This window comes from Pithys albifrons, chromosome 4, assembly GCF_047495875.1.
Source record: "Pithys albifrons albifrons isolate INPA30051 chromosome 4, PitAlb_v1, whole genome shotgun sequence".
Classification (NCBI taxonomy): Eukaryota; Metazoa; Chordata; class Aves; order Passeriformes; family Thamnophilidae; genus Pithys; species Pithys albifrons.
In genome coordinates, this window is record NC_092461.1 from 30,466,252 (window position 1) to 30,536,823 (window position 70,572).

Below are 70,572 nucleotides of genomic sequence, written 5' to 3' on the forward strand. Positions count from 1 at the left end.
TCAGGTGTATTACAGGGACTTTGTCTCCATCTACAGTGTGAAGGGGTTCTGGTTGGGCAGGACCGGCTCGATTGACAGAGCCTCTAGTGTTGACTAGCCATGTAGCCTTTGCTAAGTGTTGATCCCAGTGTTTGAAAGTCCCTCCACCCAACGCCTTCAAAGTGGTTTTCAACAGTCCATTACACCGCTCAACTTTCCCGGCAGCTGGTACATGGTAGGGTATATGATGCACCCACTCAATGCCATGTTCTCTCACCCAGGTAGCAACTAAGCTGTTCTTGAAATGAGTTCCATTATCTGACTCAATTCGCTCTGGGGTGCCATGTCGCCACAGGACTTGTTTTTCCAGGCCTAGGATGGTGTTCCAGGCAGTGGCGTGAGGCACTGGGTGTGTCTCCAGCCACCTTGTGGTTGCTTCCACTATGGTGAGCACACAGCGCTTGCCTTGGCGGGTCTGTGGCAGTGTGATGTAGTCGACCTGCCAGGCCTTCCCGTACTTATACTTATCCCAGCGTCCACCATACCACAGGGGCTTCACTCTCTTAGCCTGCTTAATGGCAGCACGTGTCTCGCAATCATGGATAACCTGAGAGATAATGTCCATGGTTAAATCCACCCCTCAGTCTCGTGCCCATTTGTAAGTGGCATCTCTGCCCTGATGGCCCGAGACATCATGGGCCCATCGAGCCAAGAACAGCTCTCCCTTGTGCTGCCAGTCCGGATCTGTCTGTGATACTTTCACTTGCGCAGCTCAGTCTGCCTGTTGGTTGTTGAGATGTTCCTCATTGGCCCGATTTTTGGGCATGTGTGCGTCTACGTGGTGGACTCTCACAATCAGCTTCTCTACTCGGGTAGCGATGTCTTGCCATATATCAGCAGCCCAGATGGGTTTCCCTCTGCATTTCCAATTGGTTTTCTTCCACCGGTCTAACCATCCCCAGAGAGCATTGGCCACCATCCATGAGTCGGTGTAGAGGTAAAGCTTTGGCCATTTCTCTCGTTCAGCAATGTCCAGGGCCAACTGCACGGTTTTAAGCTCTGCAAACTGACTTGACCCACCTTCTTCTTCAGTAGCTTCTGCAACTTGTCGTGTGGGACTCCATACAGCTGCTTTCCATTTGCGATTAGTCCCTACAATGCGACAGGAGCCATCGGTGAAGAGGGCGTAGCGTATTTCTTCTTCTGGCAATTGATTGTATAGTGGAGCTTCTTCCGCACGTGTCACCTGCTCTTCCTCTTCATCTGCTAGACCAAAATTTTCACCTTCAGGCCAGTTCGTGATGATTTCCAGGATCCCAGGGCGATTTGGTTTTCCTATACGGGCGCGCTGCATAATCAGGGCAACCCACTTGCTCCAGGTAGCGTCAGTGGCGTGATGTGTAGAGGCAGCCTGTCCTGACAACATCCACTTCAGCACTGGTAGTCGAGGTGCCAGAAAGAGCTGTGCTTCTGTGCCAATCACCTCTGAGGCGGCTTGAATTCCTTCATAGGCGGCTAGGATCTCTTTCTCTGTTGGGGTATAGTTGGCTTCAGATCCTCTGTAGCCTCAGCTCCAGAATCCAAGTGGTCGGCCTCGAGTCTCACCAGGCACCTTCTGCCAAAGGCTCCAAGATAGGCCATTATTCGCGGCGGCGGAGTAGAGCATGTTCTGTATGTCTGGTCCTGTCCTGACTGGTCCAAGGGCTACAGCCTGAGCAATCTCATGCTTGATCTGGTCAAAGGCTTGTTGCTGCTCAGGGCCCCTGTGGAAATCATTCTTCTTACGGGTTACCAAGTAGAGAGGGCTTACGATCTGACTGTATGCTGGGATATGCATCCTCCAGAACCCTATGGCACCCAGGAAGGCTTGTGTTTCCTTTTTGCTGGTAGGTGGAGACATTGCTGTGATCTTATTGATGACTCCTGTTGGAATCTGACGGCGTCCATCCTGCCACTTCACTCCCAGGAACTGGATTTCTTGGGCTGGTCCTTTAACCTTACTCCACTTGATGGCAAAGCCAGCTCCCAAAAGGATCTGGATGATTTTCTCTCCTTTCTGAAAAACCTCTTCTGCTCTGTCCCCCCACACAATGATGTCATCAATGTATTGTAGGTGTTCTGGAGCCTCACCCTTCTCCAGTGCAGTCTGGATCAGTCCATGACAGATGGTGGGACTGTGTTTCCACCCCTGGGGTAGTCAGTTCCAGGTGTACTGCATGCCCCTCCAGGTGAAAGCAAACTGTGGCCTGCACTCTGGTGCCAGAGGAATGGAGAAGAACGCATTAGCAATGTCAATAGTGGCATACCACTTTGCTGCCTTGGACTCCAGCTCATACTGGAGCTCCAGCATGTCCGGCACAGCGGCACTCAGCGGTGGGGTAACTTCATTCAAGCCACGATAGTCCACAGTCAATCTCCATTCTCCATCAGACTTACGCACAGGCCAGATGGGGCTGTTGAAGGGTGAGTGGGTTTTGCTGACCACCCTTGGCTCTCCAGTTCACGGATCATCTTATGGATGGGGATCACAGCATCGCGGTTCGTTCGGTATTGCCGACAGTGCACTGTTGTGGTGGCGATTGGCACCTCCTGTTCCTCAACTTTCAACAGTCCAACAGCAGAAGGACTTTCTGAGAGACCTGGCAATGAGTTCAATTGTTCAATCCCTTCTGTCTCTACAGTGGCTATTCCAAAAGTCCATCTATGCCCCTTTGGGTCCTTAAAATATCCATTCCTGAGGTAGTCAATGCCCAGGATACATGGGGCGGCTGGACCAGTCACAATGGGGTGTTTCTGCCAATCTCTCCCTGTCAAGCTCACTTCAGCTTCTAGCACAGTCAACTCTTGAGATCCCCCTGTCACCCCAGAAATAGAAATAGTTTCTGAGCCCACATATCCTGATGGCATTAATGTGCATTGAGCGCCAGTATCAACCAAAGCCTTATACTTTTGCGGGTCTGATGTACCAGGCCATCGAATCCACACAGTCCAATAGACACGGTTGTCCCGTGCCTCTACCTGGCTAGAGGCAGGGCCCCTCTAACACTGATCCTGGTCATAGCAGTCAGACCCTTTTCTTGATGAGTACACCTGGGAGGTGCCCTCCTGTGGGTCATATTCTTGCCCGTGGGAAACTGGAACTGCACTTACTCTCACTGACCTTCTTCCATTCTCCTTCAGTTCTTGTACTCGGGCTGCAAGGGCACGGGTGGGTTTCCCATCCCACCGTCCCATGTCTTCTCCATGTTTGGCCAGGAAGTACCACATCTCAGTTCGTGAGGTCTGTCCACTTCCTCTGGTTGGGGGGGCGTCTGGCTCTTACTTCAGAGGTTCTCATTCGCACTGGTGCCACTTGGAGACTTTCCCTAATTTCCTCTCTGATCGCTTTTACCTCTGCAGGCAGTGTCTTGAGACTCTCAACCAATGTCTCTACAGCAGAAGTATGGGCCTGCATTGGGCTGTGGGTCATGCCTTCATATATCCGGAGCTTATTTGCTACAGCGCCCACTGTTTCTTGGTTCTCTTCCCTATACATGGATGCCAGGAAATCGGTGTATTCAGCTGCCCCCGAGTCTGAAAGGTTCCACCACATATGTGGTGTGCATCTGACCTTGTCAGGGTCATTATTGGTTTGCCCACCCCTTCCAAAAAGCACGTCCATCATTGCCATCTCCCTCAGACATAAAATTCCTTCTTCCATCGTCTTCCAAGTCTTCCTAATATGATGTTCCTGCAGGATTTCTCTATAAACAAACTTCTCTCTTACACTCATTAGAAGTCGTGCCCAGAGTGAAAGGGGCTTTGATTCCCTCACGAACACCTGTTCAATAGCCACATCCTGGGCCAGAGCCCCCAAAAACCTGGCTTCAGCACCATCCAGTTGTAAGATTTCACCTATAAGGTCCCAAACTCGGATCGACCAAGTCAGGATGGGCTCGCCCGGGTGTCGAGCAATGTCTTTCCGCAAACTACGGAGATTATCAAATGACAATGACTCAGTGATGATCTCAGGCTCTGGGTCTGCTTGCTGTGGAGGTGCAGCAGCCCCCTCATCATCCGCTGGATGGTCTGATTTGGTCTTATATTTCCTTTTCTGGATAGGGGCAACTTCCATAGGCTTGGCCTGTCCTCCTGGTTTAGCCTCGTCCTGCGTCACTGTAACGTCAGAGGTTTTACCCTCTTCCTCTTTTTTAGCCCCATCCTGCATCACTGTAACGTCAGGGGTTTTACCCTCTTCCTTCTCCCTCTTCACTGTAACATCAGGGGTTTTATTCTCTTCCTTTTCCCCCTTCACTGTGGCATCAGGGGTTTTATTCTCTTGCTTTTCCCCCTTCACTGGGCTAGGCTTCTGAATGCGTTCTCAAAAAACCCTGGCCCTACCTTCAAACTTACTGTAGGCCGCAGGGATACAACCTCGCAGAAAAACCATAAAGAGCAAGATATCTCTGGCATCCAGGGAGAATTTAAACATCTCAAAAGCTGTTGTAGCAGACTTGAATGGGGAATGGACAAAGGGTTGGCAGAAAAAATTAGCCTTTGTTCCTTCCCAAGGGTCCGTACTATTATCACTGAATCCCCAGAGGTAGCGGCTTAGGTTACGGCAGGAAAACAGCCTGGAGAACACCACCCACATGACATCCAAAGGCATTGAATTCATGGCACCATAAATCCAGAGTAAGAACTCAATAATAATTGCGGCTATTTGAGTTTTACTCATTGATTTGTTGATAAGACTTAAACCTGCCGCTCCTTTTGGCATGAATTTGTACCAACAAAAAGCCAATATATTATACAGGATGGTCCTGATGAACCCTAAACTCAAGACCCTCATGGTGCCACAAAATAGCAGTTATCCTTCTATGTTTACAAGCCGCCCCAAGAAATGTCTTGGTTTGAGGGGAAAAAAAACCAAAATGTTTACCCACAAGCAGGGGAGGGACCTCCTCCACAATAATCACACCACTCTTTATCAAATTTAAGAAAAGGAATTTTAATACAAGAAGGATAACTGATATATATATATGTAAACAGACTAGTGCAACCCACTTCCCCAACACCACAAGAGAAAGAAAAAAAACAAACAACAACAAAACCCAGCAGGTTTTCCTCCAGGAGGAAAGTTATACTTAAGCAGTGTCAAATGTCACTCCGGCTGGCTGCGGAGTGAGTTCCCAGTAATTCCCAGTCCCTCTCCAGCGAGACAGATGAGTGGTGAGCTCTCAGATGAACTCTGTGTCTCTTGTCCCAGATGAAGGAAAAAGAAAGCTGAAAATGGGGAACCACCACGTGTCCTGCAAAAGCAGCTGCACACCTCTCTCTGTCCCGGGTCACTGCCCCGGCCGGGGCGGGCAGGCTGTGACGGTGCAGGCGGTGGTCAGTGCAGGCGGTGGTCAGACTGCAACAGAGGTCGGGATCCCAGATGCAGGAACCAGGAGAAACAGCAGCGGCAAGGAAAAAAAACCCAGCATCTCAGCCAGAAGCCCCAGCAGTAGCCAGCAGAGTGGCTTCCCTCCTCGGCCACCACCGCTCCCGTGTTCTGCCGAGCTAAGAAAAAAAAGATGTCCCCAAAAAAACCAAAAGAGACAAACCTGCCCCCATCCAAGTGATCAGCAGTTAACTACTTCTTTTGTTAACTGCTGGCATGGGCAGTTAGTGGCAGGGGAGAGAATTTACATAATAATCCCAAACTACAACAGCCTTCTACTTTGTGTTCTAGATTTGTGGTTTAGGTTGTTGTGTTTCTGGTTAGTAGTTTTCTGTCGTTAGATCTGTCGTGGTAGGGCTACACTGCTGTATTGAAACTTAAGTTTGGTGTGCTTGTCTCTGTGTTTTGTGCTGGTTTCTTTGGGGGTTTTTGGTCATCAATTAAATACAATCATGCAGCTAAACGTTATCACTGGCAACGCAAAACCCACAATAGCTGTCATATACTTGTATTAATAAAAGTTATTTCAGGAGCTGCTGTGGAGAAAGTTCTTTTCTTGCTATTAAGTGTGGTCCTCACAGCAGAGTGTCAAAGACCCTTCCAGCCTGTGTGCTGTTCCTTGTTAGGCAGGCAGTGTTGGGTTCATAAGACTTCAGTGTTCTGGGATGCTTATAGCTAATATCTTCATAGAGAAAGTTCTCCCTGGCTCTTAAGTGTGGTCTCATAGCAGAGGTCAAAGATCTTTCCAACCTGTGTGCTGTCCATTGCTTGACAGGCAGTGTTGGGTTCACAAGACTTCGATATTCTGAAGATGGTTATAGCTAATAAGTCCTCCCTGGGTAAAGTGTGGTCCTCACAGGAAAGTCAAAAATCTTTCCAGCCTGTGTTCTGTACATTGTTAGACAGCCAGTGCTGGGTTCATAAAGCTTTGATTGTTCCGAGGACACTTATAGCTAATAACTTTATATTAACACAGGTGGGACAAGAAATCTTTGCATTTCTGTCCCTCCTTTTCATGTGACACACAGAAAAAGACATTCAGATCGAATTTTTGAGAGCTGGCATTGTGTGAGTTCCTGAAAGCCCTCTCTTGATCAGGGTCTCACTTTGATTAGCACTATACCAACAACCAGAAGATATTCCCACTCCCAGACAGTCTACAGTATGCACACGTTTGAGACAGAACACAAAAATGGAAACATGGCCCTAGTGGAAAAAGCAGATCCAGTGGAGTGAATTGACCCAAGGTTCCACAGCATTATGCTATGGAAGGGTTGGAAATGGAGCTGGAGCTTCCCAGTGATGTGGCTGACTCAAGGTGTGCCCAGACTGGGAGCAGCTCTTATTTGCCAGGCAGGAGCAGTGCAGCCATTCCTGCATAGCATCACATCCAACCACCAAAACCAGACCTACGCCAGCCAGCCCTCAGCCATCTCTGCCCTTGGCCTCTGCAAGGCCAGGTCACTCTGGGCTGGGATGTGCAGCCCTGCCCCTCACCCTGCACTTGCAATACACACAGACCACACCAGCCTGATCTGTTTGACCCATTGATCTTTAGTTGTTCCCAGGAATCCTACAAAGTTGCCTTGCAAACAACATTTTTTTTGCCATTATTTGCCATTATTTTGCCATTATTTGTGCTGCAGATTATCTCTTCCAGGCCAGAGTGTTCCTGATCCTATGATTAAAGCTTATTTTGGTCTTTCTTATGGAGTGGAAGCTTGGAGAAAAAACTGAAGAAGCCTGAACACTTCTGCCTGCTGCAAGGACCTGACTTTGCAGACAGAAATGCAGGAGCTACTTTGAGAAGTAAAGTCTGCAAAAAATTTGATCCAGATGGAGGAGCAGAATTGACATCACAGCAGTGTCTGCTTTTCAGAGGTACCTATGTCAAGACTGAATTGGGTTTTGGACCTACAGAATCATTGAATCACAGGATGGTTTAGGTTGGAAGGGACTTTAAATATCATCTAGTTTCAACCCACTGCCATGAGCAGGGACATTTTCCACTATGCAAGGTTGCTCAGGGTCTCATCTAACCTGACCTTGAATACTTTCATGGATGGGGCATCAACATCATCATCATCATCATCATCATCATCATCATCATCATCATCATCATCATCATCATCAATCTTCATTATCAAATAATAAAAATAATATAAACTATTCCTTCAATGTCAACATGAAGAAATGTCCTCTGCTATTTCTCTAATATCAGGATGACCGAAAGGGGTTTGCCATAGGTAGGTTCAGGTTGGACAGAGGTAATGTGGCCCTTTGCTCCAGTTGATTTCACCAATGTGACATTTGTTCTCATGCCTTTCCACAGACTCCACCCCACCAAAAAACCTGGAAATGCAGTTTCCCTAACTGGAAGCACACATTTCATAGTAACATTTTCCAGATCACTTTGCAAGAGGTAAAGTGGGATGATTTTTTTCAGCACAGCTTTAGTGGAAACTCCCTACTCTTACCTGGCCCTTCCATGTCTGTATCCTGATAGATCAGTTCAGCAATCTCTAACTTCTCTTAGCTTTGCCTTTTTGTGGTGTTTGTTTCTTTGCCCTTCTTAAATAAAGTATTGGCAGTTCCTATGGTAACACACCTCATTCTTTCTCACTCCTCCCTAAAAGTCTATTCCCATTTAACAGGCTTTTTAAAAGGGTCTATTTATACTTTCTTTTGTTATCCTGCCCCTGCTCCCTCACAGCCAGACAAGGGCAGGCACGGAGCAGTGCATGCACTACCCTGTGTTACTAATAATGGCCATCCATAAACACGAGAGCCAGCCGTGGGGATCAAAGCTGTGACCTTCATCAAGAGATGCTCTGCTTCTTAGAGCAAGGAAAAGGAAACCTGAGGCACAGCTCGAGAGGAAAGCACTGTTAGCTGGGGCCATCCCCTCCTTCCCACTCTCCAGCAATGTGTTGAGAGACTGCAAGCCCCCAAAACCAGCCAGCATGTGAAAAACAGCCTTGCTGTCTCTGCAGGCAGTTTCCACCTCCCCCCTTGTCTCAGTGTCAGACATTCATCTGCAATACCAGTAATTGGATAAAGAAAAAAATATGAGCTGTGCTTCTTTTTGCTTCCTATTATGTGAGAAGAAAAGCTCCCCTCCTCTCTGTGCTTTTTCATTTTAAATCTCAGGGCTATTAGCAAGCATCAAGGTTTATTTCCTCAAGGTTCACTATATCATTTAAATGCAGACTACAATTTATCTTAACCCTTAGCTGAAGCAGTAGGTGAATTTTTTCAATGGCAACTTATTGTTTTTCAGGCATTTGTGCTAATGAAAAACAAAGAGTCTGAACCAGCACAAACACAATTTGGTTTCTTTCTCTGTTGAGAGGTTTCACTTGTACCATCAGGCCGGTGCCAGAAACCACACATTTTTTGGTCATCTTTAGGGTGTTCAAGGAAACATATTGTCGACAGATCTCAATTTTTCAGTAGGAAAAGCAAGTAGAAGAATGAATCCCCAGCCCTCCCCATCTTTCCTCCACATAAAGCTTCAGGGCTTCTTTGTTGATGAATGACCCCAACAGTTGTAAATCTGTTTCAGTTTTCCTACTTGTGATCTCTCCAACCTGGCCAGCACAAAAAGCTGTGATGCCCTGAAAGTGCCACTCCAGAAAGGGTTAAGGTATCTCAAACTCTACAGCCTCAACAAGCAGCCTGCAAAAGTGTCCTGTCCCCAGGGTAGGATCAGTGTATGAGAATTTGCTCAGATCATTTAATGTTTGTAACTTGATTTCCTGCCGGAAAGCTTCTGTGGGCGGAGTTTCTGCTGAACCAGACAGAACTAGAGCTATTTCCTTCTCCAGATTGCTTGTGCATGTCCAGTCAAGCTCGGCTGAATTAATAGCAAATGGCTTGTTTCCCCCACACGCCCCTTCCCATTCACTTCTTGCAGTGGAAGTACGGGAAGTATGTGATAATCTTGCTGCCAAGGCAAGTGCCTCAGGAGATGGGATGATCCCACAACCTTGGGCAAGTCCCGTTCTTTCTCTGAACCTCTGGTCCACTTCTTGTTGTATTCTGGAGAAAGGATGTCCTAATGACCAGGCTCCTGCCCTACTGATTTCCTACATGACCTTGGGAAAGTCACTTAACCTTTGACTGCCTCCACTTTCTGTGAAATGGAAAGGAGACCATTAGAAGGTTCAGTCACTCTGCTGCCACCATCAGTGTTAAACCATGGCCCATGAGGACTGAAAGTAAGATTTTTTTTCGAGTTTAGCTTAAGAACCAGTAATTTTTGTCCCCTAGAACAGTGTAGACCTGTGGTGGATCACCAGAAGCACTTCTGCAAGGGGAAAACAGCCCTGCTACTCCCCATGCTCCCAGCTGCAAACATTCATTCATCCCCTGCCTCAATCATCCCAGGAAACATGAGTTTCCTTTACATTCATTGCTGAATGCAACCAAACCTCCTTGGAAAGGTCAGCTGATACTCCAGGTATTGTTTTTTTTACCAAAGTTTTAGGTTTCACCAAAGTAGTCTAAGCTAAACTCCATCAAGGATGCTTTTATCTATTCTAAGAACATCCATCCATACAGGGATGAATGCATGACCAATCAAGTGAGATCCCATGGATCTCGCAGGAGAACAAATCAGGGCCAGAGATCTACCCCATGTACATCCCCAGGACTCAACTGGTTTGAATGGTGTCAGGTCATGTTATTTGAGGTTCATCTGGCAATCCAGACACTTCATTATTGAGGTTAAGGTAAAGGTGGGCGAGCTCTCTTCCCTTGCTCAATTTCCAGCAGCACCATTCAAAAATCCGTCCCTGAGTAAACAGCAAAGTCACCCTACACAAAAGAAATGTAGAACTGTGGGGTTTTTTCTCACGGGACCAAGGGAGGAAACCCCGGTGAGGCACAGAGAACTTTCTCAGTGCAGTGTTTCTCACCCTTTTCCAGTTGCTCTCTCCACACCAACCTGTCATTCCCAGTGCTCACCTTTGCTGGACGCCTGGGGCAACACCCTCTCCCCCCACCCCGATAGTATCATGTCCTTAGGATGTGTCTACACTCCCAGACAGAGCTGGTTACACAGAACAGTCCTTTCCTTAGGCCTGGCTAAGTCTGGAAGCCTGGGCGTGAGATAGAAAGTAGGCACTGTTCCTTATCATTCAAGGAAGATTATGCAAGAATGTCCTTCAATGAGGAAAACGAAGGTGCTTTGAATAGGTATGTGGGGTTGGCTGCAGGTAACTTCTGGCAGCGAGCAGGGTTCTTGCAGCACGTACCAGCCCAGGCTTCCAGTGCCAGATGAAGTGGGGCAGCCAGCTGCCCACACCAACCTCCTTAAATCGATTCAACTTCTTTACCAAAAAAAAGCACAAACTTTGAGGACCACATCACTGAAAGAATCATCACCAGGACCTAAAACTCAAAATATTTTTCTGTTATGGTTATTTCATCTCCTTTCTTATGGCTGGCTTGCATGTGTGGGAATGCAATATGTATGGTTTCATTTCCCTAATTGCAATCATTTTGCAGACCACCTTCAGGCACACCAGGGACCACCAGTAGTGCAGGGACCGCATGTGAAGAAGCCCTGCTCTAGGAGACCCATCCTGCCTTCCTTGATGTGGTTAAAATGCCATCCCACGTTGTGGTGCCTGCAAGGATTTAACCACGTTCTCAGCCCAGAGGAGAGCCCCAGACTATGCCGTGTGCCTGAGAAAGCAGGACTGAGCTTCAGCCGTGTAGGAAGGCAGCTGCAAGAAGCCAGGATATCTGCAGCAGTGGTAGAGTTCCCTTCATAGCCTCCCCCATCTGTTTGACATGCAAATGAAACCTCTGAGTCTCTGGACCCAGCTCTTTCTCTTCTGAAGCTTTTGCTGGCTATTAATACCTGGGGAATCTGTGAAGTAGGCAAACAAGGTTTTGATGAGTGTGGGAAAAAGAAAGGCGTTACCACCTATGAGTGAACTTCAGTTTCGCTCATGTGCTGAATTAGTCAGTGCCTTCAAGTGAATTCCAAGTGCTGGTCCCGCTATTAAATGACTCTTCTAATGGAGCTAAGTGCTCCTTTTTGAGCCTTTCCTGGAGGAAAAGCAAAACTAAAAAAAATCCAAAAGAAACGAAATAAATTTTGAATCTGAACTATTGCATAGGTTTGGATTTGGGGGTTTTTGTGAGGTGGTTTGGGGTTTTTTGATTTTTTTTGAAAGCTTTTTTATGTCTCTCAGAAAGAAAAAGCATCCACTAGTGAATATACAGCATTTTTGGGGGCTTCTGCAAACTGAAGAAATCCAGGTTGTTTTTCATGAGCTTTTCATGTTTCAGGAAACCTCATTCAGATGTTGCAGTCCCAGAGGAACAAGATGTGAGAACTGCTTCACCAATGGAGCAGAAATACCTGGTGTAGAGGGGCAAGACACAAGCTCCAGTGGCTGAGAAACTCAGGGGACCACTCGTTCAATCTGAACAGTTAGTGAATGGGAAGGAGGCATCAGTGTGGAACATTAACACTGACATCTCAGGAATTCATGTTTCACTTCCTACCCTGGAGGAGTGGTTTCTCCTGCAACCTTCCCAACCCAGAATTATCACTTTTCTGCTGCTTCCTCCTCCAACACAGCAGCTATGAGAGGTGTTGTCTGCAGGTGGCAAAAGCAGAGTTATTTTTTCCATCAGTTCACTGTTAATGGTTTGAAAAAAGCTAAGTCTGGCTGAAATGGAAATGACAGAAAAGGCAGGGAAGGACCATGATAAAAAAAGATTACAGAAATTCAGACAGAGCAGGTGTATGGATTGCATTTCCATCTTCTCTGCAAACACGAAGGCTGCGTGGGCTTCACCAGGAAAGTGTCCCAGCTGTATCACCAGCACTTTGACAAGCACACATTAAAACATAGCCAGGCTTTCCACTAAGGCAAACACAGCCTGGTGGGATTAACATCTCTGCAGAGGTTACAATCCCTCCGACGCATTAGGCTGAAAAACATGCTCAAGGATGCTCACGTGCACAGGAGATTGTCGATATTTGTGCTGAAAATCCATTCAAATTCAGAAATTACAGCTAACATGAAGCCTAGTTGATCCTCTTAAGGCGGTGACCTGATTGTAGAAACATTTCTCTCTGCCTGTTTCTCTAAAATTCAGAGAAACAAGGCAGGGCTAGACTGAAGATGGATTCAGGCTCATCAGGAGACCTGAAGGTGTTCCTCTGTTGCATTGCCTATGAATTTTTAATGCCTCCATACCCCCTCCAGCTTTCAATGGACAAAAGTTCCCCTACTCAGGATATGCTCCCATTCTCTGGTAGCCAAAAATCAGCAGCAAAACTGGTGTGAATTTACACCCCTAGCCAAGAAGCAACACTCTCAGGCACAGCAACCCTTCAGCCTCACCCATGCAAGAGAGAACAAGCTGGGTTTGACAGCACTTCTGAGGGAATGTGGTGGAGCCTCCTGCTGTTGCCCCTTTTCTTCTGCCAGGTCTGTCAAGCTGGGACTGTGCTCGAGCGCTACAATTTGCCGTGTGACATTTCAGATGGGAAGCAAAGAACAGCTTTGCCAACCACTGCTCTCAGGTTCTCTGCTAAATAAAACCAGATTACTGGCATTTGCTGTGTCTGAAGGAAAGGCGGGTCTGTCGTTCTACAAACAATAAAGGACACAGAAAAACAAACGTATTCCCTCGGAGCCAAACACAGTTCCCTCTCATGCCTGGGAGTCCCCGTGGAAGGGAAAGGGGTCATGCTGTTTTAACAAGAAAAGATTTGACCCAAAATACCCAACTGAGCAGAGCAGCTGTGAAGTTGTTTTTCTTTCGGAGATTTTTGTTTGTTTGTTTCAGTTTTCAATTTTTTGGCTTTTAAAGAAAGCAGTGGCAGGGGGGCTTCTCCATCACCCCTACCATCATCAGCATTAGTAGGAAGGCTTGTGCCCTCCAGAGCTTTCCGTAGGTTATGCCAGACTGATTTGAGCACCACCAAAAGTCAAACTCCGAGTATTTCATTAAAAACATTGATGTGAAAAACAGATAGTTTTCTTACTTTGAACATGTAGCAGGCAGTCACACAGTGGGACACAAATGTCAATGACAGCAAGAGAAGTCACAGGTTTTTTTCTGTTCTCGGCAGACATCTTTTCAAGGTATGAATTTGCTGATGTCTAATCAAGGTTAAGCTTATGCTTTGCCTCTGCCTGGGTAGGGGAAGGGGAAGGAGAGAATGAAAATACCTTTCACCCAGATGAGGGTTTCAAACTTGCAGACACCAAATGTCTTGAATATCCTTTGGAATCAATCATCAGATTCCACAGTTCTATTCAATGATCCATTTTCTTTATTTGCACACATACACTCTGGTTGCATGAGATTCATTGTGTTAAGAAACTTTGGTAAAATTAACTTACTTACTTTCTTTTTCTTGATTTTTTTAATGATTCCTTTCCTTTTTTTTTCACCCTTCTCTTTTCTTCTCCTAGAAACCATCATATGCCAAATCAACCTTTCTCAAATTCTGCAAGAGGACTTGCTGTAGGTCATGGCAGGTCGTGTGACAGGTCACAGCTGTGCCATGTAACGACATAACACGTGTCAGAGGAGGTTTAGATTGGATATTAAGGCAAGGTTCTTTACCCAAAGGGTGGCTGGGCACGAGAACAGGCTCAGCAGGGAAGTGGTCATCCCACCAAGCATCACATCTGGAACAGGCATTGGAAGAGAGTTCCAGAAGTGTTTGGCCAACACTCTCAAGTACATGGTGTGATTCTTGGGGATGTCCTGTGCAGGGCCAGGAGCTGGACTTCATTGATCCTTGTGGGTCCCTTTCAACTCAGAGTATTCTGGATCCTATGATTCCAGGTCATTTCTTAACCAAAGAGGAGCTGTGTGTACTTTTAGCAGTGTTCTTAGAAACATAAAGCACTGTCAGATGGTTCTTGCTTAGAGGGCTTCAGTTTAGTGCCTTTCAGGGAAGAGAAAAAAGACTCCTTGAAATGCAAGCACATCTGAGGATCTCCTGATCTTCATTTCTACATGTTAGTATGTGTCTCCTGGGGAATCACCTCATCCCCCTGTGCCTGTCACCCCCAAACCCCTATAATTCCTTTGAAGTCTGTGAAGCCCTTGGCTGCCTCTGAGGTAATTTCTGCTAAGAAAGTCCACAATAAATCAGAAATCAATGAAAAAGGCAACCTATGATGATGTCAGGTGTTCTGTTCCTGTTCCTCTGAATTTATGGTAGCTCTTTACAGCACAGACCTACACAGGGGTTTATATACACAAAGGTCGACAACAGAGGTGAGGCCCTTGTCTGTAAAGCAGCAGCTTCTGAATCACTCCAGAGCCAAGGCAGTGACCTGCTGGGTGACCCTTGAACCTCACAGGTACCCAGCACCTCTGGCAAGGTGTCAAATATATCCTTTATGGTTTCAGGAACGGGCAGTCTCCTCCCTGCATCCAGCTTGGCTGTCAGGGAATTGGGGAATCATGGACATCTGCCCAGGTTGTGCTGCCTGGGGGAAGGGGGGTCAGTGCTGCACTCAGCCCAGGCCTGGGCTGCTGCCCCTGCCCCTGCCTCCAGGACTGCTCTTTGCCTTCCTCACATTCCTCCTTGTTATCTTTGGTTATTTTCATCTTCCTCTTCTTCATCTTCTTCTTCTCTTCCTCCTCCTCCTCATCTTCTTCCTCCTCCTCTTTCTCCTTTGCTACCTTTGCCATCTTTGCCTTCTTTCTTCCTCCTCTTCTTCCCCTTTCAGTCTTCTTCCTTCTTATTTCTCCCCTTCCTTCTCCTCTTCCTCCTTGTCATTGTCACCGTCTTCTTCTTCCTTCTCATCTTCCTTCCTATCATCTTCATTTTCCTCTTCTTAGAATCAGAATCACAGAATATTTTTGGTTGGAAGAGACCTGCAGAATCATCTCGTTCCAACCCCCTGCCATGGGCAGGAACACCTTCCACTAGCTCAGATTACTCAAATCCCCATCCAACCTGGTCTTGGACACTTCCAGGGCTGAGGCAGCCACAGCTTCTCTGCCCAACCTGTGCCAGGGCCTCACCACCCTCACAGTCAAGAATTTCTTCCTAATATCTGAGTAAACCTGCCCTCCTTCAGCTTAAAGCCATTTCCACTGATCCTGTCCCTACAAGCCCTTGCCCAAAGTCCCTCTCCAGCTCCCCTGTATCTCCTTTAAGTGCTGGCAGGTCTCCAAGGTCTCCTTGAAGCCTTCTCTTCTCCAGGTGGGACAGCCCTTCTTGTTCCATTTCTCTTTTTTCCTTCCCTTTTTCTTTTTTCTTTTAGTTTTCCTCTTTCTTTTTCCTTTTCCTTTCATTTTATTTTTCCTTTTTCTTTCTCTTTTTCTTTTTTCTTTTATTTTTATTTTCTTTAGTTTTATCTTTTAGTTTTATTTTTTCTTTTCTCCTTCTCTTTTCCTTTTCCTTTTTCTCTTTCTTTTCTTTTTTATTCTTTTCCATTTATTTTTATTTCTTCTTTTTCTGTCTTCCTTTTCTTGTTCTTCTTTTTTTTCTTTGTTTTTTGTTATTTTTTCTTTTCCTTTTTCTTTTTCTTTTTCCTTTCTCTTTTTCTTTTTTCTTTTTCTTTGCTATTTATTTTTATTTCTTCTTTTTCTTTTTCTTTTTCCTTTTTCTTTTATTTTTCTTTTTTCTTTTTCTTTTTCTTTTTCTTTTTCTTTTTCTTTTTCTTTTTTCTTTTTCTTTCTTTTTATTTTCTCTTTTTTTGCTTTATTTTTTCTTTTTTCTTCTTTTTCTTTTTTCTTTTTCTTTTTCTTTTCCTTTTTCTTTTTCTTTTTCCTTTCTCTTTTTCTTTTTTCTTTTTCTTTGCCATTTATTTTTATTTCTTCTTTTTCTTTTTCTTTCTTTTTCTTTTCTCTTTTTTTGCTTTATTTTTCCTTTTTTCTTTTTTCTTTTTCTTTTTTTCTTTCTTTTTCTTTTCTTTTTTTGCTTTATTTTTCCTTTTTCTTTTTCTTTCTCTTTTTCTTTTTTCTTTTTCTTTTTCTTTCTTTGCTTTATTTTATTTCGATTTTTCTTTTCTTTCTCCTTTTCCCTTCTGCACTCACCCCATCACTCCTTTCCTGGCCCCGCCCCCTTCCCGCGTGACCCCGCCCCTTTCCCCCGCCCCTCGTCCCCGGCCCCGCCCCTCTTCTTTCGCTGCATCCCCATTGGCTACGCGGGGCGGCACGTGACGGCGCGGGGGCGCGCGGGGGCGGGGCCAGGGGCGCGGGCGCGCGCGGGGCGGTGGCGGCGGGAGCGGCGGCCGCATGTGCGGGAGTGGAGCGGGGAGCGCGGCCGGCCGGGCGGGCGGCGAGCGGAGCCGAGCGGGGGCCAGCGGAGCACAGCCCAGCGCAGCCGAGCCGGCGGGCAGGTCAGTGTACGGCGGCGGCCGCTGGGGATGGGGCTGCGGGACAAGGGGGAGCGGCGGCGGTGGCGGCACGTGGGTCCGCCCGCGCAACAATGCGGGAGGGCGGGGGGGGGCCCGAACGCTGCCGGCCGCGGGGTTACCGCGGCGGGGCTGGGGAGGCTCGGCGGCGATGGCCCCGGTGCGGACACCCCGCGGCTGTGGCTGGGGGGCCAACAGCGTTGCTTGCCCCTCCTCCCCCCCGTCCCCGCACCGTGACCCCCCACCTTTCCTTTTTCCCCTTCTGATGTAACCCGAAATGAAGGGAGGCAAGCTACAGTGCGGGGGAGTGTCACACACGCTCCTCCCCGCCCGCCACAGCGCCGTGAGGAGCCCACGCGATGCCGCAGTCCCCCACCCCGCGGTGCCGACACGGAGCATCCTGGCGGACCCCCATCCCAGCTCCGTGGGTGGGATGCGGCGCAGGCACTGCCAGCGCTCCGCGGGGCCTCTCCACCCCCCCGGGGCCGGACGCGGCGCTCGGTGTCACAAGGGGCCCCCGGGGGGAAGCGCCGCGCTCCATCCAGGCTGTCCGGTCTCGGCATCCCCGTGGATGTTTCCCACCTCTGCGCGGGGAAGCGGCGTCAGACGGATGGGGCTGCGCTGGCTGCGGCAGGGACGGCTCTCCCGGGGCATGTTCGGGACAGGCTGCCCAGGGAAGAGGTGGAATCACCGTGCCTGGAAGTGTTCAGAAAACATGTGAATGTGGCACTTGGGGACGTAATTCGCTGGTGAACGTGGTGGTTGTGCTGGGTTGAGGGTTGGACTTGGTGGTCTGGGAGGGCTTTTCCAACCTGAATGACTCGGTGATCCCATATTTGAGCTAAGGAGCTGGCCTGGCCGTGGCATGGGGGCTTGGGAATGCCGGTAGTTCCCATTCCCGGAGCAGGCAGGTCACGTAGCAGGAGGACACCCCATGCCTTTCTCTGCCTTAAGTAAAGTGGATTTTTGCATGCACCTGGGATTACCAATCCAAACAGTTAGCTGGAATCTGGCAAGTTCTTGTCGCTGCCAATTTCTAGTTAATTTCAGTTACAGCTTCATCTCTCTGCGGAGAGGAGCTAAAACAGAAAGAAAACCGAGCCTTAATGAAGTAGTGTATTTATTGACAGGAGTGGAAAGAGTAGTGGGAATAAATGGGGCTGGTGACTTGTTTGTATACGAAATATCATGAATCTCCCTCCCCTGCTGTTAGCTGGATTTAAATCCCACTGTTACAATGATCTCTTTTTTTTAACCATCTCGTTACCAACACAGTGTGTGGAGAATGCTGCAGGTGGATTTAAAGCTCCAGCCTTTGTGAGCCCACCAGTATTGATACACATCCAGGAACTTACCTGTGTTGTCATTGAGCTTCAGAGTTAACCTTCCAGGTGCTGAGTAGGGACACAGTCCCGCACAGCAGCTTTTTGGGGATGTCTGGTGCTAGTAGCAACCACCAAATTTGACAATTGGGCAAGGGAAGGCAGAGGCTTTTAACCTTTGGTAAGTGCTGCAACCTGGAATTTGTTCCTTTTTGGAATGTTAAAATGCTAACTTCCACAAGGCTGGAAATAGTTGTGTCACCCAATGTGCCACAAGCCGTCGCCCTGTTGGCTCTGCTTATGCAGAAGCAAAAAGCTTTTGTTGCAGCTGTTTTATATGTGTCTTGGTAGCTCAATAATCACTTGCTGACTTCCAGTCAAGGCAATCCTGGATGAGAAGCATCTACTGGGATGAGCCTGTTACGTGCATTTCTTTGATTTGACTGCTGAAGTGCCCATAGAAACGTCAAACCCCGGACGTTTAGGCAGCTTCATCATCCCCTGCAAGCCGTGGAAATGAGTGGCTTGAAAGCCAACAGCACTTGATATTACAATAGCAAACAGTAAACACAAGATCCTATGAATAACTTTAATTATGGTTTGGGTTTTGTCTTAAATAGACGCACGTTGCCATAGAGAATCAAAGTTTAGCATCCAGACATGCTCAGCGGGGTGGTAGCGTCTTTGGACAGGGTGTAACTTACTTTTATAGCATAAATTAAAATTAAAAAGGGTTTTAGCAGTGTAGGGAGCTGTTGTGTAAGAAAGTTGCCAGCTTTTGGGCCAAGACTGTGTGGTTTCTGGGCATTGTGTGCTGCGGTGTGTTGGCAGATGGTGTTCCCGGGCGGCTTTGGACGGGGAGAGCGAGTTTTACCGCTCTGGAGCTGAACCGTGTCGGGGTTTTTCAGCCATAAAACAAACTGCAGAGGAGGCTTTATGTGTGCCATGGATAACCAAACTGAAAGCAAAAATAAACACCCCTGAAAGCTGGGAGGGTTTCGGTTGTTGACAGAAAAGGAAAGCGCCGGTCCAGCGGCGGGTGTGAAGTCCCGTGTTCCTTACGCTCTGAATCTGGAAAATACAGAATGTGGCACATGGCAACGGCGTGCACAGCTCATTTTGCATCTTTTCTTTTTCCCTGCTTATTTAAATCAAACTTAAGGCTGGAAAGCAGCACCCATCAGTCTGCTAAATGTTCATTTTTACCAAGTTACGCCACTTCGCAAACACGAGATGCGACCAGATTCCTGTGGCAAGGAGCCCTTAAAATTTCAACAGCTCTACCTATAAATACTGTCTCCGTGAAAGGCAATACGGCCTTAAGAGAAAAAAAAAAACAACCACACTCTTTTTTTAGTCCCACTGTATCTGCCTGACTTTAGTGCCATGCGATGCGTCTGGCCCAGGCGGTGAAGCTGAGGCAGAATGGAACATGCAGTCTCCTAATTCCTCTGCCTAATTTGCATGAGGAATGGGTGCAAGCAGAGAAAAAATACTCCATTTAATTGTCCTGAAGAGTTTTGGGAGTGGGATTGTGAGGTTGGGTCTGTGTAACCTTTGCAGAGGGACCTTTGGTGGTGCGTTGGTCCTGGGGAGTTCCTGTGAGCTGCTGAACCGCAGGGCAATGCAGGATGAAGTCTGAAGCATCCCTTGGGTGTGAAGCATGTCCCAGATGAAAATTAAGGGGAAAAATAAATAAAGAAGGAAGCTGGCTGCCACCTCACCCCTGTGGTGTCTGGGCTCACCCACTGCTCTCTGATGCAACCACAACTGCCCAGGGAGCCCAAGGGCTGGTTTTGGACATGCCCAGGGTTGCCCAGGGACAGGCTGGTGCTGGGAGCGGGTACAGCATGTTCTTGGCACTCCTCCACACCAGTGGGACCCCCCACAACCCCCAGATGATGCAGTGGGGAGATGGCCACTGTGCACATCCTGAAGGAGAAGACAGCACTGCCTGCAGTGCTGGGATTCAGGTGGAGGAGCTACGAGGTACGGTGGGTTTATGGTGTAGCGATGCTTTTCAGTGCACCCTGCGCTTGCATGTCAGAAATCCACCTTTGTAGCCAGAGCAGCTTCGGCACAGAGCCCTGGGTCACCTTGCCGTGCCAAAACCTGCTGGGTACGGTTGGGATGGGGCACGGGCTGGGAAGCGTGTGGGAGTGGGGCGGGAGAGCTCGCCTCGCCGAATTGCTGCGTGTGCAGTTGGGCGAAGTGCTGAGCCCGGGCTGCGCGGGAGCTGCAGACAGGCAGCGCACGTGACCGTCTGAATTTCAGATGACTGCTGGACCACTCTGCCAACAGCCTCTCACGGCTCATCAGCTGCAATATCGCTTCTTTTCAGCCCTCTCCCCCTTCTATTTTTTTTATTGCCTTTCCCCTTCCCCACCCTGCTGCATTTTCAAGCCAGAGCAGGAGGGATGAATACGGACACTGAGGGTGGCTGCAGCTGCACAGGGTTTGTATCCAAATGGTTTCCTGGAAGGCAAGTTTTTTGTTGTTGTTTTTCAATCTTAAAAATATTTTTACAGCAAGTGTCTCGCATCGGGGCTGTTTGGATGTCAGGTATAGTTTCCCATGACATGGAGTGATTAGAGGAGGGAGGGGAAGGAGGGGCTGGATGCTGGTTTACGTGCAGATCTCTCTGCAGTGGTAACATCGCCTATTGATGATGAATGTGTTCCCTCTCATCTCTGTGATAGTTCTCGGAGATTTCCTCTTTTACGTCACTGCAGTTAATAAGATGTTTAACTTGGGAGCTGGGGGCGATGTGGCGTGTTATGTTGCAAGGAACAGGGGGGATGACAAGTTCCCGCACAGACTTGTGCTGGGGAAGATCATATCAATGCTGAGGAGAACAGCTGGCTTTGGAGTCAAACCACTGCCTTTCACCCTTAAGGAACCTGACCTGGCTGCATCTCAGTTTTTTTTTTATTATGGCAATGATTATTTCCCTTCTAATACTGAGAGACACAACTCAGTCCTCTCTGTCTGCTGCATTGCTGGAGTCAAGAGTGCACCTTGATTTTATTAAGCAGCTTGTGTCTGCCTGGCTGGGCCTTGACTGTCTTTTTCCCCCTTTTATGGAGACCCCTGAAGCATTTCGTGAGGGCATTTCATGGCTTTTTATTTTTTTTGTGGTGATATTGGAGTGACACCACAGATGCAGTGGCTGCAGAGCCAGAGCCCTCTCCAGGAAAGTCCTTCACTGTGTGTTTTGAGTCCCATCCGTGTCACTGGTTGATTATAAGTTAAGAAAGTGTTGCTGTTGTACATGCCTTGACCAGGAATAGCCTCCCTGCTGCCACAGTTTGCAAGGCCAGCTCGTCAAGAGCGGGCGAGTTGGTCAATAAATGCTCTGAGTGGCACCCTTGGGAATTATGAACCAAAATGGGAACACTTGTGTCCTTCAGTGCCTCCTTCCTTGCCAAGTTGTTTTCTTTCCCCAGCTCCTTCTACGAACTGCCACTCAAACCCTCTCTTTCTGCTGTGTTTTTCCACAAATGTCTTTTGAGCATGACAGCAGAGAGAAGAAAGCTGGCACAGGGACATGGGTGCTGCACCGTGGGGGGCTGATGCCTGTCAGCCCAACCCTTGCCTGTGGCTTTGGGGGCCCTTCATTTTGGGTGACTTGGCAGGTGCAGGTGTGTTCACATCTGGCAGCAGTTGGGCTTGGAGCTGCCTCTGTCTGCCACTAGACCCATCCCACCTGCCAACATCTCATCCAGGGCTACCATTTCCTCTCTGAGCCTTGAGTCAGGTAGCCCAACCAGCGTGACCAAGATGTCCCCATGGAGGTGTGGAAAGGAGGAGGGTTCCATAACCCTCTCAGGGCAATGGAGACATGGAGGGTTTGCAGGAAGAACAACCACAGGTCTGGTGGTGGCATTTTCCAGCAGGACCTGTCACTCAGTCCTGCCAATGTCAAAGTGCTGACTTGCTGTCAGTGATTTTGCTCAATAATCATTTTCTTTTTAAGACCAAAAACTTCTTAAAAAACAATGTGCCACCGGCATATTGGGATGTTGACTTTCTATTTGGGAGGCTCACAGCTTGTGCTCTGGGGAAGAAGCAACATGGCTGGGTGCAACTTTCATACCTCATGGGAACAGGGTCTTAAAAAATAACCCTACCACATCCCAGCTCACACCCTCACTGCTGGATGTGGGAGTTAATTTTTCTTGCTCCTGCCATACACAATAACCCCTCTGCTGTGCTTTTGCTGCAGCCTGGGACAAGGGGAATTTTGGGTGCAACTCCAGGCGGTGCTGGCTCGGCACAAGTCCCCGCGCTGGGTGGCTGCCCAAGGCCCCCTTCATGTGAACAGGGTCAGCAGCTGGGAAATTGCAGAGCAAAGTGCCTCCCTGGTAATTCCCAGCTGCCGTTAAAGCGGCTTTAAAATAAATTCCCTCAAAGAGCAATTCCAAGTATTTGAGGGTTTGAACTTTTCCGGAGAAGGGTTTGGGAGCTGCTGGCTACTGCCCTGCTGCACCCTGGAAAGGCGCCAGGGGAATCGCCCTGATTATCCCAACGTCTAGAAAACACTTTTTTAAATGTCTGTATGATGTTTGTTTATTATCTGAGTGTGCAACACAATGGTTGGAAATGGGGCACTGCTGGAGGCAAAATTTGCATTAAACTGAGAAGATGGGTGGCTGAGCAGTGTCCTGGGCTGGAGGCAATGCCCAGTCTCAGGGACCCTCATTGTGCCATCATACCTGGCCACCAGTGCTTACCCAGGGGTTTAGTCCAGTTGGGTGCCCCTCGCCATGCATTCCTCAGCCAGCTCTGCTTGGTAACGTGGGCACAACAGAAAACAAACTTTGCAGCGAGCTTTGCTCTCCCAGAGACCCTGAAGCTTGCTTTAAAAAAAAAAAAAAAGAACAAATTAAAAAACCAACTTTGGAGCAATGTAGTCTTTTTTTTTCTTGTGCTCATGGAAATTCTCATACCAAACCAGTAACCTCCGCTGCTCCCAGTTCATTATTTTTTAAGGTGGCATTAGGGGGCATTTAAGGGAAGGCTTGTCCCAGCCTCTATGTCCCCTCCTCTCCTACATCCCGTCATGGCAAATTACAGCTTCATCCATGCTTCTGTGACAGGCACTAAAACGGGAAGGTTTGGTCAACAAACAGGAAAATTGGTCTCATCCCTGAAAGGCTGTGAATGTCTCTGTGCTGGTGCTCCCCAGGGTGCTACATCCTGTCTGGTGCAAACTGCTGGTCACAGGGATGTCCCCATGAGGCTGAACCCTCAAGCTGAGGACAGCCAGGCTTTTCCCTGCAGGGACAGTGCTGGGCTCCTGCCCAAGTCCCCTCTTCGGGGCCCTGGCATCAGTGCAAGTGCAACCAGGCTGAAGCTGGTGATTAAACCCATGATCCAGGTCACTCCTGCCACACTCAGTGCCCCAAACGATTGGGATGCTGATAGCAGGACTGCATCCAGGCAGGGATATTACGCCTCTGTGAGCTCATTGAAAGGAGTTGCAAAGAACAAGGAAGTTTTTAGGGTTAAACCATTGCAGTGGGGGATTTTCCCCACACACTCTTCATTGCCATGGCCAAGGTGCTCCCAGTTCAACCAATTTTGTTTGTGGCTGTCCTTTGCTCTGGCAGTTTCTTAATGGACTTTCTATATTTTTCTTTTCTGAATGGACATGACAGAGCTGTCTCCTGGGGTGGCAGAAAACACATCTTGCTTCTTAAGGACAGTCAGGAAAACTGTTTGCACATGGCACAAGGAGGTTTGCTGTGGATGGGACAACACTGGGTGCGGTCCCAGCCCAAAGTCATGTCCACTAGACCACACACTTAGCTCCGTTCTTTTTTTTTTCCCTCCAAAACTAATCCCTCCAGCCCATTAGGCTTTTTTGTTGTTGTTGTTGTTGCTCCTCTCTGAATTCCTTCTAATTTGCAGGCTCACTGCCAGCATCCAACGTGCTATAAAAAGGGGACTTGTTCTTCAAGCTTCCCTCCGGTACACAGCGTTTGCACAAATAGCAACACGCTTGACAAGTAGGTCTGATTCCCCCTGCTATTACCAAAATGCTTGTAGGGTGCTCAGGGAGTAGAGCTGCTGTCTTAAGTCAAGCCAAGTTTAATTTCACACAGGGCCCTGAGCCCAATTCCCAGCCGGTGTTTAAGCTCCTGTCAGCTGGAAAAACGGTGGCTTTGTTATTTCCCTCCCTGCGCAGCTTCCCTGTCTCTGAGAGCACGTGGTGTGGTTTGTATCCCTCCGTACCCCACCAGTGCAGGTACAGCTGCCGGGTGGGATGTGAGCTGGGGCAGAAGACCTGAATCCAGCCCTGGGGCCACCAGCAGTTTTTGACTGGTCCCCCCACACCCCCTGCGATTACAAGCAGCCTCAACACAAACCCCCTGCCAGCTTCCTTCTTAAAACTAATGAGCCGTTTGACCCTGGCAAGTCCTCCGGGAAAGCTGTTGCCAGAGCCTTTCTGCTCACACAAATACAAACTGCTCTCATTTCCAGCTCAAATTTATTTGTGGATGACTCGTACCCATTTGGCCTTGTTCTTCTTGTACCCGCACTGGCTTTTAGCTCAGATGGCTCTTTTCCCTGCTCTGGTGTTTATCCTCTGGCAGGCTGTGCTGAGTGCCGTTGGTCTGCCAACCTAAATAACCCCAGAGCTCCTGGTTGAGGATGGATGGAGGGGGTGTGAGGACATCTAGGCTTCCTCATTCCTGCAGTGGAGAAAGCCCCAGTGACTCCATCTGCAGCCTACCCTCCCACGACACAGGAAAATCCACCTCTTGACATCCCCACCAGGGGTGGTCCCAACCTGCAAAAGGACCTGCACTAATGAAGGCTCTCAGATTTGAATCCATCATCTCATTTCATTAGCACATTCTCTAGCATTCTCTTTTGCAAAGCAAAAGCCATTTTGGCAGAAGATGAGGGTTTTTTTCCTGATGCAGCCTTCAGTAACACCTTTCCCTCTCCTTTTGGGTAGCGCGGAGGCTCACACTTTGGCCTCTGCTAATCTTGTGCTAATCTCAGCCCTGGTCTTGTGGAGCAGAGGTTTCCTGTGCACTGTTGTGTCAGGGACTTTGCTCAAAGGCTGAAGTGGATTTACAACATTCAAGTTCCTCAGTGCAAAATACACACATGGCTCCCTACTACTAGTCCCTTTTAGGGATGTTGGATCATCCAGGATGGTATGGGAGGAACTGTGAGGTGTTTGCTCTGCCTTCAGGATGGTAATTTCTCACCCTGAGGGCTCATTTTCCCCATACTCTTTGCTGCCACATCTTTGGCATGGGTTTTCTTTGCATGGTAATGCCTTTTTTTGTGCTTTCTTTGGAAACTTTGTGCTTACTCCTAGTGATGCTGACATGCTGGTTTATCCATCTTAATTTAGACCCCTGCCTTCTCCTTGGTGGGCGGAACTCGGCTGGTACCTTTGATGGAAGGAAAGATGCTCCAGGTGCCATCATTCACCAGCTCCTTATTTCCTCCAAGTGTTCCTCTAGTTAAGAATCTGGTTTTGTTTACTTTTTTTCCCATCCTGCCTAATCTAAACTGCATCAGCATGTGTCCGTCTGAGGCAGGATTTTATATTCCCCTGCAGTGTCCTTCCATCACTCTGTGCCCTCATTAAACCACACATAAATTGGCATCATCGAGGAGGAGCAGGGCTCTGCAGTTATTAGCAAGATTATTCTCATCTCTCCTGATTTCCAGCAAAACTGCTGGGCTGTTGTAACAAAATTCCCCCTAATGCTTTTCTGGGCTGTTGAGGAGAGTGATGCTGATGTAGCACTGAGCAGCAGCAGCAGCATCAGATACAGGCAGGAAACCAGCAGACCCCATCAGATCTTTCCGTGTAAAGTGATTTCTGACCCCAAGCTCCTCTTCTCCAGGCCATGGTTGTTTAATCCATCATGCTGGGCATTAACTTTCCATCCTGAATCTTTTCTGAGCAGCCCATGGGCTCCTTCACAGCTCCAGCTCGAGCTCAGGAGCGCATTGCATCCTGCACTCACTGGTGCTTTCTCTTTTTGCATCATATTTTCTCACTGCCTAAACCAGCATCCACAGCCTCCAGCACTTTTAGTGGGGGCAGCTGGGCATTTTCTCCCTGCAGTTGATCTTCCTTGTTCCTCTCTCCCCGTTCATTCAATTTCTCACTGTATTTAAAGCTGGGAGAAGCCAGTGTGTGTTTTGCAACCTTCTGCTCCTGTTACTCATTTCTTAGAAACGAAGGGGAAGGAACCACAAACAATAAAGAGCCTGAGGTTTGAGGACTGGCTGTTTTATTTGTCAAAACTAGAAATGCAGTGGCTGAAGAGGGCAAGAGGAAATCCTTGGTGCAGATGTACCTCATTTAAGTTTAGACTTGCGTAGGTCAAATTTTGGGGGCTGTGGATTTCCTCCTGCTCCAGTTTTAGAGGGAGCTGTTATCACTGCCATTACTGCAAAAAGCATCTTAGTTTTTGCCTTTTCCACTTCATTTTTGCACCCCCTAGGCTGGCTTTCCTACACCATGCCCGTCTGGCACTGGGGGAGCAGTGATGCCCTTTTTAGTGGCATCATGGCACCTCTTGCAGTGGGATTGCACGTGGCTGGTGGTAAATGGGTGGTCATAAACCAGTTCTAAGAGTGGAAATGCTCACAAGGAGGCTGAGACTGACCAGCAACTGCCAGGAAGAGGGGATGAGGAGCAGCAGGGTGGCTCAGATGCCAAAGTCAAAGATGCTCTGAAACCCAAAAAGGACAAAAATAGGTGTCTGGGTCATTGAAGAGGATTTGAGGACCGCTTATGATCTTCCCCCTCGGAAGCAGCAATTACCAGATGAAAGGGAATGTCTTTGACCAAGCGCTTTGGAGCATCTGGTTTGTGTTTGGTGTGTTCACTTGGGGAAGCAGGGAAGGCTGGAAGGCTGCTCACTGGGTTGGTGGCTGAGCAAGGCGGAGAGTGTCCTTCAGGGGATACAGCTGGTGGCTTACGAAACACAGTTAACACCAGGAGCAATTTCCACATCTCCCCTCCTTCTCAGACTGTGTTGTCAATAACTTTCCAAAGTGTTAATGCTGGGCATGAGCTGGATTTCTGCTCATGGGAGGGCAGGGGGCCATCCCCATGTGAAGTGGCGAGTAGGGGGATGCACACGTGGTTTTCTTTTTAGGTTATGCCCCTCCTCGCTACAGAGGAGGCATTGGCATGTAATTACCGCCAACTTTAATCCAGCCACGCCAACTGGCTTTCTGGCAAGCAGAAATACAATAGGAGCCAAAGGTTATTGCATGCCCTAAATAAAACCATTGCAGCCTTGGGGCCTCACCCAAGCCCAGACTGCGAAGCATCCAGGACCAGCTCTGTTCAGTTTTCCTGAGCCCAGAAGAGTTGGTTTGATGGCAGTGACATGTAACTTTGTGGAGTTTTTTAATCTTCTTTCACCTCTGCAAAGCCACCTGCGCACTTGGGGCCACTGTGGCACCTACCAGGAGCAGCACATCTGGCCAACGTTAGCGAGCCTACCACAAGATGTGCTTGGTTCAGGGTTTCCTTGCTAAAATCATTAGTGGCTTTAATTGAAACCAGGGGTGGGTGAAGGGACGTCACACAGACATGCACCACAGCGTGCACGGCTCAGCCCAGCACGTGGCTGTGACCGGCAACCTCACAAACCACTGCCAGATGCAGCTCAGTGTCCTGCCCATCCATGGGATAGATGGAGCTATCAGGCAGCACACAAGGTACCATGTGGGCTGGAGGAGCCACCCAAGTGCCAGTGCATTATCCCACTAGGCTTTTCTTCCAGCTACTGCTCCAAACTGGGATTTACTTTGAAATCCGAAGGATTTAACTTTCTATCCCTGAGCAAATACAGCCCACAGTGATGCAAATGCATGACCTCACCCAGATGTCAAGAGGTAAATATTGCATCACACTGGCCATGCTGTATCCTCTGCCCCAGTCTGAGATGCTCTGAGTCCACCCTGCTGCAGGGACAAGTCAGGCCAGGGAGGAGCTATATGGTGGGAAAGGCTTTCTACTCACCTTCCAGTTTAGTTATTGGTGTCTCTTGTTTGCCATGTTAGGGATACTGGTCCTGCCCTTGTACAAGGCTGCTCTGACTTCTGGCATCCCCACAGAGCTGCCAGAGGGAAGAATTGCATTTCACAATTCCAGGCTCCCACAAGATTACTGGAGGGAGAGGAATGTGCCGGAGAAAATATCCCAACTGCTGTTAAAAGGCATAGCTTTCCCTGCCCCTTTCTGAGACAGCCATTCCTCCACCACACCAACCACACCAAATACCCTTCACCAGCTGGCAACACCCACTGGAGCCAGCACAGTGTCACCTCCCCATATCACCCTGGGGTGCCTTTGCCCTTCTGGCCTCCTGTTCAGTTCATGTGCAAATAGTTGCAATTGTGATAAGCAGGCTCTTTTATGAAGAAGCTCTTTGCTTTTCCCTTGCGCTGCTCTTGGGACAGAGCTCAGACACTTTATATCTGGACAATAAATCTCCAGGCTCTCCAGGGCACACCCTCCACACAAGGCAGTAATGGGCCTGCCAGATGCTGTTCTGTCTGGGTGAAGAGCATGCCAGCCAGTTGCAGCATCTGTAAATCATTTGCCAGGAGAGCCCAGGCAGTGCAGGAGTCTGAAGCTGAATCCCTTTTTGGCCAATCCTTTCAAATCACAGTGAAGGTTTCTGTGCTATCCAGAGCATGAACATCTGTCAGCTACAACAGCCCACGGTCCCAGGGTGAGAGATACATCCCACATGTCTCAGGAGGAAGGGGAAGAAATCTTTCTCCTTGGTTCTTCTGCTTCTGAAAGGCGTGAAATCCTCACCAGGCCAAGACTAAGGTATTCCATTTCCCTGATCCTACTCTTTGCATCTGCTGTTGCTAGAAAATGCTGTGAGCATCAGATGGTGAGATGTGTTCCTGGGCAGTGGAAAGTACTGGGGAAGCTTGAACTGGTTTGGTGTTGAGTCATCTCCTGGGTGATTGGACATGGACAAGACTGAAAGTGGGGGTGACTTTTTCCAGTGTGCCTTCCCTATGAGGCGTTCTTTTGAGGCTCCACAATCCCAGTCCACCTGTTTCGCCTCCAGCAAGTAGAACACCTACAGGTTCTCTGCAGAAGATCTTGTTGCATCTGGGGGTGACGGTCGGGCTGTTGCACTCACTGTGGTTTCTCTCCCCAGCTAATTACAAGCCTCTTGGCCTCTCTCAGGTAGCTTTGGCAAGAGTCTTCTCTGCTTTTCTGGCTCCAGTGCTGGGGAGCCCTGGCCACAACCATCAAGTCTTTCCCTGACTATTAGAAAGCGGTTGCGCTCCTTGTGTGTCTTTTCATTGCCGGAAGCTGGTAAGTGGATGGATCCTACACAAATAAACTTCTCAAGGGCAGGGAGTCAAAATATCCCTGGGCTTGTTTGGTGGAAAAAGGTTAACCAGCATGAAGTCTATGAATTGCCGCTGACCCGACTTTGTTGACAAAATACAGTGTTATTAATTGGAGTTGCAGGCAAACTGCCTGGGGATATTTAGAAGGAACTTTTCCATCACAAAGGCCAAGATCTCCCTGGGAGAAGATCTGGCTGGGCCCTTCAGAGATGTGCCTCGGGCTTGGCCATGGCTCTGGTCTGGGGTTTTGTTAGTGAGGATAAGGTGTGTCAGGTTCCCACAGTGGCCATGGGACCATAGAGATTCACTGACAACGGAGCTGCAACAAAGGATAAGGAACCCATGAAGATGTCAGGCACCAGATGACTCCTTTAGAGCGAGCAGGAAGGTCTCTGTTGTCCTACTGGAAGGTATGCCTGCTCATTGCAAGGGGGTTGGTCTAGATAACATTTAAAGATCCTTTCCAACCCAAACCATTCTGTGATTCTTATGTCTCTAACAAGGCTTCTGGGTCCCTAAATTCAGGTTTCTGCTCTCAGGCTGAATCCTACCCATAGCACCATTGCCTGGGCAGGAGCAACAACTTCATACTGAAGGTGAAGTTCAGGAGCGTAACCAGTGCTGCTCTCAGCGTGGTCCTAAATCTCAGCAGCTGTTCACTGCTGCTTTGACATCGATGACGCTCCCTGTCACCCTGTCCCCAGCCTGGTGGCTTATTTCAGACTGTGGCAGGGCCGTGGTTGGTACGTGTCCCTGGGTGCTATCACAGCGTTTCAGCCAGAGAACAGCCACCACCGTGGCAGCTCCAGAGCCGGCTGCTCCTGTCACGGCTGGCAGGTTCATTCACAGCATCTCACGGCAGTGTGTGACGAACAGCTTGCTTCCCTCGGCCTGGGAGCGAGCAGAACACCCGGGCTGGCGTGGGCCCAGCACAGAAGCTGTGGGAATCCTCCTCGACAGCGTGACAGCCAGTGCTTCTCTTGAGCAGGGCCGGAGCTGGGAGGCTCTCTCCCAGTGAGCCCGCAGCAAAGCCTGTCCCGGTGCAGGAAGAGCTCGCCTTGGGCTGCGAGGTTTCCTGCACCTGTGTGACTAAGTGTGCCGGAAAGCACCTTTGGTGCGTGCCAGGGTGGTAGAAATTCAACTGTCAGCAGGCAGACGTGCGGGTGCATGTCATGCCATGGTTTGGGGAGAGGGGTAGCACCTGGTGCAGATGGGCCAAAGGGCTGTGTCCTCTCCTCAGTTTCCCTAAAAGCTGACAGTCACCTCCTAGGCAAGGTCTCGTACAGGTGAACTGTGCTCCTCAAGGGCTGTCAGGTCCGTAGTCACAGGTGAAGCCCCCTCTTCTCCTGGGATGCTCAGCCTTGCCTGTTTCAAGTTGTGCCATGTGAACGTGACTTGGAAGAGTCAGCAGGAGCAAGATCCACATGCCTGTTCCCTCTGGGCAGCCTCTGGGCATGGTCGTGGCTGCAGGGGTGAAAGGGTCCATCCAGGCTGCAGTTCGGAGCGGCTTGACCGTTCTCTGCAGAGCAGCCATGGCAAGCAGCCCATGTTTCACAAGTGGGGTTTTCCCATCAGGCTCTCCAGCTGCTATAAATAACAGGAAACGTTTTGGCGTTTTCTGCTCCAGAGAAGGTCAGGGGCTGAATTCTGCTCCTCGGAGCTTTAATAAGGTTGGAGATTTATGCAGTGTACCCAGAAGTCTCCTGAGACAGCCTGCCTGAGGCTGTTTGGCTCCTTGGATGGAGAAGTTCTGAATGCCAGCCTTTGACAGAGTTACCTTAGCCACCCTTTGTGAGATGTCAGGTCCTGCTAAAATCCTTAACGTGCTCTTCATCTGCAGATGTAACTCCTGGATCGTTGCCACAGCAGCTCACAGGAGGTTTGAACTATCCTCTCTCTGTGGTAGGAAAAGCTTCTACTGTGGATCCTAGGATGGATGGGAACAGGGACACCAGCCACGGATCTCGTGAGCTTGCTGCGACCTCATCTGCAGAGAATCATAGAATCTGCCCTTTTGAGACCCCACCTGGAGCACTGTGTCCAGGTCTGGGGTCTTTAGCACAGGAAAGACGTGGACCTGTTGGAGCAGCTCCAGAGGAGGCCACAGAAAGGATCAGAGGGCTGGAGCACCTCACTTACAGTTTGCCTGGCCTTGTGCATGCAGCAGAATGAAAACCCAAAAATCAAGTGGGAAGATCCATCCTCAGGAGTTTGCTCAGGCATCTCTACAGCTTTTCTGTTAGGGAGAGCCACAAGCGCCAGGTCTGTGCTGCCTGTTGCCCCAGCAGCCACGCAGGGAGGAGGCAGAGCTGCTGGCTGTTGCTTCTCCCATTACCCAAGCAGATGCAGGAATGCTTTAATGTCAGCTTCCCTGGCCCCAGTGCCCAGCCCCGGGATTAACCACCAGTCAGACCCCTCCACCGCCTCTAAATAAATCTCCTAAACCCAGCATTCCCCTCTTGCACAATGAGGGTTAAAATTAGTTTTTCTCCTTGCACCTGCCCCTCTGAAGCCAAGACTGTGTTTTATTTTTACAGCCCAGGTTTCCTATTGGTTGACTTCTCTCCTGGGGCAGAGAGGTTGGAGACAAATAGAAAAATTACCCGTCTCAGAGGTACAAAGAAGGTGACCAGCATGGAACATGCTAACATTAGAGGCAGTTTGAAAGAAACTCTCCCCACCCTCATCTCTTACTGTAACTAAATGCCTCGAAACCAAGAGAGAGGTGCAGCTCCAGGGATGAGCCTTAAAAAGTACTGAATTTTATCCTTTTTCTGTGTTTATGAGAATGTCTCTAAGAGTCTTTTGGGCCTAACTTAGCATCCCCTGTGCAGTTCTCTGAAGCCTGGCTCAGCCTGACTTAAGTGGTTCAGTGAGGCTCAATTATTTTTTGTTAAAGCCAATGTGTTTACATTTCATAAGCTTATTTTAAAACATGTATATACAAGAGCAGGCTTATTTATAAGGCAGACTGGCCTGCTGTGTCCTTACCTGACTTAAGTGTCAAGGAAGCAGCTTTTTTTTTGCACTCTTTACAAGCGCAGTTTAAAATAAAATACTGGTTTGCTGTGTGCCAGTGGATCTGCCCAAGAGGAGGTCAGGGCAAGGTCTTGTTTTCCAACTATAAAATGCTATTTTGCCTATTTACGGAGCTTCCTCTTGCCAGCCATCATTTTAGGTTAATATGTTAATGACAGCTATAGGTAAAAAAAAGTCATTTATATTCCCCAGAGTCCTGGCAAGCCTGTGTTGCCAAAGTCCCAAACTAACCAGGCTTCCCAGTGAAACAGCTTTTGGGAACTTTCCATCAGTAAAGCAGGATTTGCTGGGTGACCCGCTCAGTCCAGGTTCTTGGCAAGGTTTCTGATTTCAAGTCCTCCAGGGGGATACTTGAGAAAGCCTTTGTGGGGAGATCTTGGCATTTTGTGCTTGCCCTGGATTTTATTCTTGGTTTGAACTGGTAACACACCTGGCAGGAAGGTGAGGAGCTCTTTATGGTGGTACAGGTCAGTGTTGGACTGTGATGAGATTTTGTGTATGGACCTTAACCAGCAGCATATGGAAGGAGAGGAGAGTCCCAAGGAGCCACTAATATACACAAAAGCAAAGTGAAGCTTTGGCTGTAGGACATAAAATTCATCTTTCACAATGGAAAGAACCCATATGTGTTTTTATGCCTGTGCTGGGAGATCTTTTTCTGCTTCTATCAAGCTTCTATGAAGCACATGGGACTGTTGGGTTGGAAGACCTAGGAGATGGGCAGGTGTCATTTACACCCAGGAGAGAGCTGAAGCAGACGTGTGAGTGGGATGGGTTTCCGTCCAGCAAAGCTGTAAACCAAAGTCCTGACCACTGGTGGTTATTTAAAGACTCCAGCAGCGCTTCCTGCGATGGGAAGGTGCTTGGCCCACGTTCAGGCTGGGTGACTGCTCTCTGCAAAACAAATAAACAGCGGCCACTTGAACTTTCCACCTTGTGGGCTCAGCCAGATGCCTCATCCCAAGGCCACGACCCGGCACCGTGCCTTGGATGGGCTTTGCAGACAGGCCTTGTTGGAGGATTCAGGGTGATGGCCACATCTTGGGGTTCAGGGGTGCTTTTCCCATCTGTGAAGGACCCCAAAGGAAGTTTGGTGCTGTTTGGAGCTGAGGGTGGGAAGCTGAGAAGGGAGATCTGTGTCTCTGGAATGGGCTGGGATCCTCTCCATGCAGGTGCGTGTCCTTTAGTGACCTTGGGCAGGGCAAAGGGAGGAAATTATATCCTTTAACCCTAGGCATGTACTTTAGATGCTAAATTTCCTCAGAGGAGCACAACCCAAGTAACCAAGACAAGGAATCTCATCCATCCATCAAGGCACAACGATGATGTGTGACTGAAGGGACCATCTCATCTGCTGGGATGTCTGTGAAAGCATTGATGGTTCATAGTGATGCTTCATCCATTGGCAAGGTTGGAGGTCGTCCCTTTCAACCTCAGCCCTTCTGTGACAGTCAATGTGAGGTGTTAGACGCTCACTTGTATGTATTTTGGTGCTTTTCTGGAGTTGTAGTTAATATTGTGCACGTCCTTCCCCACTTCTGACCCTTCCCTGGCGACCTGAGATGTTTCAGCAACTCACATGAACCCTGCAATGGAGGCTCCTTCCTCACATCCAAGCAGCAGCCCCTCAGCCTGGGAACTTTTGCAAGACTTGGCAGTGGGACTGCTGCAGGAGTATTTCACACAGGACCCAAAAATATTGCTGTCGGTGCAGCGTCGGTCGGCCTGAACGCAGGGTCAGGTCCCTTCGAAATCAGACTGTTGACGAACAAGCTTGAGTGTATTCAAATGTTTCGTCTGATTTTCTTGGACTGCAGAGTTTCCAGGGGAGCCAAAAAACTGGCTGCTCCTCTTGTTGACTTTGCAGAACCAGAAATACAGCTGGGTTCAGTGAAATAAGGAAGCTCCAATTCTTGCACTGGTGAATCACAGAGGGAGAAAAGCTCAATTTGGAAAAGCTCAAATGTCTCTTTGGAGATAAAAATAAAAGTCCAAGGTGGTGTTCTCTGCCTGTGCTCAGCATTGGGGATGATCACTCAGGCAGCCCCAGGACCAAAATCCTTGCTTGACATCCCTCTGAATTTCCAGCAAAGAAGCAAATCCAGGGGCATTTCATTTGATCAATGTCAAAATGTGGGTCCACACAGGCTTTGGGGAGTGTAGATACAAGCTGTGCCAGCACTGAGCTGGGATGAGAGAACAGAACACATCAGGCAGCAGCAGAGAATCTCTTAAACTGCAAATGAACCCTGAAATGACAGCAAATCTGAAGCAAGCCCGTGTTTCAGTCCAGGCTGGCCATGAATCAGCTCTGGAGAACGAAAGACGAAACTTTCTGACTTCAGTTCAAGTTATGAACTTCTAAACTTCCAATTATCTGGTTTCATGGACACAAGCCAGAGACAAACATTTTTTGAGGCGAGGGAATGGGACAGTTTCCTGAAAATGAACTCATTGAAAAAGGCGTGATTTGGAGTCAGTTTATCTCAATTTCTCGTATTTTACAAAGCTGGGTTACTGTGACATGAAGATGTCTTCTGTGTATTCCTCCATCCATTTGCTGCTCTTTGCTAAAATGTAGAACATGATAAATCACTTCCAAAAATGAAAGTTAAGAAAAAAAATTAGATTTTAAGCCCATCTAAATGATGACAGATGTGCAAAAAGCTTTTGCACAGGACAGCCATGTAACTGTACTCCTTACCCCTTGAGGTAACAAACCCAGGCTGGCACTGAACTATGGACAAGTGGGGCAGCCCATGGTCCAGCTTTGTGATTTCATGGCACACACAATGGGGGTTGGAATAGGGATGGCCCACATGTGGATGCAGTTTTTATCAGCAAATCTTACTGCACGATTTTTGCAGATGCTGTTCCAGAACAAGGCTGACTTTTTCTCTGTTTCCCTTTAAAATACTGATTTATTTTTGCTGTTGCTTTAAAAATGGCTGTTGCTTTAAAAGTGTCTGCAGGCATTACAGAACTCAGAATATCTGCCTGAAGCTGGGGATAAAAACACAGCAGAGGCGTCATGCAGGCAGCTGGGCAGCAGTTCCTCCCGCAGGGTGCTAAAATTGGCATCTGCCAAAGTTAGCTGAGATTTCATGGAGCTGTTGGTTGTTTTATTGAAGTGGACAGGTCAAGGACCGGGGTTTTATCAGCATCCTGGCATCAAAGGGATGTGCCAGCAGTCCTGGATGCTGGGAATCATCCTCATCCTTGGTGCTGTGACTGCAAGCTGGGGGGGGGGGGGGGGGGGGGCGGGGCTGAGATGTTCTCCTGGTGAGGAGTTGGTGGTGCTGCCACCAGCCTTGGAGGCAGAGACACTGTGATGATGCTCCTGCCGAGGTTGTGACGGTGAAGTGGGTGAGCTAAGAGTTGATCCTTAGTGTTAACTAAAATCTCCTATTCCTACACTGTGCCAGTCTCCTGGAAGCAGGTTTGGGGCAGGTGCTCCTCTGTGCTTGAGTTAGGTGAAGGCTTCACAGGTGCATCCAACCAGATGCAGGTCACCACAGTCCTGTTGGCTTGTGGAGGCTCAGACAGGGAGACTGCAGGTCCAGCTTCATGGGAGAGCTCAGTTGGCATTTCCAGACCCTGCAGGGAAGCCTCTTGCTGAGGTCCTTCAGGTGGCACTGTCCAGTAGAACTTGAAGGAAGTCCTTCTGCTGTGTTTCCAGTAAATGCCAGCCCAGGACGTGCTAATGACAGCAGAGGATGTGTTCCATCTGTTCGATGAACGACACTTACGGTAGATCTGGATGGGTGGGGATATTTTACTGACCAGCTGATAAAAGAAAATGCCAGGGAAATTCCCACATGGGAAAAGGCAGCGGAGTTTCACTCTGTGCCTCAGTTGAATTACAGTGCTCATTTAGCAATCCTTGGCTGCCTGTCTGAGTGCTGCCCACAGTGCCAATCAAGCTCAAAATAAACCTTTTTATTTATTTTTTAATTCCCCCAAGGCAAGATCAACTCTGTGGTGCCTTTGCCAAGATGGCCATTGATGTCACGATGGCCTCCTGCTGGCAGGGCTGAGCCAAAGTGGGTACCTGCTGGCTTTGCACTGGAGCACATGTCCCTCGTGTCCTCTGGCTGTAGGGGACATCTTGAGTGCCCCTTGTCTGGGCTCCCTCAGGCTGTCCCACTGCAGTCCCGCCCATCCCTGGACTGATTTTGCTGTAGGTTGTCATGTGTGATGCCAAATATAAATTATTTGTGAAATAGCAAAATAATCCTTTGTGCTGGGTGCTGTGTGCACATCTGTACCTATAGGGTTTTGCTGCCAAGATACTTGAAATAGTAAAGATTTCAGCAGGGAGCCACATATATTAATAGGAATGCTCCCATTTAGCTTCCTCCCTGTGCCACAGGAGCTTGTAATGGGGGAATTGAGCCCTCAGTCAGCACTGGGGGTTCTGCAAGGCTTCCACAGACAGTTTCTGATGTTGCATTTTCTGCTCCCTGCAGCCTGGCTCTTTAGGAAACAGCATGCAAAAGAGATTCCCAGGATGCACCCAGGACAGGCAGAATTGAGGATGACTGTCTGCCTCCCTCCCCAGGCTGAAACCCTCCTGTGTGCCCCCAGGAGCAGAGAGACGGGGACCATTCTGGCCGGGTCTCAAAGCCAGTATTTAACCCAGATGGCTGAGCAGCTTTATGCTTGTCACTGGTGTTGCTTTTCCATTCACCTTCGTTGCCTTTTTCCCTGCTGAGAGGCAGAGCATGTACATGTGCATCTCGAAGAACATTTACTATCACCAGTTGGCTTCATCATAAAGGATGAATTTGGGCTTGCAGCTTAATTTACCCAGGGAAGCTCGTTTGCTTTCAGCTTGATTAGAGCCTGCTCCAGCACAGCAAGGGTGGCTGGGAAATGCCACCCACGCCGGTGTGTCAAAATGCCTCTGAAACCATCCGGGAGCCAAGTGGAGCCGGGAAGCCAAGCAGAGCCAGAGCAGCTTGCGTGTCTCCAGGCCATTAAAGTCACCCCTGGGGCTGGGGAGGATGAGGATGTGCAGAGCATGGATGAAACACCGCATCCTGCCTGTCCTATCCCTGCTGGATCCGGCCGTAGGAGCTGAGGAAGTTTTCCTGCTTAGCAGGGTGGGTGGGGAGGCTTCACATCTCAGCCATTATTTAATTTTCAGGTGATAAAAGCGTCGCTTCCCTGCCCTGCACGTCTGAGCAGCCAGCACGTTCAAACGCTTCCCTTTCTGCAGGGAATTTGCATCTCCCTAAGGGCAGCACCGGATTTATGCAAATATCCAGATGAAAGAAAGTCAAAGCCAAAGCATGCTCATGAGTAAGTGTTCCTGGGCACTTCTTGAGCAGGCAGGTGCTCTCTTTCCAACCATTCGGCATTTTGGGGAGGAGCAGTGTGGCGGTGCCGGCTGCTCCTCTGGCCCCAAAAGTACTGTGTGATGATCACTTCACCTTCATGTTGTCCCAAGGGTGATGTCAATCCAGAAAGGTTGTTTTGGGGTTGCAACATTCCTGTTGTTGGATTTGCTCTTCCTTCCAGGGGATGTGACATCCTTGCTTATTGTGGTGTTCAGGTGATACTCCATAATAGCACTGTAGACAGGATGGGTTTCCTCCTTGTCCTGCTATTTCCTTGAGGATGCGATCCTTGGCCTTCAGTGATCTCCAAAATCACCCAGGCACAGTCCATCACAGCCAACTGGACTGTGCTGCACGACCTTCTCCTTGCTTTCCCTACCAGAATGGAAAGAGAAAAAAGCACCATCATCCCATGGCAGCTTTGACATGAGATTTTTGCTCTTTCAAATCCTTGCAATTTCCCTTCTTGACATGCCAAGGCATTTGCTGGCTCTTACAAAGCCACTGCTGGAAATCCTTCCTGTGAATGACAGGAATAGGATTGGATGACTTTTCATGTTCTGTATTGAAAGACAGTTCATTTAAGTGCAAGAAGCGTCAGGATCTGTATAGTTTGCCATCCTTTTTTTAGCTGGTTTCACCTCAAACAGCAGCTGGGAGCAGCCTTGGCGTGTCAGAGCATCACTGCCTGACAAGTGAGGATGTGATTTCAAGTGTGCTTGTCTGCAGTGCCAGCAGCTGCTTTCTGCTTCTGGTGTTCAAACCAGAAGGGAACTGGCTTGATAGTAATTGGGGAGCCCATTTTGGCAGTTCAAGACCATGGTCCAAGCTGCAGCATTGTAGGACTCCGGTGCTAAGGATTTTTCAGCCCATTTTCCCAATTTTCAGAGTCCCAGCAAGTTTATTAATACCTTGATTAACCTTGAATCCAGTTTGGATTCCACTCAGTGAAGAGGTAATCTGGGAGCTGGGTGGAAGCTGATGTGGAGGACCCTGGGGAATGGTCATGGTGCCACCTGGACACCCTGACTTATCAGTCACTCACAGAATCAGAGAGTGGTTGGGGATGGAGAGGACCTTTAAAATTATCCTGTTCCAGGCCCTCTGCCATGGGCAGGGACACCTTCTACTGGATCAGGTTGCTCCAAGCCCCATCCAACCTGGCCTCAAACACTTCCAGGGATGTGGCAGCCACAACTTCTCTGGGCAACCTGTTCCAGTGTCTGACCAGTGTCTGACTCTCACCATAACAAATTCCTTCCTTATGTTCAATATGAACCTGCTTTTTCTCAATTAAAAGCTGTTCATTCTTGTACTATCACTACAGGCCTTAGTGGACAGTTTTTTCCATCTTCCCTATAAGCTCCCTTTAATATATTGAAAGGCCACAATAAGGTCTCCCCAGCCACCAATTCCTGAGCTGGAGTAAGAACCGCAGCTGCATCCTCAACTTTTGAAACCCCTGTGAGCCCAGCTGCAAGATATATTTCCAGGAGCTTTGAGTTTCAGCAGCTCCATAGCTGGAAAATGGCATCAGATTGGATATTAGAAAAAATTTCTTCACTGAAAGAGTGGTTAAGCATTGGAACAGATTCCCCTGTGAAGTGGGGGAGTCACTATCTCTGGAAGTGTACAAAAAACAACTAGACGTCACTCTGTGATATGCTTTGGTGGGTATGTTGGTATTTGGTCAAAGGTTGAACTTGATGATCTTGGACATCTTTTCCAGCCAGAATGATTCCACAATTCTATGATTCTGGCTTGCAGACACTGAGCAATCTGAGCTCTGCCCTGCCTTCATTTCCTTCCTCCAAAGCAATGCTTGATCCTCCCTTCTCCTTCCAGTTTGGTCCCCCATCTCCATGTGGACGGAGTGTGAAACAGGCTGAGGACATGGGGCAGTGCTTCATACACCAGGCAGGAATAGCTGCAACTGTCAGCATTTCATCCCCTTCGATCTTTTATTTGAAAGAAAACCACCTTTATTTGCTCTGCAAGCTCCCACGGGTGGGGGGGCAGCTCTTGGACAGCGTCCCTTGGCTCTGCGTTTTTGCACAAGGGTTGCAGGATCAAAGGATTTTGTCCCTGTTGCTGGGGGTGGCCGAGTGCAGGAGGGTGGGAGAGAGTGCAGGATCAGGCCATGCCATAGTCATCCATCCAAAACTGACAGGTCAGAGGTACCCACCTTTGTCCCTAGAGCTTTGCTGACATGTTGCTTTTGCAGAGCAGTTCTCCCATGGCAACCAGGGAGTCGTGCTGTGGCTTTTTGCTGGAGCTAAGGAGTTTTCTGGAAGAAGATTGCAGGGCAAACCATCTTTGCAGGACCTGGGATGAGCGAGGAGCATGGCATGCTAGGGGGTCTGCAGCATGCCTGGGCACTTGCCAGACCTTGCTGCATCCCACCCGGGAGCAGGCTGTTTTCCCATCTCCCTTCACTTTCTCCATGGCCTTTAATTATCCTGGCTGACACCCATCATGCTTCCCCCTCAGTGTCTCTCCATATTAGTCCTGAAGGGACACTTCTGCGTGCAGCATCTCAGTCCCATCCTGCTGGAAAAGGGACATCACTGGAAGGACAGTTTCAAGGGTTGGTTCGTACTGTTCAGGGCTGGTGAGGAGGAGGAGGACCCAGCCCAGGGTTTTCCATGCAGCAATGTCCCCGTGGGCTGGTGCCTGCCTGCAGCAGTGCTTTGCTGACCTCCACAACAAGCAAGACGTCTGGTGGTGTTGCCACCCACCAGCAGCCTGTCATAATATGTATGGCTCTGTCTCTGTGGAGTGGAATGTGTAGACCAAATACTGCAGAGCGTGAGTGAGATGGTTTGGGAGGACAACCCCCTAGAGGACAGAGTCTGGATGGTGGAGGAAGCTCAATGACCCACAAACTCCATCTAAACCTGGTGTGATTTACTTGGAAAAGGCCTTTCTCCAGAGCGTGGCTTCTCTGGACAATGCTGGCTGTAGCTTGATGCCACCAGAGAAGTGCAAGTGCCTGTTGGGTTTATCATAGGCAGAGCATGTTCTGTCCCGTGTTGCATCCCTGACATGTCATGGAGCACTATTTCAACACTCGTCTGCAGGTCAAAATCCACCTGTTAGGTAGACTGAGTCCCCTGGAGCCCCCTTTCTTCATCAGCAGGTGTCCATCAAAGCCACCGCAGCGCGTCGACGTCGGGGGTTGTGCAAGGGACAGCGATGACGCACAGGGCTGCGGTGGCCTTTGGTCATGGCTGCTGGTGACCTGATGTGAAGGTAGGACCAGGTGGTATAGAGGCATCTTCCCACTGGAATGTCCCGGCCAAGCAGGGACATGCCAAATAGCAAAGTTCAGGTCTGGTGGAACACGGGGGCTTTGAAGGCCAATATGCTAGTGCTGGGGTAAGCAGTGGAAAAACGAAATGCAGGCTGCATCTCTCCCAACAACAGCCACCCCAGCACAGGCTCAAGTTGGACTTCAAAGGAGAGGTCGTGACAGCCCCCTGTGCCCTTCCCAGGAGGGTTACTGCTGCCTGTGCATCTTGTGTTTACCCTGAAAGAGTCATCATTCCCTCCCCCCCACAAAATTTGGCCATTCAGACACCTGCTATGAGTACTAAATTCACTCAAAATGCTGTGAGAAACCACAGGAAAAGATGAGCAGATGTTCAGCCCTGTCAGAGATTCGGGGTGGGAGACACACGTGGCAGTGGCAGTTGTTGAGGGAAACAGCTGGGGTCAGCTTGGCCCCCATGTGTGTTTTGGGGCAAGGATGCTGCTTTGCAATTCTTTTCTTTTAAGGATGCTCTTGGGCAAGGCAGGAATCCTGGAAATCAGATACAGAATGGATTTTTCTTCCTGATTCCTCTGGCCAGAAGAAATCCCTGAAGGATGGTGGGGAGCTGGCCCCAGTGTTTGGGGTGCCTGACTTCCCTGTGCATCGGACACCAGAGCGTGGGGACTGTCTGTACCCAAACGACCAAGCCTTTCACTTCCCGCCCAAAGAAACCCTTCAGGGCACATCCTCTGCAGATGTGAGAGGCAGCCAGCCCCAGGCCTGTTATTACTTTTCCCCATGGAGTAGTTGGCCTCTCTTCTGCCCCGCTCTTTTGTTTCTTTTTTTATTTTCCTCCTTTCCCTTCAAATCCAAGGCAGGAAAGGCCTCTCATCGGCACCACGACTGCAAGCTCCTTGTGTCTGCTCAGGGAAGACGGTGGAGGGGATAACCTGGATCATGAAACCAGGATCTCCTGCAAGTGAGGCCACCACCGGCTGCCCACAAGTCATCTGCTACCAAGGACAAGGGTGGGAGGGATGAGTGGTGGGCTGTGTTCAGCTGGGGGGTTCCTTTTCCCCCCAGTCCTGAAGGCTTTGTACCTTTTTGAGATTTTTATGATCTTCTCATAGCTGGATCTCTTATGGTACAAGAAGGAGTTAAGTTAAAAAAAGCCATTCATGTAGACCTCAAATTTGAGGTGCTTGGGGTCTGCATGTGGGGAAAAACTGAAATTCCAGCCAAGGAGATGTTCAAGAGATGCCTGGAGCATCTTATGTTTCCTCCAGGCATTGCCCCGTGAGCTCTGAACAGGAGATGCAGCAGCGACAGTGGTGGCATGACAGGAATTCTTGTGTCAGCACAGGGTCCATGTCCCGTCAGGGTTGTGTACCAGCACCAAAGTGGGTGAGAGGGAAGGAAAGCTCACAAAGGACCTTTATAGGCACTTTTCACACTGTGCCTCAGCCTCTCTTCAAAGAAAAAAGGTGCAAATAAAAGATAAGAAAGGGTCGATCATGTTACCAGGGCCTCCAGAGCATTCCCAGCTTGCACAGTGCTGGGAAGACTGTGCACTTGTTTTTATCAGTCTGGCTGGCTTGCTGCCTCAGCTTCCCCATTCCTCCCTCTTTCCTGGTCTCCTGAGTGCCTCCTGCTTGCAAATCTCCTTGCCAGCATCATGCTGGCATCTTTCCCTGCTGCCTAAATACTACCAAACTAATCACATCCAGCTGGAGCTATGAAATGGGAGCCGTACAGCTCTCTTCTGCAAAATCATGTCAGCCAGCATTTACCACTCACCAAAAAGGATGTGGAGGAACATACATGACCTGGTTTACCTTGCAGGTGTCTTTTGGTGGGCTACCAAGAACCCTCAGTTGCTGTCCCTGTGTTTTAATCCTCCTTGCATCTTTGCTCAGAAAACATCACCTGCAGCAACAGGAACAACCCAAAAAACAACACCTTGGAGGGAAGACCACACAATGCTTCACAGCTGGAACATGGTGCTGGCATGGCTCCGCTCCTGGCAGCAGATACCCCACATGCACCAAAATACCCAGCACAGCTTTTCTGGGACATCCCCCTGTGCTCTGTGAAGTTCTGCACCTGGAGCAGGATGTGCCAGTGGCCGCTTATGCCTCTGCCCCCAGATGCCGGCTCCTGCCGGGTGTTTTGTTTCCATCGCTCTCCTCCCGGATCTTTCCTGTTTCCTTCCGTGCAGATGCGACTGGAGGAAGTCTCAGTGTGTTGACTTTCCTCTGGCTGTGTCCCAGCTGCGATCACAGGCTGGGGACAGCGCTGTGGCTCTCTGTGTCCTGGGGCCTGTCCTCTCTGCCAGTGACAGCGACTGGTGGTGCTTGCATTGGTGGCATTGGTGACACTGATGGCAGTGGCGGCAGTGGCTGTGCTAGTGGGAATGGTGACATTGGTGGGAGTGGCAGCAGTGGTGACGACACCTCTGGCAATGGCAGCAGTAGTGGTACTGGTGTCAGTGGTGGTGCTTATGGCAGTGGTGGAAGCCACGGTGCTGCTTGTACTGGTTGTAGTGGTGGTACTGGTGGCAGTGGTGACATTGGTGGCAGTGTTGGGGGCAGTGTGGTGCTGATGACAGTGGTGGTGCTGGTGGCAGTCCTGGTTGTGCTGTTGGCAGCAATAGTGACTGTGGTGGTGCTGCTGATGCTGCTCATGCTGGTTGCAGTGGTGACACTGGTGGCAGTGGTGGTGCTGGTGGCAGTGGTGCTGCTCGTGTTGGTGGCAGTGGTGACAGTGGTGGTGCTGGTGGCAGTGGTGGTGCTGATCTCCTTATGTGCAGCCAAGCCTCACAGACCTGCTGCCCATTGTCACACATGCCAATGGCACCTGGTAATAACTGGGACTACTCAGAAACTTGCATTCAGTTTTTGGGGTGGTGTAAGTGCTTATTGTGGAGGTGGGATTGGGAGCAGGGAGAGCAGCACTTGATCATCCTTAAGGGGAAAGGTCGATGTCTTGCTACATGTGCTGAAAGCAGGAGAGAGGTCAAGGAAATGTAACACAGATGGGTGTTTTGTTGGATTTCTCTGAAGGTGAACTTTGAACGGGTGATGTGCTCGCTCAGAGACAGCTATATTTATATATGGGTGAGATACATATTGTTTGGGTGAATAAGAGCCTTTGTTCCAAATCCTGCTACTAAATCCCACGTGGAGCGACAGTTTGGCTCTACAAAGCTTCCTTTTCCTTTGCTTGGGGAGTTGCTGTGTTTAGGAAAACCTGACTCCACCAGCTGCATCCCACTATCCTGGGTACCAGCAGCACAGCCTTTGGGTCTGGCATCTTCTCGCTGGTCCAGACAAGCTCTTCTGATAACTGTGTGAAAAAGACCTGACCTTTATTTTGCACCAAGTTGCCGTGAGGAAGAGCAGCCTGATCCCTGCTGTTGCAGGATCTGTCCTTGGACAGCTGGGGCGAGGCCAAGGCATGTGTATAATGGAGCTGCCACACTGCAAAGGAATAGTTCAGAGACCCCTGTGATCCCCTCTGATTTGGGGTGTAAGACAAGGAGATGATGGCTCAGTGGTCCCATCCCCCAGAGCAGCATCCTTCACTGCTCTTTTGCCACACCAAATGCCTTCACTCTGATTCTCACCAGGCTCTTGGCTGCCCAGGTTCTTGTGGAAGAACCAGAAGCTTCCACAGTCCTGGTGAAAAAAGAATCATAGAATCACTAAAGTTGGAAAAGACCTCTGAGATCACTGAGTCCAACCCAGCACTGTCAGGCCCACCACTAAACCATGTGCCATACCCATGCACCTTTTGATCACTTCCAGGGATGATGATTCCACCACTTTGCTGGGCAGCCTGCTCAAGTGCCTGACCAGCCTTTCAGTGAAGAAATTTTTCTTAATAGCCAATCTAAATCTCCCCTGGCAAAACTTGAGGCTGTTTCTTCTTGTCTTGTCACTGTGTTACTTGGGACGAGAGACCAACCCCCACCTGGCTACAACACCTTTCCATCAGGCTTCCCCCTGATGGGTGTGAGCCCAACAGGCCAGTGCTGCTCTGCTGAGCATCCTCATCCAGGCCTTGCTCCCTGTGTCCTCACATGCTTCCTCTAGATCCCCCGCAGCGCTCAAATCAGAAGGATTTATATTCACTTGGCAGGTTATTAATATTAGCTGAAATTTCCCTTTTCCACATTGTTCTGCCATGCTTAATATGGAGATCAGCGCCTCAGCCTGTAGCACTGGGGATGATTTGCGATTGAATATCCATTAGGTATTTATGGGCTTCGGGGCTGGATTGCTGGGACGTGCGAGTGCCAAAATACTTGAAACGCTTCCACTGGAGAGAAGAGACCTTGTGGGAAAGGAGCACTCGCTGTTCTCGTACGCAGGCGGTTCCCACTGAACCTCTGTTACTGGCAGCAAGCACACCCAAGCCAGTAAAAAAACTTTGTGGGATCTGGAGCGCCGATGGAGCATGAACTGTGTGTTGGATGGTGATGGAGTGAGCGCTGCTCCTGGTGGGCAGCGCTGGCACTGGTGCTCACAGCGGCTCCCAGTCCCACAGGGTTGCTCAGAGGGTGGGATTAATCCAGGACACGGGTAAACATGAGCATGGTTCATGTTAATGTGTCCCTGCAGCCGGTTGAAACAAGGTATGAGGCTGTTTGGAGGGAGAACTTGTTGCTTTTCCTTGTGCACCTCTGGTGTTAGTGTGTCAACTCTGAAGAGGCAGAAGGCAAGATGTCATTAAACACAGTGGGAGCTGGAAGAGCCAAGAGCCAAAGGCGTTAAAAGGAAAAACAAAAGATCCTCAAGTCCTTTGTCTCAGAGAAACTGGGTTTGCAAGGGGATGATTTGGGGCAATACCTGCTTTGCATCAGCTCTTCCCTTTGAGCAGATATCTGTGGCTGTCCATCCCTCCCACCTCCCATCCCTTTGGAAGGTTTTAGACTCTCTTTCACTTAAAATGAAAAACATGAACCTTGCTAAGGGAGTTGCCAGCAAGTTTTCCTTGAGAAACATTCGCTCACTGCATTGCTGATTCTTCTCATGGTTATGCTGGCCCACAGCTCAGCAGCTGGACCTGTAGGAGCCACATAGCCAAAACCAGCCCAAAATGACCCTCCAGAAATACCATATGGGTTCTCACACAGCCATGGTGAGATTGTCTCAGGGGGAAGCAGACCCCACAAACAAAGTGATGGGTGGGGATCATCACCGAAAAAGCATGACAAACACCAGAGCGAGAGCAGGTTTCCCAGCCCATCATGCAGGATCATTCCAAGGTTTGAGCAAGGATTCCAGCTGCTTTAGTTAGTCCAGGTGGGGAGGGTCACCTACCTTGGAAGGTTCAGTATTGTTTGCTCTGAATCACAACTGAAGTGCTGTTGGGAAGCAGCTCCCACCTCGCTCCCATCCCTCAGCCAAGCTTCCTGTCTGCAGCAGCTGCTAAAATCTGATTTTCTCAATGGGAACTGGAAATTTCCCCCCAGAATGTCCCACTCATCACCTGCAGCCCAAGCAGGGTCTGAACTTTGCAGAATATCTCTGCAGGGCTCTGGGGTACCGTTACCCTCTTTTTTATGGGGGGAAAAAAAAAGAGAAGTGATGGGACATAGCTGATGGGAAAAGTTCATGATTTTAGCAGCCAGACTGGGCACATTCTGCAGAGCAGCCCCACTTCCCCTGACGCATCTCCTGGCTTTTTTCCCCTTTACTATTTGACTTTTTCATTCCTGGATACACTGGTGAAGCAAGAGGTGGCAAGCAGGTTGTAAATGCTGCTCGGGTATGGAAGAGCCCGTTATCAGCACCCAGGTGCTGTGATGAGATGGTCAGTGCTCAGCTCACCTCCATTCTTCCACCTGTCTTACTGCATCAGGGTAAAACAATCCAGAGGAGAAAGTTTCTGTCTGCAGAGGCATCATGAGAAGAGGTGAGGAGGTGACTGCTGGCCTGACTCGGGTTACTTATATGCTTATGGTCTATTTTGAGGCTCTGGCCACATGGCTCTAAGCAGCCTCTGACCCAGGGGAAGAACCAGCTTCAAAACAAGAGTCCAGTGAGTAAAGACCTGCGGAGGCACCGGCTTTCCCTCGGCTCTGAGCGGGGCTGGCAAAGCCCTCACCACCACCCTGGGCCCATCAGCTCTTGGATTTTGGCATTTCCACAGTGGAAATGATTTATTTCCTCCCATTGCTATCCTGGAGGACAGAGATGCCACAGATTGCAGGGCCAGGGTACTCTACAGGGAGCGATGTGCTGGCGGTGGGGATACAGATGAGCAAGAAGAGAGACAGATCCATCACTAATGCTGGTGACATCATACACATGTGACCCCCTCCTCTACTCCCCCCTCCCCAAGAAAGCTCATTTGCAGGCAGCTTAGTTCTCCTAAGAGCATTAGAGGTGCATTTGGTGGTCATGAGCCGCTGGAGCAGTGCTGGGAGCATGTGGCTGATTAGGGGCAGTGGCAGCTGGTTTCGGGCACAGCGTGCATTTGGGGTGGAAATACTCACTCTACTTTTCAGGGATGCAAAGGTGAGATCTGGGGGAACAGGGTGGGTGTCAGGGGGTCAGCTTGTATGGCTCGGCTGTTTAAATCCACCAGCGGGTGACGATGTTGGGTGGTGCATGAGAGAGAACACGCCCTTCCCTGCCATGTGCTTTTCCCTTCTGTGCAACTGTGAGCTACCCCTCTCTGGCTTTCCAGTGCCATTTCAGCTCTTCAGGTGATATTTCAGTTTTGTGTTTAAATACCACCTCACTTTCTGATCTCTGATCTTCTGCAAAGATTAGGATGATCAAGGATGATGATACGGGATGTGCTGAGGTGCATTCAAGGGCACCCACACCAAGTAGGGGCTTCCTTGAGGACTACACTCTCACCGTGGTGTTTCCCTTCCCCTCCCCACAGCCTTACTCCCCGCTGGGATTTATGGAGGTGCTGAGGAGCAGCTCTGAGCCCCGCAGCCCCCTGCAGCGTGCCCTGTGAAGCAGCGCCCGGCCGCCTCGCCTCATCCCACCCAGCATCCCGACCCTCCGACCCAACCATTCAAGGCTCCCGTGCATGGATCGCCCCAGCGAGGCACCGCTGCCGGACACCGCCGACGCCGCCCCGTAGGCTCCCGGCCCCCCGTGCCACCCCCAAGTACTCCACATACCCCGATGGGGTAACGTGACGGGGGCCACCCTCCCGCCACCACCACCCCCCATATGCAGAGGCCTTTCTAGAGCGTCCGGGAGCGCGCGGCACCGGAGGCGGTGGCCGCTCGCCGTCGCACACACACGCCGAGGACACCAACACTACAGCAAAGGGATTTCTTCTTTTTTTAATAATTATTATTATCATTAATATTTTTTTTCCTGCCTGGCTTTTGCCCCCTGTAGTGGGGCTTGCGGTGTGTCAAGGAAGCCGGCGCGCTCCCAGGAGCTGGGATTATTTGCACAACGTCTGTATATTGAGTTCTCGATCCTGTTTTATTTTTATTTTTGAAGCGCTAAGGGGTTGCTGGGAGGTGGTTTTTTGCACCTCCACACCACACTTTTCTTGGGTTTTCCTGCTGCCGCTGTCAGTACCACCTCACCCTCCCCCTATCCCACCATGGCCCGGATGAACCGCCCTGCGCCTGTGGAGGTCTGCTACAAGAACATGAGGTTTCTCATCACCCACAACCCCACCAATGCCACACTCAGCACCTTCTTGGAGGTAAGGAGGGGAGGCTGGAAGGGGAGACTGGGGTCCAGCTGCACCTTTTGGGGCTAAAAGTTGATTCGGAGATGCATCCAGGATCAGTCCTGTGTAGATGAGGCAGCAGCACATCCCCTTTGGTACCACATCTCCAGGTGGCATCCTGAGGCAGTGGGTCTGATCACTGCTTTTTGGAGTGGGATGTTTTGGAGAACCCTGAGTGTGATGTTTGGGCACAGCAGAGATGGAGGAGAGTTTCTCCATTGCTGTTGCATCCCCTGCCAACTCCACCAACACGTGATGTCATGGAGCTTTGCAGCAATGCACACACACAGTCCCCAGCATCTCCCAGCACCTCAATAATGACTTTTCATCTCATATATCCCAGCGTATTTCCAATGCCCAGAGTGTGTTGGGCGGTGCTGGAGGGCTTGGTGTTGCGTGAGCCAGCAATGGTGCCCTGTCTGGGAGCGCTGCCTCTGGCACTGGCAGCTGGTGTGTGAGTGCCACTGGCTCAGGGAGCCACTGGAAGGTTGGTTGTTATCTGGGAACAGCCACCCCATACCCTGCACACCATGCCAATGGGGAGGGAGAAAAATTCCCCTTTCCTCCAGCCTCTAGGATTTTTGGCTGAGCTGCCGAGTGTGTGGGGGGTTCACCATGATTTGGAGAGTTCACATGGGGAACAAAGGAGGTGGATCATTGGCAGGGATGATCTCATGGTGCCCGGCGAGGTCGGTACACAGGCACATAATCCGGGGACAATCCTTGTGCCGGACAACAAGCCATGCTGGAGGCAGCCCAAGTCCCATGCCTGAGCCTTCAGGGTGTTGGAGTGATGATGGGATATGACAGCAAGGCTGGGAAGGAGGCCCTGAGCCATCTGTGAGATGCTGAGTGTGGTTGGTGAGGCATCCTGTGACCCCCCCAACCACCTTCCACCTGCATTTCTCCCATATCTGCAGCAGGAGTGTGACCTCACCAGGCACAAATGATTCCTCCTTCAGGGAACTTGCATCCATCTTGGAAATGTTTCTTTGCCTAGGGTATGAAGTCTCTGCTGGTGTGGCTGCCAGGGCTTAAAAATAAATGGACCCATTGGCACTCATAACTTCAAGGAGTCATGAAGGTGCTGGCTGAAAAATCCTTCTGTGGCCACATGACTTTGGTGTCCTGGGATTTCATGTTTTCTTGTGCCTCCCAGGCTGGATGAACCACAGGGGGTTTACTCAAGGGTCCAGAGATGGGACATGGTGTTGTTGTAAGGGTCCATACTTGTCTGTGTGGTCATAGCAGTGCTGAGATATGTTGAGGTTAACTGGGTTGCAAGTGACATGGTTTATTCAGATCCCTTCTTCCCCTTCCTTCCCCAGGACCTGAAGAAATATGGTGCCACCACAGTTGTGCGAGTGTGTGAAGTGACCTATGACAAGACCCCCCTGGAGAAGGACGGCATCACCGTCATGGTAGGTGGGCAAGCAGGATGGACCCAACACTGCTTAAAGATCTCATCCCTCGGGGCTGCCAAACACCCTGATATACCAAAGCAGCATCCCGCTCACCCAGGAGCAGTGTTTGAAATGCAGCTGAGCTGAGGCTGGTGCTTTAAAAAAAGAAGTGCTGCCCACGCACCCGAAACTGTGACTCATGCGGCTGAGTCGGCAGCTGCCTTCCCTGCCTGTTGCTCGAGCTCTGAAGCATCCAACGATGAGAGCACCTGATCCCACGTGGAAGATGCGCGTGGTTCCCGTTTCCCCCAGCGCTATCTTACCCTGGGGGCGGTGTGAAGGTTCTCTGCTCTTGCAGCAGCCGGTTGGTGCAGCTGGGGGCATGAAAGAAAGCAGGCAGCAAGCTGGAAAAGGCAGAGCAGGCAGCTGCCTGGGCTGTATCTTGGCTGATAAGTAACTGGAGATGATGTCAGGCACGATTGCCCTGCCAAGGAGCTCAGCTCCAGCTGGAAAGTGAGGCTCTGCTCATTACTTAGGGAAGGGTTTGGAAGGGCCTCTTGTCTCCTGGGGTGGTCCTCTGTGTGTAGGTCCTCTTTATATAGGTCTCTCTCTGTATAATCTATATCCTAGAGAGAGAGTAAGCTATATCCTAGAGGTAAATCATAGATATCTATATCCTAGATATCTATAGATAGTTGTATCTATGTAGCTACAGATATATCTCTATATTTAACTATATCTATATATATATATATTTGAGATATGCATATCTTGGTATATATTTATATTTGGTATACACATTTTTGGTGGATCAGTATATCATTTTTTTTTATATATGTGTCTTGGTATATATTTTTGACATATCAGTATCTATATCTATGTATCTTGGAACACAAGAATTATGAGGAGCAGCTGAGGGAGCAGGGACTGTTTAGCCTGAAGAAAAGGAGGCTTAAGGGAGACCTTCACATTCTCTTCAACACCCTGATAGGAGGTGTAATGGTTTGACCCATGGCTTCCTCAGTAACCATTGTATCTAAGGAAGTTACAAGTGTTCCACACGGGTCTTCCACCTAGCAGTGGGGGAGTGGTTTTATTTCCTGGCTTCCCTTCCTTGGCTGAGGAGCTGGAGGGAGGTGGTTGAAGTCTGGTCCCTCCGGTCCCTGGTGGTTCTCCTGTCCTGGGTGAGATTGTTTCATTCTCGTTCCCTTTCCTTGAGGTTTTTAATTGTGTTTTGATTCATTCGGTTTCTTTAGGTTGGGTTGGTGTCTTCCCTGTTTTCCAGCTAATCAATCCCCTTTTCTCCCTTCCCCTCTCCCCTGGGGGGTGGGATCCTATGTACTGTGTATACAGTGTGGTTTGTAAATGTTAGTAAATATAATTTATTCTTTTTATTCAGTTCTGTTTCTTTAGAGTGCGTTTCTTTTCAGGTTTTTTTTTCCTTTCCTTTGCTGGGAAGGTTCTGGGAGGGGGAAGGGGGGCCAGTCCAGGGTTGGCAACAGCTAGGCCAAACCTGCGACAGGAAGGTGTTTCCCAGTGGGAATCGGTCTCTTCTCCCAACTAACAGGCAGTAGAAGAGGAAATGGCCTCCAGTTGCACCAGGGGAGATTTACATTGGATATTAGGAAAAATTTGTTCACTGAAAGCCTTGTCAAGCATTGGAACAGACTGCCCAGGGAAGTGGTGGAGTCACTATCCCCAGAGGGATTTAAGAAATATGTGCATGTGGCCCTTGGGGGCATGGTTTAGTGGTGGCCCTGGCAGTGCTGCATTAATGGTTGGAACTGATGATGTCAGAGGGCTTTTCCAACCTTAATGATGCTATGATTCTGTATTTAGGACTTACATGTATATCCAATCCCTTCCTTTAGGGAACAGGCACAAGCTAAGCTGAGGCCTGACTGCTGTGGTGTGCCTGGGTGCAGCATCCACTGCCACGGTCCCTGTGTGTGGGAGGGTCCTTTCCCAGACACACTCCCTGGGTGTTTTGGATCCTTCCTGTGCATTCAACTCCTTCATGTGCCACAAGGAATCTCGAGCAGGTTCTAAAGCTGATGGCAGTTACCAAGTTGTGCTGCGCTAGATCAGCACAGGTGCAGAGTAAGCCACAAAAATGACCAGAGGGCAGGAGCACGTGTGCTTTGGAGACAGGCTGAGAGAGCTGGGAGTCGTCAGCTTGGAGATGAGAAGGCTCCAGGGAGACCTTAGAACGCCTTCCAGCAGCCAAAGGGTCTGCAAGAGAGCTGGAGAGGGACTCCTGACAACAGCATAGAGTGACAGGACAAGGGAGAATGGCTTTAAACTGACAGGGGGCAGGTTTAGATTAGGTATTAGGAAGAAGTTTTTTACAAAGGGGCTTGTAAGAAAGATGGAGGAAGACATTTACCAAGACCTGTAGCGACAGGCAATGGTTTTAAACTGAAAGAGGGCACGTTTACATTAGACATAAGGAAAAAAGTTTTTATCATGAGGGTGATGAGGCACTGGCACAGATTGCCTGGAGATGATGGATACTCCATCCCTGGAAGTGTTCAAGACCAGGCTGCATGGGACTTTGAGCAACCTGGTCTAGTGGAAGGTGTCCCTGCCCCCATGGCATGATGATATTTGAAGGGTCCCTTCCAACCCAAGCCATTCCATCATACGATGATTTTGTGGTGTGGTGTATCATCCCCAGTGCACACCTGGTGACCTGCAGTCATGGCTGAAGTGGTGCTTTTCAGGCCCTGTAGGGAGGAGATGGCCTTGCAGGACAGGCACAGGTGGTGTAGGGTGGGTGGCTCCCAAGAGCTGGAATTAAACAGAAACTGAGGGAGGAGGGGGGGTGAGGGCGGGGGAGGGAGATGGAAACCACATTGCCCCAAAGCTCATATGAATGGGGAGGGTGCAGGGCGTGGCCATTTGGTCTGCAGGGCCAGAAGGTCATGGAGACTATGTTGTAGATCCTGTAGGTGCTCCTGAAAGCTGAACCTGTCCATAGGAGATGGAAAGAACCCCAGACTTAGACTTCAAACCTTGAGCTAATGCAGCCAGGGAATTCCTGTTTTGCTGGACGGTGCTGCAGAGCCCCACAGAGCTGTACTGAGAACCAGGTTGCTGACAGACACATCTAAGGGCCCAAACACAATCACCCTGAGTAAGAAACAATCCCTGAGAGTCCTGACAATATTTCTTTCTCCCCCTGACCTTGCAGGATTGGCCCTTTGATGATGGAGCACCTCCTCCCAGCAAGATAGTGGAAGATTGGCTCAACTTGCTGAAGACCAAGTTCTGCGAGGACCCCGGCTGCTGCGTGGCTGTGCACTGTGTGGCTGGCCTGGGGCGGTGAGTCCGAGCCCAGCACCCCTCCTGCCACCCCATCCATGAAGGGAGGAGAGGGGAAACCATGGCTGTGCTGCTCCTTCCCTTCCCCAGTCCCCTTCTGAGCAGAGTTCTGTGAAACCTTAGTGAAAATATGCCTGCGCTCCTCCTTCCCTTCCCCAGTTCCCCCTGAGCAGGGTCTGGTGAGACCTTAGTGGGAATAGGTGTTGAAATACAGAGCAGAATCTGGTGCCTGAGCTTCTCCTTGGATTTTAAATGATGGTATGTCAGTTTCTTGGGCTGCCTGGCTGAGGAATAACCAACACTGTCTTTGCCTTTCAGTGCTCCTGTCCTTGTTGCACTGGCCTTGATCGAGAGCGGGATGAAGTATGAGGATGCCATCCAGTTCATCCGACAGTAAGTCCAACGGTGTGGGAGGAGAAAAGAGCCCCTCTCTGAGGGAACAGAGAAATCTGTCATGTCGCAGGAGGGATTTTTTTTGTTTTTTGCTTTTCTCTCCTTTTGGAGAAAGAAAAGGGAGGTGTTGGCATTGAGCACTCTGTGCCATTGGATCAGGGCTGGCTGCAGGAGGCTGGGACAGCAGCTGGGAGCATCTCTGGGGGGCTTTTGGCAGTCACCCCACCTCTGCTCCACATGTTTCCTCCCCGGCTCTCCATGGGAGTCTCCCCATCATCCTGAGACTCCCAGGGTGGATGAAAGAGAAAAGCTGCCAGAGTTAGTGCCTGTCTCCATCCTTGAAGGATGCACATGTCCTCAGCCTCCAAAATCCCTTCCTGCTCCAGGAAGGGGGGTTCAGCACCCTCACAAGGGTGGTTTGGGGATGGAGAGGTCTGCTGCCACACCACTGACCATGCTGGCCCTTCTCTGTCCCCACAGGAAGCGCAGAGGAGCCATCAACAGCAAACAGCTGACATACTTGGAAAAATACCGACCAAAGCAGAGACTCCGATTTAAGGACCCTCATAACCACAAGAACAAATGCTGCATCATGTAACCTCAATGACCTCTTGCCAAAATCCGTGCACACAGACACCCGGGCACTCGCACACATCCCACCCTGTCACCCCCTGGCCCAGCCCTGTGCTCCCCATGTGCCACCCCGACTGCCAGGGCTGGGGTGGGGAGACACAGAGCATCACCAGTGTGTTCCAGCACCCACAGCACAGCCCCAAAACAGGCTGTTCTCTCCAGCTGCAGCACCTAGGAAGGAAGGCAGCACTGCCCTTCGACTCTTGGCATTATCAGGCAATGAGTTCATGTGACTGTTCTTCATTGCCTTTCTCCTCCTCCCTCTCCCCTCCCATTGCACTGAGAGTGGCAGACGATGGGTGCTTGGTTTGGGGTGATGCAAGCAGGGCTGTGCCAGCTTAGAAGGGATGGGGAGCAGGAGGACCAGAGCACCTCTGGAAAAACACTTTTCCCGCCTCTTCCCCATAAATAAGGGCTGCAGCAGCAGGGATGGAGGTGGGGATGACACAGTTGCCTCCGGGGAAGGTGCTGATAGCAGGGAAAGGTGACAGGGTCTCTTAGCTCAGTGCTGGCCTTGTGGCCATGGGAAGGGCTCAACTAAGACCTCCAGCACCATTCCCTTTCCCCTGGCTCCTCTACCACTTCACCATCTCCCTCAACGCCAGCCAGGATGGTGCAGATGGGTCTCGCTGGGGGTTTGCTGCAGTGAAGGCACAGCCACTGGGGATCTTAGGAATCATGTCAGGGCTTTGAAGCATCAGCTTTGCCAGGATGTAGGGTCAGCACTGAATCCCCCGAAGTGTGGGATGCTCTTATTTATAGCTTCCAAATTCAGTGCACAGAGTGGTGGGTTCTCTGCTGTCCCCATCTTTGAGTCATGGTGCAAACCCCAGTTCTGGGAGCGATGCCCTGTGGGCACAATGTGCATCTCAGGGCACATCCATGTCCTCCACCACTGTTTACTGGCTAGGGGGCTGAGCTGCATCTTTCCCAGGGGATTTTGGGTATTCCTGGCAAGAGCACATCAAATTTTGCACCTGCCTTTTCCATATCTGTAACGAGGCACCTGACACCCCAAAACCCCCTGGCTTGTGCCCTGATGGGGTGGACTCAGAGCTGCCCCTTAGCTGGGACATTAAACATCTCTCAACTTTCTGCCTTTGAACGCTTGTAGCAGCTGGAGCAGTGGGCAGATAGGGAGTGTGTGAGTGTCTTTTAACAAGGATAAAAAGAAATTTGCTAATTAAAGGAAAAAAACCTTTAAAAATACCCTGTTTGTCTTCCACACGTCCTCTGGCCTTTCTTTCTCCCATCGCTGCCCAGTGGAGCCCAGGAGGTGACCCATGGCCCCCCAGACTGATCCCCAGCACCAGGTCACAGCTGGCTGCCATCCACAGTCACCAGGGCATACATGTGGCCCAAGGGATGCTCCAGGTATCCTTTGGACTTGCTGCTGCTCATCCTCAGCTGCAGAGGGTCCCAGTTGCTGGGGCAAGGAGGGCTGGTCGTCCACTTTGTGTGGTTTTAGTCTGCCCAACTTGTGGTGCCTTCAGTGCCCTGTGTTGGGTATCACCAAAGGTTTGTGTGCCTTCCATAATGTAGATACCCAGAGACTTTTGCTTCACAGGGTTCATCCCTTGGGGTGGGTGGTGAGAAAGGCTGGTTAGACACCTTCAGTACCTGCAGAAGGGTAGGGGATGGCTTTCTACCATGACGTGGGTGGGCAGGGGAGGTGTTTGTAGCAGTTTCCAGCACCACTTTCCTGTCCCGATGGGAGCTAACCGCACTGCGCATCAGAGATGGCCATCCCATGGGGTAGGCTGTGGTGCCGAGTGAGGTGGGGACCCTCCACACGTGTTCCTGGAGTTGTCATGCCACACACCTTGGGCCTGTGCAAGCCTCCACATTGTGGCACAGCCCTTACCCCCTTGAGTTTCTCCTGCCCTATTCCAGGCTGTTGATTCCCATGACTTGAAGGGTGTGCGTTGGTTGGGAAAAGTGAGAAGCTGGGCTGATGAAAAGGCCTGAGCCTGTACAGGAGCACCCTGCTGTGTGGGTCACCATTCCCTTCCTGCCTGGGTCTGTCCTCCTGCTGCTAAAATAGGTGCTGCTTCATCCCCAGAGGCATTGGAGGTAGCCTGGCATTGCAACAGGGACAGCCCCTTTCCCTCCTAGCCAGGAAACCTTGTGATCCCATGTCCTTGCCTGTGGGAACCATTGCTTTGTAGGCTTGGAGATGTTTCTGCCCTGGCAAGACAAGGAGAAGTTTTCCTCACCTCTGCCTGTGGGAGCATCACATGGCACACTGCCCTGAACAAGTGGTCCAGGGGTGCAGCCACAATGCCTTTGAGTGGGACTTAGGCTGGAGACAGAGGAGCTTAAATTCAACCTCCTTTGATCATTACTAAGCAAGAATTCACTCAGACCTTGGGTTGATGGGCTGGTTTGGGGGGAACATGAGGACAGGCTTTGCTTTGTGTAGCATCAACCCAATCACCTTAAAAATAGGGAGCTTTGAGCAGTCCTTGACCTGGTATAATCTGTGTGGCCAAATCCTGAGTGCCTCTGGTTGGCAGAGTGGCATCTTGATACTCCTCAGTTTATGAGTCATTGCAAAAAAGCCCCAAATCATGCTGCTTTAATTGTCCTAATTTTTTTTGTTTTTCTTATTTTTTATGGGTATCTCCCACCCACCTCCATCCTGGAATGTGCTGTCACCTTCCCATGTGTTGCTCCATGGACAGGACACCTTGGCAGCCCAGGAGCTGCTGTCCTTGCCTGGAGGGCCGAATCCAAGATTTCTCTGAGTTGGACTGCAAGATATTGGGATTTTTTGATAGGGACTTGGGCTCCTTCTGCTGAGGTACCAGCTCCTCGATGTTTCAGCCTAGAGAGGGTTACAACAGCAACAGGCTGGGAAAATTAGATGGTCTTCCAAGGGAGATTTGGGTTGGAAATCTCAAAGAGCCAAAGACAAAAGTCTTGAGACAGTTGGGCAAGAGGGAAAGTTGAAGCTCAGTAGACACAGCACCGGAGTGAGGCCTAAGCAGCCAAGGGCTCATGGCTTGGTCCAGTCTTGGGATCTCTCCTGTATGTTAATTCTCATTACACCTTAGATTCCAGGATGTTGAAAGGAGAGCCTTGAAAATCTGATGTATCTGCCAATTCTGTTATTGCTCATTGTTTCCATTATGTCCTGGCAGATGTCATAGGGAACAGACACCCCATGGCTGTGGCTGCAAACCAGCCGCCTCATCCTGCCCTTTTCTGCTGAAGAAAAGGTTTTTTAACTTCCTCATGCCTATCCATCCCCTCACCCCCTCCATTGAAAGGCCACTGTCCTTCCCTAATTTGCAGAGACAGGGCTCCAGACTGGTAACAAGTACTATGGAGACCCAAAGGGATGCCAAAGGAGAGATGCCCCAGCCGTCAAACCAAAAGCTTGTGGGCTTTACCCAGGAGTCGATCATGGCTGAACCTTGTGTGGGGGAATAAATCTGGCCAGGAATTTGTGGTTGTGTCCTTTCACATGTGTGCTCTTGTATGTCCTGTTGATTCGTTTTCCAGTCGGATGGAGCGCACGGAGGGGGCAGTGGTGGGAAGACAGGCAATGTGGCCATCACAAATGTCCTGCTCTTTATTTAAGAAAGTTCTGTTGATGCATATTTGAAGACTTTGCATTTGTAAATTCATAGGATGAGTCTTGCAATAAGGCTGACACTGGTGCTTGGACTGGGAGCTTTGGATGAGGAGGTTTATGAGGAACAGATTTCCCGAGAAAGCAGAGAGTCTTGCTCTATCCACAAAAGAAGGAATCATTTTCTTTTTTTTTTTATTGGATTTGTTTGTTTTTTATTAGTCCCAGTGGGAAAGAACACAGGGAGATTCGTGACTTCCATGCAGTTTCCAAGGTCTCATGTCTTAGTTGCTTCCAGCATGCTGGGTAGGTGCAGTTTGGCGGGTGGATTTGGGTGGAATACTGTCTGGTGGGAGAAAAATGGGGCTGGTTTTTGGCACAGTGGAGGGGTCCCAGGCCGGCTGTGGTCCCACTCACAGGCTCAGGCAGACATTCCCAGGAAGGGAATGCTGGGCTTCCCTTCAGACTACAATCTCCCAATGAACTCTCACTTCCCTGCTGTTCCTTTCTGTGCAACATAGAGCTGCATATTTTCCTTTTTAACTCCCTGGGCAGTCATAGCAGTATGTAGATTAAGCCCAGATGACTTTTTTTTTGTTGGTTTTGTTTTGGGGTTTTTTTTTTGGTCTGAGCCATAGCTAAATTATTATACCCAATGCTTTTTGTATCAGATGGCATCACTTTGAATATGCAGATGAGGTATAGGATCTTGACACTTTATAACCTTTTTAAAAAGAAACTTGTCTGTTTACTTAATGTCTTGTGTAAAAAGGAAAAAAAATGTAAGCCTTCAGTAATCACTTTTATTTTTGGTTGTTTTTTGAGTTTTATGAAATTATGGTGGTTACACTCCAGCAGCAAAATAAAAAGCGTTCACTGTTTTGTACATCCCTGTGTGCCTGGTGCTGCAACGGGGAGTTATCAGGGTGTGGGAGGCAAAGACAGAGCCAGACTCTGGCCAAGGGTGGAAGTGCATGGGCAGGTTGTTCAGGCTGGGGAAGAGAAGGCTTCAGTAAGACCTTAGAGCCTCTCCCAGTAACTAAAGAGGCTACAACAGAGCTGGGGAAAGACATTTGCAAGGGCCTGGAGTGACAGGACAAGGGGAATGGCTTCAAACTAACACAGGGCTGGTCTAGATTAGATGTTAGGAAGAAACTGTTCCCTGTGAGGATGGTGAGGCCCTGACACAGGTTGCCCAGAGGAGCAGTGGCTGCCCCATCCCTGGGAGTGCCCAAGGCCAGGTTGGATGGGGCTCTGAGCAACCTGGTCTGGTGGAAGATGTCCCTGCCCATGGCAGGGGGTTGGACCTAGATGATCTTGAAGGTCCCTTCAAACCTAAAATATTTTGTGATTCTATATCCAGTATAGCACAGCCTAACCTTGGTTGGACACCAGGATCACACCCAGAGGAGACATTCCACACACTCTACCCATCTCAGTGCTTCACCACTGGCAGAGACCATCCATCAGACAGGAAAACAGGCTTTGCTCATGAAATCAGTTGGGGTTTTAAGTCTGCCCCCCACGACTAAGGAAGGCAAGGACCAGCCACCATGGCAGCTGAGATAGTTTGCATGAACTGGCTGGTGAGCAAGAAAAGCTGACAAACTATGTGACCACCCAAGTAATTACACAGAGCTGGATGGGAGAAGGGGGGTGAGACTTCCCTTGTGCTACTGTGGGTTCGGAAAGGCTTTTAAGCCAGATGCCAGCTTGGAAGAGGGTAGAGTTGAAGCAAGGTGTTGTGGCCAGAGGTGTCCTTGGATTCCCCCGTCAATTCCCAAGTGCTTGACAAGGCCGACCCTTATCTCCTTGCAGGCTTTGAACCACACAGCTGCAAGGGGGGCAGTGCCTGTGCCATTGTGCAAGAAGCAACTGGGCCTTCAGTCAGCCTAATTGCTGCCTCACCTCTGCACCAGGAGGGCCAGGGGGGACTGCAGAACACGGCGTGTGCGCTGGAGAAACACCCACCCAGGCTCCTGCCTGTACACGCTGTCTCCTACCTCCGGCATTCCTCCCTGCTATCCATCATCGAACAACGTGCACCCCTTTGCAGGCCAGATCCCAGCTCTCCATGTAAGGCTGATGCCACTCCATGAACAAGGTTCCTGCCCTCCCTAGGAAAGTCCATAAAATTGGGGGTTATGGAAAGGTCTAAGTTGGCCACTCACAGGTGCTGGGACCTGCTCTGAGAAGCTCTGGCTGCCCCATCCCTGGAAGTGTTCCAGGCCAGATTGGATGGGGCTTGGAGCAACCTGGGATAGTGAAAGGTGTCCCTGCCCATGACAGGGGCAAGAGTGGAACGAGATGATCTTTAAGGTCCTTTCCAACCCAAAGCATCCTATGATTCTATTCTATGATTCTCTCTTCCCAGCTGGTGCTAAGATCCACAGTGCTTTAACCCATTCTCACTCAGCAGAGGGTGTTGGTACCTTCAAACCCCATCACAGCCCCATATTGCAGTGCCTTCAGTCCTGCCAACACTGAAATCAGTGAGATCCCCCCAGCTCTAGGTGGGTGTCCCCATGTGGCCTGGGGTATCCCATGACTCCTTTTCAAGTCATCAGAGATGAAAAGACAAAACTGGAGAGTTGATTCAGGAGGAACTGATCTCATTCTGGCATGGGCATATCTTCAGAGGTTCCGGGGGGCCCAGTCATATCAGCTCACACAGAGACATCCATCCTGGGATCACCCAAAGCCTTGGGAGATCATCCATGGATCACAGCCCACTCTGTCCATGTTACTAACCCACCCAAGCCAGGTCTCCACAGAGCCATGGAAGCAAAGGTTGTGAGGTTTTCAGTAAAGTTTAGACTGTGTTTACCAGCCACAGTCCAGGCTCATGAACCTGGATTTCAAAAACACTTTCTTGAGGGCTGCCTTGCTCCCTGTTTGCTACTTGCTGAGCCATGGTGAAACCTTTCCTGCTTGTTTGGGACTGCTGCTGTCTGTCATAGCCGACTCTGGCTCTCCTTGGGCACAGCACAGCACTCATCACTGCTCCCATCAACCTACTTGGGATCAACCCTTTTGCAACACTTTCACCTGGGGACATCCTGCTGCCCAAAAGGGTCCTCCAGCTTCCTTCTGTGCCCAGGGAGTCTGGCACTGTCAGCTGTGCAGGGATGAAGGTCTCACCTCCCTCCAGGACCTGGGGGACCCCGTGAGTCTGGGCACAAGGTGGCAGGTTCTGCCCTGCTTTGTGCTGCAGTATCTGGAATCTCCCATGTTTGTAGGGATGAAAATGTAGGGCAGCACTTGGGTTGGGAAGAAAATCAAAATGTCTGCAACAAATATAGCTGAAAAGTCAAGCCAGGCATTAGGCACTGCTTGGCAAAGGTACAGGAACGCTGATTGCCGGGGGTGGGTTTTGTCCAGGGAGCTCTCCCTGGGAACAGAACAAGGAGGGGAAGGAGAAACTCTGCCCAGGTTCACGGGACCATCTCCATGGTTCAGAAAGGAGGTCCTGCAGATGGCTGCTCCTTGCCATGACCCCAGCAAGGAGCAGTGCTGCCCTGGCTGAGCTGCTGGCCAGGCAGGACCTCCAGGCAGAATCTGTTCTGTCGGAGAGAGCAAACATTTGAGTGGCAGGAGGGGAAAAGGCTTGCAGGGAGCCTGGAAAGGGCTGAGTCACTCGCTGTCGGCGTCAGCAACTGAGGAGAAATCGTGACTGCTAAACAGCCACCTGGAGCTTTGTCAGTTCATCCAAAAAAAAAAAAAAAAAAAAAAAAAACAAAAAAAAAAACACCTCAACTGACAGCCTCTCCCGAATCCCTTTGGAGAACTCAGCGTGCCGCACGCAGCCGGGGAGTTCCCCGCGAAGGCAGTGTCTGTAGAAAATGCCCTTCCCTGGCTGCAGGTGCTGGTTTCTGTTGCAACATCAGCCTTGGGGCTCGCCGAGCAGAGGAGGCTGCGACGCTCTCACAGCAGCAGAGCAGCCTCCAGGGACGTGTCACGGCCAAGCCGGGGCTCGGTCCAAGGACCGGGGGCGGGAGATGATTAGACACCTGACGGCTCGGCGCTGGGAGAAGCACGACGCAAGAGCTGCCCCCGCCTCGCAGAGATAACTGCGGCTGACTTCAGCCAGCCACTGACTCACCTAAGCCAGGGCATCTTGTCTGGATATCAGGTGGAGACAGGGAGAAGCAATGCATTTAAATGAGCTTTGATCTTTAAAGCAAACAACGCCGGGTTGTTTTGCAGCAGTCAGGCAGCCGTGGGTGACACAGGAGGACGGCCAGGCTGGTTTGGGGGGCCCCGTTCAAGGCACTCGTTTTTAGTGGATGATGCTCAACACTCGGAACAAGGGCTGTGGTTAAACGCATGTAATGAAAAATCTCCAATTATCAGGACTGAACATCTTGGGGCTCTGTCTGGGTTGCAAACCTGCCAGGCTGAGGGAGACAACACGGCTGGGTAATGCAGAGAGACACATGCCCTTAACTACCCCAACTGTAGCCAAGTGACACATCTGGGAGGCAAAGACTAGTCCTTCTGGTTGCAGTTCCCCAATTTGTCCTATCTCCAGTCTCCATCCTGGGAATATTTCAGGATAAAGCCATAAGCAACTGGGCTGGCCCCCATAGCTGGCCGGCTTTGAGCAGGACACCTCCCGAGGTCCCTTCCATTCTGAATTATCCTGTAGTCCTATCATGATCCCAGGGAAGAAAAGAGCATCTTATAACTCATAGGATGCAAAACTGGGTCACTGAAAAATACTTCAGAGAGATACTTCCTTTGGGGCATGTCCCTTCTCCTGGCACTGCACCTGTCTCCTCCAGCTCCTTCTGCTACAGTTAAGGTGGTGTCCATGGCTGCAGAGGGAATTATGTCCAGACTGCCTGCTCCCCACACAGACAAAGCATCCTTTCTAAAATCTGGACACCAGAACTACATATTCTATCCAGTTTCATAGAATCATGGGATCATAGAACTGTTAGGGTTGGAAGGGACCAAAATCATCCAGTTTCAACCCCCCTGCCATGGGCAGGGACACCTTCCACCAGGCCAGGTTGCTCCAAGGCCCACCCAGCAAGGCCTTGAACACTTCCAGGGATGAGGCATCCAGAGCCTGACTGTGAATTTCAACATCCACCACTTGTCCAGTGTGGATTTCAGACTCATCTAAAGTGACTTTGCTACATGATCCCCTCACTCAACCTACCATCTTCTTTCTCTCAAGAGTGTTTCTATTATGGGATGCAGATGTGTCAAATGCAAAGCCCTGCAAAGAGATGTCTCTGTCTCCGTCAGCTGTCACCACGTGACATTTCACATTTCAATCCCTCAGCCCGCCGCTGGGGTCCTTTTCCAGATGGCTGGAAATGCAGGTGCTGGAGTGTGTCCAGAGAAAGGCAGCAGAGCTGAGGGAGGGTCTGGAGCTCAAGTCTAATGAGGTGTGGCTGAGGGAGCTGGGACTGTTTAGCCTGGAGGAAAGTGGGAGGTTGGAACCAGGTGGGATCAGCCTCTTCTCCCAAACTACAAGTGACAGGGCAAGGGGAAATGGCCTCAGGTTGCACCTGGGGAGGTTTTGATTGGATAGTAGGGAAAATTTCTTCTGAGACAGAGTGGTCAAGCACTGGAACAGGATGCCCAGGGAAGTGGTGGAGTCACCACCAGTGGAGGTATTTAAAAGACATGTAGATGTGGCACTTGGGGACATGGTTTAGTGCTGAATATAGTGATGCTGGGTTAATGGTTGGACTTGATGATCTTAGAGGTCTTTTCCAACCTTAATAATTCTATGATTCTATGATTTTATTTAATGTCTTCCTACTAAGAGGGACTGACTGATCCTTGTGGGTGTCTGTCCTTTCCCACCTCATTTTTCTCCCCTCCCAGCTTCCTCAGGAGCAATTCCACCTTTATTTCCAGCTCACAAATGAAGAAGGCTGCACGGCTTTGGGCCAAGGATTTTCCACTGAAGAAACAGATCCAGGCCCTAGCAATTCCCCACTGATCACCACGTCTTGAGATCTGTCAGACAGCCAAATCTTAGCTCATTTAACACATGCTCTACTGATGTGTGGTGCTTTTTCCCCCCACTGGAATGCCACGCTGTACTAATCTAACTTTTACAAGGATGCTGTGTATGCAGTTACGTTTATGGATGAACCTTAGGATCTGAAGGAATGAAATCAAGTTGATACAACAAGAACCCTTTCCATAAAACCACATGCACTGGCATTTTTATATTTCTGTTCTTCATGCTTTCATGAATCAGGTTTTAGATCAGACTGTTTTTATTAACAATCAGCCTGTTATTATTAGCCTGACTTTGCTCCTAGACATGTCTGGCCCACAAAGGCAGTTGAGCTGCTCAGCAGGCTCCTGAGGCTCATCATCATGTTAGCAGTGGTAGCAGAGACCAGAAGATGCTGGCCCATGCCTTTGCATCCTCCAAGGAACCAAGCTCTAGGCTTGCTTGGGTTGAGCCCAAAGCAGCTCCTCTACATCCAAGAACCAGTGTCCTTACTTTGTTTTTAGGAAACTCAGGTAGAAGACAGATAAAATGAGAGCATCTAAACTAAGGGGGGATCCCTTTGTCTCCTTGCACAGTGGCCGAGGACAGGAAATGGTTGTGCAAGTCTGGCAGGATACACCAGGTGAGACCGAACTCACCTCCCTGAGCTGTTGGAGAGGTACATCCACAGTGATCCCGCAAAACCCTTCCTGAGGGACAGCAGGGGGCTGTGGTCCTTGACCTTGGGGCTGTGGGACAGCAGGGCTCATGTTGGGTGTGATTATAGAATCAAAGGATCATTAAGGTTGGAAAAGACCTCTAAGATCATCAAGTCCAACCAGTAACCCAGCACCACCGTGTTCACCACTAAACCACATCCTCAAGTACCACATTTACATGTCTTTTGAACACTTTTAAGGATGATGATTCCACCACTTCCCTGGGCAGTCTGTTCCAATATCTGACCACCTTTCAGTGAAAGGTGCAGAGCTTTAGGGTGCACAGCTTTAGAAAACTGTCCCTACCCTGAAAAGATTAGGAAGCAACAGCACTATTTTTAAGACATCAAACTTTACCCAAAGTCAAGGGTGAAGCAGCTGATCTATTGAAACAAATGAACCACACCATCAAACCCCGCATGCACAGTTCCGTGTGGACTCTCCTGTTGCCTCATGACAGGCTCTGCTTGGGGATGTTTGTCCTCATTTTATTCCACATGTGCAGCTTCCTCCATAACGTGTGCTTCAAATCTTGATCATCAGGGTTCCCTGGAAACCCCTTAAAATTCAGTGTGGAAAAGATGTCTCAGGGAAGATGCTTCAGGTTTTGGACCAAGCCTGTTCCAGTGCCCAGTTCCACCACTTCCTTGCCCTAAATTCACACCCACCCCAGCCTTCTCCTCTCCTAGCCTGTGCTCGAGCAAGCTCATTAGCACACTAAAAACCTCGCCAGTCAAAGAACCAGGCGCCCACCCGTGCTCTCAGCCTGCCACCGGCGTAGAGAATCCCCGTGCTTAAGGACACAACCTTGAACTAAAGCCAGGGAAATAAAAAAACAAAACAAGCTTCTCTGCAGCCTGACCTTTTATTGTCTGTACGGTGCTGCCAAACCAAACCGCGCTGCGGGTCCTTCCCGCTCCTCGCATCCCGCCCGAGGTTCGTCCCCTCCCTGCTGCGGCTCAGGCAGTCCCAGTCCTGGCTGTGTCATCGGTGCTTCCCAGGAGCGAGGAAGACAATGGGGGGATCCTCGGGGTGGTGTGGGTGGCTTCCTCTGCCTCCATCCAAGGAGGTCCTGGGGATTGGCTCAGTGGAGGATGGGATCGGCAGTTCCTGGCAGATGGAGCAGTGAGTGAGGGCGGAAAAGCATCTGCAGCCTTGTGGGGTTGGCAGAGCTAAAAGGACCAGAGGGGACGCATCAGGTTCAAATAATTTCCTCCCCTTCAGCACCCATGCAAGACAATTCAGGAGAAAAAAAAAAAAAGAAAAGATAATCCCACAGTGAATGCCTGGTGCTGGCTGCCAGAAGAAAAGCTTGGCTCAGGGCTGTGCTTGCCCCAGCAGAGCCTGCCTGGCTTTTGCTGCCCTTCACATTTCCCCAGCACGCCTGGGCTCAGCTCGAACTCCTGAGGACACGAGCTGTGCTGGAGCATCCGCCGGCCCAGGACATGGGGAGCTGTGCCCTCCCTGCCTGCGAGCACACAGCCAGGGCTCGTCCACATCACACAGAGCTGGCTGTCTCTCATTAGCAGTGGGTGATAAATCCAGGGGGGAGATGACAGTGCAGCAGGATGAAACCAAGCATCCTTCCCTTTCAGTTCTCTTCCTCCCATCACACACAGCCAGGCTTGCCTGGTCCCATCCTCTACTGTGGCAATAAGCCATCCGCCCTGGATAAGGAATGAAGGAATGGAGCATTTGCTCTGTGCTTTTTGCCTCTCTTGGGAAGCAGAGGTTGTCCTGGCCTCCTTGTCCTGCTGGAGGTGGAAAGAGATGCCATGAGGTCCCCCCTCAGACCATAAAGGGGTTCAGCCTCGTTGATGGACTCACAGTGCCAGATGGACTAGGACTCCACTTTGAACACCACTGTGGTTTTGTAGACAGGCTGGGTGAAGAACCACCTGGTCTCATGGTTTTCTTCAGTGTCCCTCCTGCAAAAAAGGCTGTTGCAAATGGAATTTACAGAACTGAGTGTTCTGCTGTGGACAGCCAATGGTGCTGGTGCAAACATTCCCCCCCTCCATAAGCCTGGATCCAGCCCTTCACAGGAGACTGGGATGTGCTTTAAAAGCCAATGTGCCATGGATGAGACTGCACGGAGACCCCAGCACTGAGAGCTGGATGAACTGTTAGTGAGTCCTGGCACTACCATGAGACACAGGAGCGGGGGAAGGGGCCAGGTATGTCAAGGCAGGAAGTGATACCAAGCAGGTGATGAGCAGAGTAATGGCAAAATACAGGATTGCAGGAGGTTTCTACCAACTCTCTCCTCCATGGCATGAGGGGACAGTCCATGTCTGCCGATTGATGCATCATCAGGGTGGCACCTCGTGCCCAAAGATGCAGTCCTGTCTTACCACCCTTCCCTTCTCGCAGCCCACCCCAGTGTTTGCTCCTCACTGCACATCCATGCCCCTGCCACTGACTCCTATGCTCCCCAGCCAGGGCAGGGCTCAGCTGACCAGATCTGCACATTTCCATCTGGGACAGCTGATGATTTGGGACAGGCTGCAGGAAATGCCTTTTATGTCCAGGGGTGCCAGGATGGCTGAGCAGAGGCAGGAGCCAGGTCAGAGAAGTTCCCATGTTTCACAGAATCATAGAACGGTTTGGGTTGGAAGGGACCTGTAAAGGTCATCTAGTCCAAACCCCCTGCAATGAGTAGGCACATCTTCAACTACATCAGGTAGCTCAGAGCCCCATCCAGCCTGGCCTTGAATATTTCCAGGGATGGGGCAACCACTGCCTCTCTGGGCAACTTGTGTCAGTGTTTTACCACCCTCATTGTAAAAACTTCTTTCATATATCAAATTTAAATTGACTCTTTTTCAGTGTAAAACCATTGCCCCTTATCCTATCACTACAGGACCTACTAAAAAGTTTGTCTCCATCTTTCTTAAAAGCCTCCTGGAAAGGTCTCTAAGGTCTCCCTTACAACCTTCTCCCCTCCAGGCTTAACAGCTCCAGCTCTCTCAGCCTGTCTCCATAGCCGAGGTGCTCCAGCCCTTGGAGCATCTTAATGGCCTCCTCTGGACTTTCTCCAACAGGTCTATGTCCTTCCTGTGCTGGGGACTCCAGAGCTGGATGCAGCTCTGCAGGTGGGGTCTCACCAGAGCAGAGTAAAGGGGTAGAACCGCCCCCTCACCTGCAGCCCAGGACATGTTTCTGAGCTGCAAAAACACGTGTCTGGGTCACGACCAGCCCCTCATCCACCAGCACCCCCAAGTCCTTCTCCCCAGGGATGCTCTCAATTGATTCATCCCCAGGCTGGATTGATGTGGGGGGTTGTCCTGGCCCAGATGCTGCATCCTGCACTTGGCTTTGTTGAATCTCATGAGGTTCCCATGGGCCACATCTCAAGCTTGTCCAGATCCCTCTGGGTGGCACCATGTTCCTCAGGCACATCCTTCAGGATGGAGAGTCACAGCTCAGCCCATTTTTTCACCAGTGAGGCTCTCAGAAAGGCCATCCTCTCAAGCACAGGGAAGGCCCCCTCAGTACCACAGTCCCATGGACAGGGGTTGATTGTCCCCTGCAGATCTGGAGGGAACAAAATCTCCTCAAGGGCTCTTCTACTTGACATCATTTTGACTGAAACTGCCCAGATCACTCACATAAACCTTCCTTCTTTAGGAAGTCAAGGGGAAAAAGCTGGGGTGTGGTGTCAAAGCAGCTTGATGTGCCAAGAGCACCCCTGCTGGCTTTGTAAAGTCTTCCCTGGCATTGCAACCCTTCTCTGTCACTGGCATTTTGGGCAGATCATAAACCACCACTGGACTGGCATATTTTTGGGGACTGCCAGCCCCAGGGGTGATGGAGAACAATGTCTTCTCTGCAGACCTACACAAACTGCTCTGAGCCCAGCCCTGCTGCTGTCAAGGGTAGAAAAGCTATGGATCCATCCACTTCTGAGGAAAAAAAGGATTCATGACTGTTTCTCAGCTCTGGCCCCTGAAAAGAAAGTGTGGGCCTCACTGGGGTGTTTCTGCACAGTCTTGTTCAGTTGTACTCTTGGTTTATGGAGCATTTCCCATTGCACCAGACTTCCTCTATAATAAAAAGTGAGAGAGGATGTAGGAAGATAAAAGCCTCAGGTCTAGGCCAGGGCCAGAGGCATGCTAGACTGAGGAGGGAAGGAGGAGCTGTGGGATTTGGCTTCCCAGTGAAGCTCAGTTACATTTGGGAACACCTTATTCAGAGCTGGAGGCTCGTGGAGGCATCTCAGGTCCTGCCAGCAGCCGGAGGAGGCAAACATCACTCTGAATTGGAGATGGAGGCAGCAGGTGAGACAGCAAAGGCTGGAGACTTGGGGTGTAGCCTTGAATCAGCCACTGACCTGCTGGTGAATTGATTCTCCTCATTTAGAGCAGCCTGGATGCTTTTGAGGGGAACAATTTTCACTTGGTTGTGGTGGGCAGTGGCTGACACATTGGGAATGGCTGGGACACTTGGCTGGGATGGGAGAACTGCAGGTCCAGCTGTTCTTAGCCCAGCCCAGTGGTGGCCAAGCTGCACATGGTGCATCAATGACCTCTTCAGGAACTGAGCAGCACCATCACACCCTGGGCTTCCCCACGTGAGACAACCAGGGCACAGTTCTGAGGAAAAACTCCCTGGACTGAGTCAAGAGAGGGAGGCAGAAGGGATGTAATTCATGACAAAGCAAACTCACTTCTTTCTTCCCCACTAACCTCCCTGCAGAAAACAGTAGGGGAAAAAAGGCTAAGGAGACTAAATAGAATAAAAAAGAGCATCTGGGAACGGGTCTTTGCAGCTCCAGTTGGAGCAGACTGCCCCTGAATCAAACCTACAATACTTGGGCAAGGCCAAGGTGACCATTCCCCAGGCAGACCATGTGCATATCAAGGACATTAGCCATGCTGGAAGATCTCTTTCATTAGTTTCTTTTAAAAAGAAAATAATATAATTAACTGCAGGCCAATTAAACACATCAAACAATCACTGTTGATAACCTTTATCATCCCATGTTGTCAGGAAATATGAGAGTGGTAAAACAGGTTTGTCCCTCGAAATAGGAGTAACAACAAAGCAAGATTTGCCTGCATCCAGCACCACAGACTCAGTCCAGACCTTCTGCAAGAGCAAAACACACCTTGCAGAAGTTTCTTCTGTTGCTATGAGGGGGCCCAAGGATACAAAAAGCACTTATGCAGTCCACACTTCTGTAGGTGTGCCACCAGCAGTCAGTGTGGTGTCCTCTGGGGTCAGTGCTGTTGGCTGTGGACCCCTCACCACAGTCCAATGACAGAAACAAGTCTGTGGTGGTTTAGGCAGAAGGGCTGGCTGAAGAACTTGTGTGGAGCATCCTTCTTTGGCCAGGTGCTGGAATGTCACCTCCTGGAAGTAGGCAAGAGGTGTTTGCTCTGGCCTGTGGTTATGCAGAGCCTGCTGCACTGACCTTCAGGATGGGGCAGTTTGGGGATGGCCGTGAGCACAGGGCAGCTCATCTGGTGTTAGTGCTGAGGAGTTCACCCCAGGCTGTCCAGACACTCCAGCCTATTCCCAGAGGATCCCATATTCCCTGAATTCTGGTTGTTGAGTCCAAGGTACATCCAAGGCTCTCGTGGCTTGAAGATGTCAGGGATGGGCCATGGCTGGTCACCTGAATCTGGAATGTCATGAGGCTGTCCTCCACATCTCCTGCCTTCCTGGCTCAGGTGGATGCCACCAGTGTGGGTACCCAAACCTTCCAGCACTCTGGCTCTGGGACATAACAGGAGGA

General features: G+C 50.0%; 1 protein-coding gene across 2 annotated transcripts; it reads left to right on the forward strand.

Moving 5' to 3' along the window:
- Positions 1-16,605: 16,605 nt before the first annotated feature.
- PTP4A3 (protein tyrosine phosphatase 4A3) lies at positions 16,606-59,036 on the forward strand. 2 transcript variants are annotated; one of them, XM_071553758.1, is made up of 6 exons: positions 16,606-16,749; positions 48,000-48,791; positions 50,147-50,239; positions 53,415-53,545; positions 53,864-53,938; positions 54,419-59,036. In XM_071553758.1, exons 2-6 carry the CDS (start codon positions 48,687-48,689, stop codon positions 54,534-54,536), a joined length of 522 nt encoding a protein of 173 aa, XP_071409859.1. In that variant the 5' UTR covers positions 16,606-16,749; positions 48,000-48,686; the 3' UTR covers positions 54,537-59,036. The 2 variants fall into 2 exon arrangements, with proteins under 2 accessions (XP_071409859.1, XP_071409861.1); XM_071553760.1 differs by lacking the exon at positions 16,606-16,749 and adding an exon at positions 47,535-47,623.
- Positions 59,037-70,572: the final 11,536 nt, after the last annotated feature.

What these genes read in the sequence shown, in the direction of transcription:
- PTP4A3 (XM_071553758.1), top strand. Translation starts at nt 48,687, where the DNA reads ATGGCCCGGATGAACCGCCCTGCGCCTGTGGAGGTCTGCTACAAGAAC. An exon ending in AGGACGGCATCACCGTCATG is followed by an intron (nt 50,240 to 53,414) that starts GTAGGTGGGCAA and finishes CTGACCTTGCAG; the next exon opens with GATTGGCCCTTTGATGATGG. An exon ending in TGTGTGGCTGGCCTGGGGCG is followed by an intron (nt 53,546 to 53,863) that starts GTGAGTCCGAGC and finishes TTTGCCTTTCAG; the next exon opens with TGCTCCTGTCCTTGTTGCAC.